At 43.7% G+C, this 70,849-nt stretch overlaps 5 protein-coding genes across 6 annotated transcripts in view; 2 read left to right on the top strand and 3 right to left on the bottom strand.

Annotated features, from left to right (window-relative positions):
- The window catches only part of LOC121572439 (transcription intermediary factor 1-beta-like), a 9,310-nt gene extending 6,887 nt beyond the window's left edge, over positions 1-2,423 (top strand). Inside the window, exons 10-15 of the mRNA XM_041884510.2 lie at positions 1-810; positions 947-1,146; positions 1,279-1,381; positions 1,520-1,588; positions 1,759-1,893; positions 2,054-2,423. The exon at positions 1-810 is cut by the window's left edge and continues 695 nt beyond it. Coding sequence (XP_041740444.2) covers positions 1-810; positions 947-1,146; positions 1,279-1,381; positions 1,520-1,588; positions 1,759-1,893; positions 2,054-2,323 — 1,587 coding nt within the window. The 3' untranslated portion in view covers positions 2,324-2,423. The remainder of the gene's footprint in view (positions 811-946; positions 1,147-1,278; positions 1,382-1,519; positions 1,589-1,758; positions 1,894-2,053) is intronic.
- Positions 2,424-3,208: 785 nt separating this feature from the next.
- Positions 3,209-5,402, top strand: LOC121572438 (ras-related and estrogen-regulated growth inhibitor-like protein). Its single transcript, XM_041884509.2, has 4 exons — positions 3,209-3,349; positions 3,633-3,686; positions 3,770-3,846; positions 3,964-5,402. The coding sequence occupies exons 1-4, from the start codon at positions 3,235-3,237 to the stop codon at positions 4,378-4,380; spliced, it is 663 nt and encodes a 220-aa protein (XP_041740443.1). The 5' UTR covers positions 3,209-3,234; the 3' UTR covers positions 4,381-5,402.
- Positions 5,403-7,084: 1,682 nt separating this feature from the next.
- LOC123484417 lies at positions 7,085-17,245 on the bottom strand. The gene is made up of 8 exons (XM_045214764.1): positions 17,116-17,245; positions 14,654-14,699; positions 14,369-14,567; positions 14,108-14,190; positions 12,996-13,233; positions 11,808-11,989; positions 9,056-9,322; positions 7,085-8,843 (listed from the first exon to the last, which is right to left on the bottom strand). Exons 2-8 carry the CDS (start codon positions 14,681-14,683, stop codon positions 7,095-7,097), a joined length of 2,748 nt encoding a protein of 915 aa, XP_045070699.1. The 5' UTR covers positions 14,684-14,699; positions 17,116-17,245; the 3' UTR covers positions 7,085-7,094.
- Positions 17,246-45,123: 27,878 nt separating this feature from the next.
- LOC121572435 (synaptotagmin-11-like) lies at positions 45,124-60,077 on the bottom strand. Its single transcript, XM_041884508.1, has 4 exons — positions 58,198-60,077; positions 48,769-49,682; positions 47,035-47,155; positions 45,124-46,901 (listed from the first exon to the last, which is right to left on the bottom strand). The coding sequence occupies exons 1-4, from the start codon at positions 58,229-58,231 to the stop codon at positions 46,591-46,593; spliced, it is 1,380 nt and encodes a 459-aa protein (XP_041740442.1). The 5' UTR covers positions 58,232-60,077; the 3' UTR covers positions 45,124-46,590.
- A 495-nt stretch (positions 60,078-60,572) lies between these two features.
- LOC121572434 (mothers against decapentaplegic homolog 4-like) lies at positions 60,573-70,312 on the bottom strand. 2 transcript variants are annotated; one of them, XM_041884506.2, is made up of 11 exons: positions 69,826-70,312; positions 68,206-68,446; positions 64,071-64,245; positions 63,844-63,915; positions 63,179-63,355; positions 62,852-63,055; positions 62,649-62,750; positions 62,506-62,562; positions 62,182-62,365; positions 61,696-62,003; positions 60,573-61,546 (listed from the first exon to the last, which is right to left on the bottom strand). In XM_041884506.2, the coding sequence occupies exons 2-11, from the start codon at positions 68,440-68,442 to the stop codon at positions 61,326-61,328; spliced, it is 1,737 nt and encodes a 578-aa protein (XP_041740440.1). In that variant the 5' UTR covers positions 68,443-68,446; positions 69,826-70,312; the 3' UTR covers positions 60,573-61,325. The 2 variants fall into 2 exon arrangements, with proteins under 2 accessions (XP_041740440.1, XP_041740441.1); XM_041884507.2 differs by having other exon boundaries at positions 63,892-63,915.
- Between the last annotated feature and the right edge of the window lie 537 nt (positions 70,313-70,849).

Below are 70,849 nucleotides of genomic sequence, written 5' to 3'. Positions count from 1 at the left end.
CCAGAATCACAGCTACTGTGGATCCTCCATCAGCCTCCCTCTGTAAACCCCATCCCTGTCCTCCCGGTGAAAGCCCTAGCAGACTCCCCCTGTGATAGAAGCCTGCCCTCTACTGGTCTGGCAGACCCTGACCCAAACTCTCAGGTCAGGGAGAATGAGCCCACCTCTACTGTCACTGAGTTGGAGACTGACACAGAGGCAGACCGTGCTATGGAGTTGGAGGACCCATCAGCCTGGGGTGATAGAAATGCAGATGCCTGCTCGGACAGTACTTCTTCAGATCTGCCATTCACAGAGACTTTGTCTACTGAGAGGACCTCTAATCATCTCTCTCACAGTGTCTTAAACCAAACCCACCACCCCAAAAAAGAAATTGACACGGACCCTAACAGTAAACCCCATTCTGTGTGTAGGACCCATACTGCCCCCCACAACAATAACAAGATAGCTTATGACCAACAACATGAGGAAGCTAAGGATATCAGGTCACTTCATCGGCATGTGAAGAACTGTAAAACTGAGCTGCCAACACCCATTAGAGAGATATTGGAGGGCCCCTATCCAAGCCCAACCAGGACAGGTTCGGTGGTGGCCACTGAAATGCCAACCAGGCAACCCAACACCACCCAGCCACCGAGCTCGACCAATGGCAACAATGTTAACAACTCAAGGTCCTGGCAACCCAGGGTCTTGATGTTTCGGTTACCCATCTCCACCCCCACTTCTGGATGCGCTCTTCCTCAGTTCCTGCTTGTCCCAGGGACCAGCAAAGATGAGATTATTCTGCAAGAGATTGCAGAAGACCACCAGGTAAGCACACTGCTGCACTACATGTTATGTTCTTGATTTAAAGGCTGGGTTAAGGTTAGTGATAAAGCACTTTACGTTGTCCTTTCTAGCTTAGCAAGATAGTGATGATGATCTATCCCCTCCGCTGTTGTTGCAGTCCCATGGCGATGACATCACACCACCAGAGTCAGACAACCTCCTCTGGACTAAGGCCCTGTCCTCCCCAGAGAGTCCCCCACTGCTCCAGTATGTGAGCTGTGCGGCCTGCCACACTGTTGGCGGTTCGCTATTCTGTGTGGAGTGTGGGAGGGGCTACCACCAAGATTGTCATATCCCACCCATTGGTCCTTCCTTCTGGTAATCTCTCTAAAGATTTAAAGTAATAGTTTCTGTGTAAAGTTCCAGTTTGGTGGAGTTGATATTGAGGGAATACTCTAGTCTGAGTTCCTTGTGTTAAAGCTGTGTGCTGTCTGTCTCCCTCTCTGGTAGGGAGGAGTGGAAGTGTTCTCTTTGTCAGGACCTGGCCGACACCACAGACCCCTACAGTGATGACAGGCACAGGACTATGTGCCTCAGCCTAGCAGACCAGAGGGTAAGATTCACCCCGTTGTGGATTTGAATTTGGATCCTCCTGCTAAGTCGGATAGCATTTAAATTGAGCTTTTGGACCTGTAACGTCTTAGTTTCAATGCTGGCATTAACCAGATCTTTTTCCTTCCTTTGCTAACAGAAATGTGAGCATCTCCTACTCTTTCTAAGGTGTGAGAATGACAGAAACATCCTTTGCAGCACGGCTGAGGTGTGTATGAAAATATATATTAAAAACATGTTATTTTTTTATGATCACTCTGTCCTGGCCAAAATGGCATATTGTAACTCAATGGCATTAGTGATATTTGTAAATAATCTTATCTGTTGCTATTATTTACCACATTTATAATGAGAGCTCTCATACTTTTGTCTCTTCAGCCCCCCTCAGATTCAATATGTCTTGACTCCATACATGGAAGGCTGCTACAACATCGATCACCCCCTTACCGTACCCCCTCCGAGTTTGTCTCTGACGTCTGGGTCCTTTTCGACACCATGTTGATGAACTCAAAGGTTGTCACATCTTTTCAAATGTAATTTTAATGAAAGCGTTTGCTAAACTACCAAATTACCAGAAAATTTACAGAAAAAATACCAGGCAAATTCAATTGAATGTACAAAAAATGTAATCACCCACATCCATTCACCTCTCAATTTTTTTCTCATCTCAAAGGACCAGGAGTTGGTTATCAAGCTACGGGGCAGCTTTCAGATGAAGTTAGGTGAAGTGTTTGGGACAGCTCTCCACCCCTCCCTCCTCAGCCACTCTAACAGCAGCTGGACTGAGACGGGGGAACCAACAGCTGCAGGGACTCTGAAGAGGATGAGGGAGTTGCTGAACATGTTCAATGTGCCTAAAGCTAAGAAACATCACTCCCAGGTCAAAGTTGAAGCAGATGAAAATGAAACAAATACGAAAAAACTGAAAAAAGATGCAGACTGAATAATGGCCATTGAAGTGGAGACTCAGAAATGCTATGTTGTTAGTCAATTATATACAACTGACATTTTACTTTTTTTCATTAAACTAAATACAGAAGGGATTAAGTGTGTGACTTTGTTTTTGGACATTTGTAACAACTATGCAATATACTATGCAATACTGTAGCCTTTTGTACTGTACGATTCTATGTATGCCTGTGTTTCAAACGTACTAAAGTTGGCCTGGATGAAAGGTGCACTGCATGAGCGGACTGCAATGAAAGATTCAACCAGTGACCTTGGTGATGCTGAAACAACCCCACCAGATGGCACCTGAGTAAAAGCTCACTGATCAGGGGTGAACAACTTCTGGCTGTCCTGGAGGGCTGCAGTCCTGATGGTTTTTGATTTTCCCCTAACTGATCAATTAATATCACTGATTCCCCAGAGGTGTACTAACTGTCAATGGTGTGTGCAGTGCACACATTTACTCTCCCAGAGTTAAAGCAGTCTAAAGTGGTTTGGTTAGTGTTTCGCATTTGTCTGATATGTTCTTATTTTCAGTAGGTTTGTGTAACTACTCATGTTAGAGGGGATTTAACAATAGATAAAAAGTAATGAAAAATGTTGAGTGTTAGATTTAAACCAACCTGAAACAGTTATTACAATTATCATAAGAAAACTAGCGGTCATGATCACATAACTGTATGAGCTCTATTATCAACTCAACGTGTAGGCTATACAGTCAGCCTTATCAAATGAATCAGAGTTGTGACTCAGCCCACTTAAACATGCTATCTTCTCATTGGTTCATAAATGGCTCCACCTATCCTCCAGCACTTGCAAACTGTATATATTTATATAGTCACTGTACAGTACCCTATATCAAAATAGCATAATTCCAAGAGCATTTTGAAGCATAATCCAGTCCAAATGGTTGTCCAGGTCAATCCCAGCTCGCACCACTGCAGCAAGACAATTGAGGGAAGTCAGCAAAAACTGGAAGCTAATATCTTATTACTTGGGGCTGAAAATGTTGGGAAATCAGGTAAGAATGTGATCTTGTCTTTGTGCACCTTGCAATGTTCCCAAAGAAAGGTATTTTCAACAGTTAACGACTTATCATGTGCTCCGCCATCCTTCACGCAATGGGCATTCAATGTGAAGCATGAGCAGGAATCTGGAGTATGGACAATACTGTTGATCTGACGGAAGTCCTACCAATTGCATATAGTTAGGGAATTTATTTTCAGTGACAATGTACACAACGTTTGTACAAGCCCTTAAAATACATTTTGATTCAACTGTACACAACTTTGTGTATTTTCCAGCACTCACCGTCCGATTTATTACCAGAAGATTTATTGGCGAGTACGGTGAAATAGGTAAGCTTGCCAAATGCGTGCGTAATGCTGACCATTTTATACATTATGATGTTTTTTTGTTAATTCATGTGTTTCTCTGTCAGAATCAATTTACAGTCATATTGACAAAATTGACGGGAGGGAAATATCCTTCAACATATGGGACTCGCTCTACCCACAGGTAAACACTCTTGGACTACCCAAATGTCGCCACTCATCATTACGCATTGGCCATTGGCAAATGCTTATCATCTAACCATAGTGACCACTCATACGTCATGTTTTTGTGTGTTTTTAGGACAGTGCAATAACAGAGTCCATAAGTGAGAAACAGCTTCAATGGGCAGACGGTGTGATACTGGTATACAGCATCTGCGACCGCTCCAGCTTCGAGGTAGTGTGTCAACAAGTGCAGCGGATCCGCCACGCCAGTAGGAAGATGTCTGCAACTGCGCCCATCATCATTGTTGGAAACAAACGCGATTTGCAGCACCGACGGTCAGTCTCAAGTGAGGAGGGCCGACTCCTTGCTCTCTCGGAAGAGTGCGTATTTTTCGAGATATCCGCAGCTGAAACATACCACGGTGTTTTGCTGGTGTTCCATGGACTGATATATCTTATCAAAGAGTCGAGAGCTCTGCGGAAAGGTGCTGCGGGTATTAAAAGTATAGTGAGAAACATGTCAGTTGTATTCGGGAAGAAACGTGCAGAGTAATCTGCCACAGGAAAGGCGACATTATGCGCAATGGGATTTGAGTAGTCAACATGTAGGTAGGCTACGCCATTGGCCAATGCAGGCTTGGAGGGGCAAGTGAGAAAAATTGTCTATGGCAGGTTGTAGTCCAACAGCAGGTGCGTTCTAACAACTTCAATAGGTTTTGAGAGGGAACTTAATTGGGACAGTTTTCAGAGAGGAGAAAGTGGTTCTCTTGTAGAGTTGAATTGCAGATGGAAGCAGTCATTAAATAATTTCTTATACTTTTTGATGTTGAAAAGTAGGTCTACAGTACTGTAGATAAACTGTATGAGAAATCATGTGCTATGCCATCCTTCACTCAATGGGTATTCAATGTGAAGCATGAGCAGGAATCTGGAGTAGCTGACATCTGACAATACTGTTGATCTGATTGAAGTCCTACCCATTGACAATTGTTAGGGAATTTATTTTCAGTGACAAATGTACACTAAAAGTTTGTAAAATGGTGAAGGCTTGATGTGTGTATAATCAGCAATGCAAAACGGCAAACAATTAAATTGCAGTATTATACTCAATCTGAAAACAAACAACTTAGCAATTATATGTTACAAGTTCTAGCAGACTTGATGCTTATATGTGCTGTGCACACGTTGTTTGAGAAAATTGTAAAAAAAATTAATAATAATAATAATGAATATATTGAAATGTGGATAAAACGATTTAATTTATGTGTAATAAATCTTGGGGAAAAGTTATGTTGTAATTGTAACTTTTATGTAATGCATGAAACAGGAATGGGTTAATCTGGGAAAGTACATGTATGAGCTGAATACTGTACAGTAGATAGGGAAATTACACTTTATTTCACTCTTCATAACCTCAATCCATTTCACCTCAGCAATACAAATGCTATTTCTTTCTTGAAAACAACCAATATTATGTTGCTGCATACTATAGGTCAATCTAAACGTGTCATTTATTATATGTTATGAAATATTACATGTTATGTGATTGTAATAAAGATAAAGACATACACATTTTCTACTGTCTATTTGTTGCTCATTCCTCAATCCAACACATTCAACTTCCTTCCATCATCCATATTTAAGCTAATCAATCCAGATTTTACCTTTAATCATGACAAGCTTTGTTTCTCACGACTACTTAGTGTAACAGAAAACAGAATGCGGCATCAGGTTACCACATAACTTAAGGATAGTTAGGTCTAATATATAATGGGGTACAAGGTGTATAATGTTACATGATGCTCAGTTAGGAAACCAAAACAAATTTGGGTTGGTGTCTGTACATGAAATAGAGCACCTGAATCTTTCAGTTACATACATTGACACATTTGTATTCCCATGGATCTATCACAGACTATGTCAGCTGAACTATGGCCCCCCTAGGTGTACCCACAAACTAAAATCAACTAATAAGTGTTGCACCTGGGCCTGCAAAGGGGGTAACTTCTAGGACACTGGTGACTTCTTAGTGCTCTGTGGTCTCCACCACGTGTATTTCGGCCTCTTCTATATCGGCCTCTTCTGAGTGCATAGGGTTCAGGTACTGCAGGATGGGGTCTAGGAGGACCTCGACAGCCCAGGAGTGGCGACGCACGGCTCTGGTAGAAGGGAGGGCCAGGGTGTCCAACTCCTCCAGGCTGTCCTGCATCTGGCTGCCCCGCCAGACATGGTGTGGGTTGTCTGGGGTTATCCCGGGGGCTGGGGGATTGCCTCCACTGGATGAGCTCCTGTGGGAGCGGGTTGACAGGCTCTTGCGTCTGAGTGGGCTGCCGTCTCCTTCGTCAAAGTAGTACTCAGTGATCTCCACCTCAGGCACAACAGCACTGGACAAGCTCCTGCAGGAGCGGGGAGACAGGCTCTGGCATCTGGGTGGGCTCTTGTCTCTTGCATCTGCATTCTTCTCTGTGGTCTCCACCTCGGGTATAACGGTCTCGTCTAAGGATGGCTCAGAGCTCAGGTACTGGATGATGGGGCCTAGGAGGACCTCGGCAGCTGAGGAGCGGCCGCGCAAAGCACTGGTAGAAGAGACCTCCAGGATGTTGAACTCCACAGAGAGAGGCTGGTCATTCCGCATCTGGCTGCCCTGGTGGACGTTGGATGGGTTGTCAGCACTTGATGAGCTTCTGTGGGAGCGGGCAGACAGGCTCTTGCGTCTGGATGGACTCTCGTCTCTTGCATCTGAGTAGTACTCAGTGCTCTCCACCTCGAGTGCAACGGACTCATCTGAGACTTGCTCAGGGCTCAGGTCGTCAGTGGTCTCCACCTCTGGTGCAACGGCACTGGATGAGCTCCAGCGGGAGCGGCCAGACAGGCTCTTGCGTCTGGGTGGGCTCTCGTCTCTGGCTTCTGTGTGGTTCTCGGTGGTCTTCACCTCGGGTATAACGTGCTCGTCTGAGGGTGGCTCAGAGCTCAGGTACTGGAGGATGGAACCTAGGAGGACCTCAGCAGCCAAGGAGGGGCGACGCATGGTGCTTGTAGAAGGGAGCTCCAGGGGGTCCAGCTCCAGAGAGAGAGGCTGGTCATCCTGCTTCTGGCTGCCCCGGTGAGACAGAGGCTGGTCGTCCGGGTTGACAGCACTTAATGAGCTTCTGCGGGAACAGGCAGACAGGCTCTGGCATCTGGGTGGTCTCTCGTCTCTTCCGTCTGCGTTCTTCTCTGTGGTCTCCACCTTGGGTATAATGGTCTTGTCTGAGGATGTCTCAGAGCTCAGGTACTGGAGGATGGGGCCAAGGAGGACGTTGTCAGCCGAGGAGCGGCGACGCAAAGCACTGGTAGAAGAGTCCTCCAGGATGTTGAACTCACAGAGAGAGGCTGCTCGTTCCGCATCTGGCTGCCCTGGCGGACGTTGGATGGGTTGCCAGCACTTGATGAGCTTCTGCGGGAGTGGACAGACAGGCTCTTGCGTCTGGATGGACTCTCGTCTCTTGCGTCTGAGTAGTACTCAGTGCTCTCCACCTCGAGTGCAACGGCCTCATCTGAGACTTTCTCAGGGCTCAGGTCCTCAGTGGTCTCCACCTCTGGTGCAACGGCACTGGATGAGCTCCAGCGGGAGCGGCCAGACAGGCTCTTGCGTCTGGGTGGGCTCTCATCTCTGGCTTCTGTGTGGTTCTCAGTGGTCTTCACCTCGGGTATAACGTGCTCGTCTGAGGGTGGCTCAGAGCTCAGGTACTGGAGGATGGAACCTAGGAGGACCTCAGCAGCCAAGGAGGGGCGACGCATGGTGCTTGTAGAAGGGAGCTCCAGGGGGTCCAGCTCCAGAGAGAGAGGCTGGTCATCCTGCTTCTGGCTGCCCCGGTGAGACAGAGGCTGGTCGTCCGGGTTGACAGCACTTAATGAGCTTTTGCGGGAACAGGCAGACAGGCTCTGGCGTCTGGGTGGTCTCTCGTCTCTTCCGTCTGCGTTCTTCTCTGTGGTCTCCACCTTGGGTATAATGGTCTTGTCTGAGGATGTCTCAGAGCTCAGGTACTGGAGGATGGGGCCAAGGAGGACCTTGTCAGCCGATGAGCGGCGACGCAAAGCACTGGTAGAAGAGTCCTCCAGGATGTTGAACTCCACAGAGAGAGGCTGCTCGTTCTGCATCTGGCTGCCCTGGTGGACATTGGATGGGTTGCCAGCACTTGATGAGCTTCTGCGGGAGCGGACAGACAGGCTCTTGCATCTGGATGGGCTCTCGTCTCTTGCGTCTGCGTCTGAGTAGTACTCAGTGTGCTCCACCTCGAGTGCAATGGTCTCATCTGAGACTTGCTCAGGGCTCAGGTCCTCAGTGGTCTCCACCTTGGGTGCAACGGCACTGGACGAGCTCCAGCGGTAGCGGGAAGACAGGCTCTGGCGTCTGGGTGGGCTTTCGTCTCTTGTGTCTGCATGGAACTCGGTGGTCTCCACCTCAGGCATAACAGTCTCATCTGAGGGTGTCTCAGGGCTCAGGTACTGAATGATGGGGGCTAAGAGGAACTCTATGGCTGAGGAGCGGCGACGCAGAGTGCTGTCCAGCACTACAGAGAGAGGCTGGTCATCAGGATTCTGGCTTCCCCGGCGAGGGAGGGGCTGGTCATTGCCATTGGCTGGGTTGGCCGGGGATGGATCGGGGACTGGGCTGGGGTCTGGGAGATTGGTGCCGCTGGATGAACCCCTGCACACCGAAGAGCGACGGCGCACAGCGATGGTGGAAGGGAGATCCAGGTTCTTGAGCTCCAGAGAGAGAGTCTCGTCATCCTGCTTCTGGCTGCCACGGTGGCCGTTGGGCGGGTTGCCTGAGCCTGGACTGGAGGCCGGGGAGTTGCCGACACTGGATGAGACCCTTTGGGAGCGGGCATACGAGCTCTTGCGTTTGTGTGGGCGGCCGTCCATGGCCTTGAGAAAGAGGCTGTTGGCAGAACTGCAGTGAGTGGTGTTAGAGGACATTAAATCCTGCTGGTTGAGGAAGTCCTCCACCTCCTGATCACTGGGCTGCTGGAGCTGAGACAGAGATAGAGAGAGAAAGAGAGACAGAGAGAAAGCGACAGAGATAAAAGGTGGGGGTACACAGGGGATTAAGACTGTGGGGAATATACATACAAGAGAGACATATAAGGGCAAATAAAGGAGAGATTAGACGAGGGGAGATGATACAAAGAGGAAGGTTAAGTAAGCTAGTAAGGAAGGGTGCAACTATAATCTAGAATGCTCACCATGTTGTAGAGCGGGGTGCTGTTGACCAGCAGCTGCAGTAGGATCTTGCCCAGCTCCTGTAGGTCAGCTACCACCAGCTGCACCTGATTAGGCAGTACCAGCAGCTGCTTGACGGGCCCCAGTTCAGCCAGGACCCGGGCCTGGGCCTTCAGCTGGTCCAGGGCCAGCCTCCTCAGGGCCTCCAGACGCAACACCTGGGACACGTACAGCAGCTGCAGCCTCTGGAGCACAGAGCCCACAACCTCCAGCAGCCTGCTCAGGCCCATCTGATGATGCAATGATAAGGCACTTAGCTGAAGCGGCTTAGACAATGTGACTTACAGACTTATAATGGCAGTTATATGAATTTCATCCATTTTTGGGGACATTTTTGAAGGACCCTTTAAAGCGATTTCTCACCACTATTTGTGAAGTTGAAAAAACTAACATGACAAACTGACAGCTACTGTAAAACTAGTCATTAACCCATAAAAAACAACCAATGTCTATCCACTGCCAAGAGGATGTCATCTGATCTGGAGGACACTTGAATATGACCATTGTTGAAATGCCTCATTCTTTATATGTCTGTTCTCTTCTTTATTATAAGATCTAACATATCACAAAAATGCCTGGCAGCGTATCTTGTTTACTGCAGCAGTCACGTGGAACTAGAATCCTCCAGGCTTTTACATGTGAGCTTGTGGTGTGGACATCTGAGGACACCACACACACACACACAAACGCTCTCTCACAAACACTAGTTTCTGTCCCAGTGCCTCAGTATCTATGGGAGAGAGTGCAGGAGCGTTAATGAGGGTGTTTGTCTGATGAGGCCGACCCTCATTGGTGGGCTCTCAGCACCAGCCTATTCTCCTCTCTCTCCAGCCAGCAGCCTGCAACAGCAGTTAGGGTCATTTAGCACCAATTACCCCTGAACCAAAGTCTGGGGAAAATGGGGACTCAGGTCGTTCCTTCACAGCACATTACAAGAGGTTCAAGCAAAGAGGCTGCTGGAAACCCTATAGTTGTAAGGTTGGGGTTTTTCATTTCAAATTGCTTTGACACTTTACTGAACTGTAAAATTCTAATCCTTACAAATTTGATGTGGTTTATTACAATGTGCTGTAAAAAAAGAAAGGAAAACAATATCATGGTGTTACTGTTTAGTCTTTTATTTTGTTCTATTCAGTAACTACCTCGACAGCTTCACTATAAACCCAATTTGAGTTCATAGAACCGTAAACCTAAAAAAATATCTAGTAGTTATTCTTCTCAATGTTCATCCTCTTTCCTAAAAGCCTCCTTGTGGTGACCCATATAGTGACCCTGTTATTGAATATACCCCCCAATTTCAACTGACCTAAACCCAGTTTAAGCTTCATAACAACAGCAAGCCTCACAATTAATTAATTCCTAAACATGCCACCATACTGTTTTTTGTTAGTTTCCACAACTCTTGCTTTCAGACAGATGTGTATGTTTACTGTCTGTGTTTTATCGGTCCATCAAAGTCTTGCCCCCCAGCTCTCATATCTCCTCATCTCTCTGTGTGTTTGTCTGTCTGAGTGTGTGCTGCAGGGGCAGTGGTAGGCTCAAAACCTCACGTAGGCCAAATCCCACAGGGACCATTCTCACTGTGCCTTTCAAATTGTTCATTCTGATGGCAGTGGTGCCATCGTCATCATGCTTTTCATGTGGATGTACTATATGTCTCTTGTGGACATTTTTGTTGCAGATTTGATGTCCCTTTCCATCCCTTTCCCTGTGCATGCTCCAAATAAATTCCTCAAAAGATAACAAGGATAAGAAAAACTTTTTATGTGAACTATGAAGCCCTCTATTCTAATTTTGTCGTCTCGCTTGTCTCTTAAGCTCTCTCTCTCGCTCTCTCTCTCTCTCTCTTCCTCTCTCCCTCCCCTCCTTCTGTCCTAAGCCATAGAGTTTGCTATAGCCCCAGGAGGTTTGAGTCTGGTACATCTTAATGATGGTTCTCCGTGCTCAGAACTCCGTGCCCGGGTAAGGGTAACACTGAGCCCCAGCCCTCTGCCCATGTAGACAGGAAATGCAGGGAGTGCCCTGGAGCCTTCACAGAGAGCACAGACCATGTCTTTGGGCACGTAGCCTGCTTCTATTTATCCCAAACGCAATAAAGGCAGACAGAGACAGCAGAGGATGTCGTGGTGGTTAGAGAGCCTCCCGAAGGACCTAGCATCAAGTGATTTGAGAGGAGGTCAACAAAGAGCAGCTGAGGTGCTACCTGAAAATGCTCTGTTTTATTCATCCATTTAAAGTTATTCTGTTGTTTCGTTATTTTATTATTACATTGTTAGTATCATTATGTTACACTTTTAGTATAAATTATTATATTGTCTGAATGTTAGACTATTATAACTGTACATCTAAATGTCTTTAATACCTTGTTTGATTTTGTGCTGTACCTTGATTGAGTAAAGAGGAGGCGGTATAGTTTATCATGATGGATGAGAGGTCTGACAGAAATGAGGAACAGATGGGTGTGTGGAGGAAAACGAGAAGAGAAATGTGTAAAAAACACAGGGGAGTGAGACACGGAGGGTGGCAAAGGATGGGTGGTTCAAACGAATGAGAGTGAGAGTGTGTGAAAATACGAAGAGGAGAGAGCAGATTGACCTGGGCTAGGACGTGATAAGTGAAAAGCAAGAGGCCTGTAGTTGAGACCACAGGGGACGAAAGCAGACGAAGGTTTGTTTTAGGGACACAGCCATAGAGAGGGTTCTAGGTGTTTCTCACCCTGTCGGCAGCATCCTGTAGCATCCCCATGGCCCACTCCAGCCTGTTTCTGAGCTTCAGCAGGCGGTGGTACAGCTGCAGGCTCAGATAGAGCAGGAGGCCTCGGAACCGCGTCCACAACCCAGGCTCATCCTCCCCATCTTCATCCTCATACTGCTGCATCCTCCTCTCCCACTCTAGGCCTGGGGAACACACAGAGGCAAGTCAAAGGTCAACTCAACAGAAAGATGTGTCTTTGTTGCCAAAACTTGCCCTCTTAACTGTAGTAAGCAGACTGAACATAGCCATATAGACATAGCGAGGTGTTAGGGTCATATACTTCCCACTGGGTACACACTGGTTGAATCAACATTGTTTCCACGTCATTTCAACGAAATTACGTTGAACCAATGTGAAATAGATGTTGAATTGACGTCTGTGCCCAGTGGGTTACTAGTAGTTGGCTGTATTTGCACGGTAGGCTATGTGTCATTTCTTTCACACAGACATCACAATTCCTATCACCCCTTCCAATCACCTCTTCCCCCACACACAGAGCATCATCACTGTGACACACTGTCTGATCAACACAGTCTATGCACTCTACAATTAAACACCATCATCTTAAAACATGCTTGATTGTTTACAAGTTTATGAATGATGAAAGGAAATTGAATTTTCAAGCACACTTTATATTTCAAGTGAGGATATGAGTCAGTATGAGGGCGAGATTTGATATTGTACTGCAATCTTACCAAGACAACAGTGCCAATCCAGTTTTCATATTGATTTGATCTCCTTTCCAGACAGCAGGATATCAATTCTACTCTATATTAATGAGTTATTTCTTATATTTTTTCCTATGAATAAAATATTTACAAAACAACACAATAGAAAGATTTGAAAATAAGTTTTTATTCTCTAATCTGTTATTATGGATATCATTGTGTATTAGAACAGCCTCAAAGCAAATTAGTAGGGACATTATCAAACACTTAAAGAGCATTAACGCCCCCCTGTGGAAAAGTTAAGGAAGCAGCAATATGATGACGATGCCAATTGTGGTGTACACTGTAACTGTAACCTGACTTTAGACCAAAGACCTCATAAAGCATTCATGAATACACTTCAGACAGCCTCCCAACCCACCATTCGGCAAAGACTGTGTAAAGTGCACTAGCCCCTCCTCTACCCTCCACTCAAACTCACGCAGTGTAGACGTCAGGGGCATGTACTTGGCCATGGCCTCCTCTGAGCGTGTGAGGATGTCGTCCAGGCCTGAGGTGGCCATCTGACCCAGCTGTGACTCCTGCAGAGCCAGGAGGTAGTACCAGGTGGTATCGGTCAGCTTGTCCCAGCGCTCCTGCATCCCGTCCAGCTCATCATTCACACGCAGCTGCACGTCATCCAGGGTCAAGAAGAAGGCATCCTTCAGGTGAACCAATACCTGTGGGGAGGATGGGGGGGTGGAGGAGAGGAGGGTTGCAGGGAATAGGGTGATAAAGAGGTAGCAGGGTGTTGAGATAATGAAAGAAGTGAAAGATAGCGAGTGAAGAAAAAGGGGGAGGTGGGAGTGGTAGAATAGTTGTAGATGATAATCAAATCAAATCAAATTGTATTGGTCACATACACGTGTTTAGCGGATGTTATTGAGGCTGTAGCGAAATGCTTGTGTTTCAAGCTCCGACAGTGTAGTAATATCTAACAAGCAATATCTAACAATTTCATAACATATACCCAATACACACAAATCTAAGTAAAGCAATGGAATTAAGAATATATAAATAAATATATGGATGAGCAATGTCAGAGCGGTATAGACTAAGATACAGTAGAAGAGTATAGAATACAGTATATACATATGAGATGAGTAATGCAAGATATGTAAACATTATTAAAGTGACTAGTGTTCCATTTATTAAAGCGGCCAGTGATTTCTAATCTATGTATATAGGCAGCAGCCTCTAATCTAATGATAAGGCAGAAAGAAAGGGAGAGGAGCAGTTTGGAATTTAGAAAAAGGAAGAATAATCAGTCAGAGCAATAGTAGGATATTATAAATGGATTCCATCCAACATGATTAATGATCAGAAGCAGTAACCTTCAACATAGTCTACCGCTATTAAAACTCAGTGTCAATGCCAAAACGAATGAAACTCTGGTAATGTATCTAATAGACTATAAAGTGGTGTGAAAGGTCAATTCAACATGCTGGAACAAGCAGGATGTGTCTACGATGACACACCAGTCAGTCAGGCTCACACACTGCATCATCACCCACTGGGCCAGACAGAGCAGAGACAAAGAGAGGAGACACCCACCTCCTCTGTAGACTGGTGCAGGACGGGAAAGTTCTTTTCCAGCTGGTCCAAGCCCATACAAGCATAGTTATTGACAACCTCAACTGCAATATGGAGGAGGGAAGCAATGGTGAGGGATGAGAACCAAAAGTTAGAGTTATTTGGTGGCAGCGGTGGCATCCATATTAAAGTTATTTACATTTTATATTTGATGGCAGATGAGAGTTATAAGGCAATAGGGTAGAATCAATCAGTAGAGTTTTCAGTATTCAGTGGACTCACTCTGGGGCTCCAGACTAAGTAGGAGGGGGGTGGCGCGGAGAATGGCAGCCTGGGACACATTACGCACGCCAATCTCAGCCACGCCACCCACCACACCCAGGAGCGGGTAACGGCCCTTCACGTCCGTGTAAACTGAAACAACAGATTTCAGGGCGGAGTCGAAGAGCGGCAGACGAGCCACCCTTTTCACAGCGTTGGCCTGGAGAAAGGAGGAGAGCCGAGAGGACAATTTTGGAATCAAAGGTTTAACCCCTGGTTATTATTTTTATATATTTCCCAGCTCACCTCAATGTAATGATTATTTGTGTACGACATGTCCTTTTCACCAATCCTGTGAAACAGAATATGTAGAAAGAGTGAATTACCTTAGTGACTGTCAGGCAAACACCTCATAGGGACACAGGGGGCAAAGCAGAATGCCCCAAGAAGTCTTTCCCACATCTGTTTCATAATGACTTCCTTATCTTGAATCTAGCATCCTGTTTACATGGTAATGTCAGCTGCTAGGGTGCCACAATGCCAATGGCTGTTCTATGCTCCTAGCATGGAAATCTAGTTATCCCTTCAATGGGTGCTGACCATACCCAAGGAGGATGACAGTGAACAATGGGAGTCATGATTAGGGAATGAACTGTTCAGCAGTGCTGTAATGATGAAACAATTTCAAACAATTATGTAATTAATTTAAGCAACAGTAAGGAACTCAATAAATATTTAAATAAACCAGAGGTCATCCATCCTTACATCAATGTTTTAGTATGATCAAATATTAAGCCACAGCCTAGTGGTATTGACCAGAAACATGAACACAGAAAGCAATTCTGCTCAGAATATCAAATTTAAAGGAGAATATTGAAAGACAAGACATTTATATGCTTGGAATGAGATCAAGTAAGCAGAGCTTTGGATAGAATTACTTTCAATTATATATATACAGTGAGCTCCATAATTCATTGGACAGTGACCATTGTTTTGTTATTTTGGTTCTGTACTCTAGCACTTTGAGTTTGAAAGGATACAATGACAATGAGCGTGAAGTGCAGACTGTCAGCTTTAATTTGAGGGTATTTTCATACATATCGGATGAACCGTTTAGAAATGACAGCACCTTTTGTACATGGTCCCCCCATTTTAAGGTACTACAAGTTTTTGTTAAATTGGCTTCACAGATGTGTGTCGTTAGGCAGGTGTATTCATTTGTGTCGTTAGTGAATGCAGGAGAGCTGTTGATGAATAGTAATGATTCTAGACTTTGCTATTGCCTTTGGAGGTTGTTATTGGGGTGTGACAACATGAGGAAGACAGCAGTGTCGATGCAAATGAAGTTGGCCGTCATAAGGCTCAGAAATGAAAATCAATCATTCAGGAACATTGCAAAAACCCCTGGCCATGCCCAAGTCAACAGTTTTGTTCATCATTAACAAGAAAAAAACAACCGGTGAACTCAATTATGTCAAAAGACCCAGTAGACAGAGGAAGACCACTGTAGTGGATGACCGGAGAATACTCTCTACGGTGAAGAAAAAACCCCTGATAACAGCCCAACAGATCAAAAACACTCTCCTGGATGCAGGTGTAGATGTGTCAAAGTCTACCATACGCAGAAGACTACACCAGCAGGACTACAGAGGGTACACTACAAGATGCAAACCACTGATAAGCCTGAAGAACAGAAAGGCAAGATTACAGTTTGCTAAAAAGCACCTAAAAGAGCTCCAAGAGTTCTGGAAAAAAGTATTGTGGACAGATGAGACAAAGATTAACATGTACCAGAGTGATGGAAAGACAAAAGTGTGGAGAAAAAAAAGAAATGCCCATGATCCAAAGCATACCACCTCATCCATGAAACATGGTGGAGGGGGTGTTATGGCTTGGGCCTGTATGGCTGCCAGTGGAACAGGCTCACTTGTCTTCATCAAAGATGTGACTGCAGACAGAAGTAGAACAATGAATTCTGAAGTCTACAGAAATATTTTATCTGCTCAGATAAAACCAAATGCCTCCAAACTCATTGGACGGCACTTAATCATGCAACAAGACAATGACCCTAAACATACTGCTAGAGCAACAAAGGGGTTTTTGATGGCCAAAAAGTGGAAAATCCTTGACTGGCCGAGTCAATCACCAGATCTGAATCCAATTGAACATGCATTTTACATGCTGAAGAGGAGACTTAAGGCAATAAGTCCCCGAAACAAGCAGGAACTGAAGATGGCTGCAGTACAGGCCTGGCAGAGCATCACCAGGGAAGATACCCAGCGTCTGGTGATGGCGATGCATCGCAGACTTCAAGCAGTCATTGCATGCAAAGGATATGCGACCAAATATTAACAATGATTACTTTATTCTACATTATGTTAAACTGTCCAATGTTTTTTGATGCCCGAAAATGGGGGGGACTATGTACAAAAGCTTCTATAATTCGTAAACGGTTCATCCGATATGTATGAAAATACCCTCAAATTAAAGCTGACAGTCTGCACTTCACCCTCATTGTCATTGTATCCTTTCAAACTCAAAGTGCTAGAGTACAGAACCAAAATAACAAAAGAATGGTCACTGTCCAGTGAATTATGGAGCTCACTGTATATAAAACTATATGCCAACATAGGCTACCACTAACACCTTGCTATAGCCTGGGCTAATGACTCAATCTGCCTCAAGATTGACCAACTAGGTAGCCTCGCCTAGGCGAATAAGAAAAAATGTCTTGAAGGCTGATAGAAACGATGGAATAACATTCTTACCTCAGAAAATTGTAGTTTTAACGATTTGAAGTATAATATGAAATTTAACAAACTCTTCTCCAAGTTTTTATGTAGGTCTGGCTTGCAAAACTTTCAATTAGGCCTATCAACTCCTGAGCTTCCAGAACCGTTCAGCACTAAATAAGTGTCTCTGCTGAAGTGCGCAGGTTATGACATCTTTGCAATTTGGAAAGGATGCGCATGTGATCAAACTGCGAATCACAGTTTTGCTCACAGCAAATAGCAGAGCATAGCAAATTGACCGATACGTTGCTTCTGCACTGATATTTCATGCATTAGGCTTTACTCCACCAGAAAAGCATCCTCTGGATGTAGGTTTTCTTGCTTGTTTATCGCCTTGTACAGTTCGTTAAGTGCGAGCTTGTTATTTTTCTTGTTCTGTGGTGGAATGTCTACAACAGTCACGATAACTGCTGAAAACGCCCTCGGGAGGTAGAAGAGTCGGCATTTGAACATCAGGTATTCCAAGACGTCTGAACAGGATTCTAAAGCCTGAGTGCTCAGTCTAAATTATAGCCTAGGCCTACTAATTAGCCCTCCAAAAACTGTACTAGAAACTTAATGTTGAAGTAGGGGCTTTTAATGTCCTATCCCTTGCAACAGTCACCTGAATAAATAAATTAAACATGCATAAGTGATTTGATTTCCAAAGCATCATTGGAAACCCCATACACCTGTTCAACCAGAAAACATAAAAGGCCTACAGGCACAAGATTGAGTCAAGTTTCTGTGACTATTGAAATTATTTTGAGATGAAGTTGCTCAAGGTCTTAAGAGGGCTTGACCTTGACATAGTAGATGGTTACAACTTTTGAAAATATTTTAAAAGTGTCTGAAAGCTTACTACAAACCTATTAGTAGTCTAGGTAGACTAATATATTGATTAATGTCTAGCTAAACATGGCCAACTATAGCTATGCCGCTTAACCTCTACGGGATCAGTGTCCCGTATACGGGACGGTTGAGCTAACGTGCACTAATGTGATTAGCATGAATGTTGTAAGTAACAGCAAACCTTCCAGGACATAAACATGTCTTACATGGGCAGAAAGCTTAAATTATTGTTAATCTAACTGCACTGTCCAATTTACAGTAGCTATTACAATGAAAAAATACCATGCTATTGTTTGAGGAGAGTGCACAACAACCAAAAACTTTGATACATTCATCTCTGAAGGTAAATAATGTACTTACATTCAGTAATCTTGCTCAGATTTGTCATCCTGAGGGTCCTAGAGATAAAATGTACCATAGTTTTGGTTAATAAAATCAATTTTTATACTCAAATGTAGGAACTGGGTTCTACAGTTTGAACCCTTGCTGTCTCTGGCTCCACACCCACCCCGCCCGGCCATCTAGATGTGTGAAAGTTATAAGCTAATGATCCATCATGTATGCAGTGCAATTTAAGGACAGGAATGTCATACATGATGGATCATTAGCTTATAACTTTCACACATCTAGATGGCCGGGCGGGGTGGGTGTGGAGCCAGAGACAGCAAGGGTTCAAACTGTAGAACCCAGTTCCTACATTTGAGTATAAAAATTTATTTTATCAACCAAAACTATGCTACATTTTATCTCTAGGACCCTCAGGATGACAAATCAGAGCAAGATTACTGAATGTAAGTACATTATTTACCATCAGAGGTGAATGTATCAGACCAGTTGCCGCGATAAGTTTTTTGTTGTTGTGCACTCTCCTCAAACAATAGCATGGTATTTTTTCACTGTAATAGCTACTGTAAATTGGACAGTGCAGTTAGATTAACAATAATTTAAGCTTTATGTCCTTGTAAGACATGTCTATGTCCTGGAAAGTTTGCTGTTACTTACAACAGTCATGCTAATCACATTAGTGCACGTTAGCTCAACCGTCCCGTATACGGGACACCGATCCCGTAGAGGTTAAGCGGCATAGCTATAGTTGGCCATGTTTAGCTAGACATTAATCAATATATTAGTCTACCTAGACTACTAATAGGTTTGTAGTAAGCTTTCAGACACTTTTAAAATATTTTCAAAAGTTGTAACCATCTACTATGTCAAGGTCAAGCCCTCTTAAGACCTTGAGCAACTTCATCTCAAAACAATTTCAGTAGTCACAGAAACTTGACTCAATCTTGTGCCTGTAGGCCTTTTTATGTTTTCTGGTTGAACAGGTGTATGGGGTTTCCAATGATGCTTTGGAAATCAAATCACTTATGCATGTTTAATGTATTTATTCAGTGACTGTTGCAAGGGATAGGACATTAAAAGCCCCTACTTCAACATCAAGTTTCTAGTACAGTTTTTGGAGGGCTAATTAGTAGGCCTAGGCTATAATTTAGACTGAGCACTCAGGCTTTAGAATCCTGTTCAGATGTCTTGGAATACCTGATGTTCAAATGCCGACTAATAGTCCGGGTAGCCATTTGATTAACTGTTCAGCAGTCTTATGGCTTGGGGGTAGAAGCTGTTAATGTCAGTGAAACTCTTAATGATATCTGTGGCATTTCGTTGAAATTAGCTTCGGGAAACTAAGAACATGCAAAGACTGTAGGTTTCACACAATGTATCCTCTGTTAAAATTTGGAAATGCCCGGAGATTAGTTAACCGGAAAGTTTCTTGGGTTGTTTTTCCCATATCGTCAGACGTCATTTCTAAACTGGTTCACAGAATTGAGTCAATAGAGCTGACCAACTTTAATAGCCTCCTCAAGTGGGGCTCTGTGTACATTGATGGTGCTGTTAATGTTAGCTTACCAACCATGTCATAGGGTTAACCTCTTAAGGATCTGACCCTTTTTTTTCAATTTTTGCCTAAAATGACATACCCAAATCTAACTGCCTGTAGCTCAGGACCTGAAGCAAATGATACCATTTGAAAGGAAACACTTTGAAGTTTGTGGAAATGTAAAATTATTGTAGGCGAATATAACACATTAAATCTGGTAAAAGATAATACAAACAAAAAAAACATGTGTTTTCAATATTATTATTTTTTAATCATCTTTGAAATGCAAGAGAAAGGCCACAATATAATATTGCAGTTTAGGCACAATTTAGAATTTGGCCACTAGATGGCAGTAGTGTTTTTGCAAAATGTCAGATTGATCCAGTGAAGCATTGCGAGCATTGTAAGTAACAGCAAACTTTCCAGGACATAGACATGTCTTACATGGACAGAAAGCTTAAATTCTTGTTAATCTAACTGCACTGTCCAATTTACAGTAGCTATTACAGTAAAAAAAATACCATGCTATTGTTTGAGGAGAGTGCACAACAACAAAAAACTTATCACGGCAACTGGTTTGATACATTCACCTCTGAAGGTAAATAATGTACTTATATTCAGTAATCTTGCTCTGATTTGTCATCCTGAGGGTCCTAGAGATAAAATGTAGCATAGTTTTGGTTGATAAAATCAATTTTTATACTCAAATGTAGGAACTGGGTTCTACAGTTTGAACCCTTGCTGTCTCTGGCTCCACACCCACCCCGCCCGGCCATCTAGATGTGTGAAAGTTATAAGCTAATGATCCATCATGTATGACATTCCTGGGAGTGTGTAAACTTACATTTTGTATTACCATATCATTTTTGTATGTTCTCTATAGTTATGTATTTGAAAATGTATTCATTGACCAATTCGCCACATTTGGGCAGACTTGATACAAAATAGTCCATTATCGCAACGCTTCACTGGATCAATCTGACATTTTGCAAAAACACTACTGCCATCTAGTGGCCAAATTCTAAATTGTGCCTAAACTGCAATATTATATTGTGGCCTTTCTCTTGCATTTCAAAGATGATTAAAAAAAAATCATATTGAAAACACATGTTTCTTTGTTTGTATTATCTTTTACCAGGTCTAATGTGTTATATTCTCCTACAATAATTTCACATTTCCACAAACTTCAAAGTGTTTCCTTTCAAATGGTATCATTTGCTTCAGGTCATGAGCTACAGGCAGTTAGATTTGGGTATGTCATTTTAGGCAAAAATTGAAAAAAAGGGTCAGATCCTTAAGAGGTTAACCCCATGACCTAGGGGTCCTGGTTGGTAGGCTAACATTAAAAGCACCATCAATGTACACAGAGCCCCACTTGAGGAGGCTATTAAAGTTGGTCAGCTCTATTGACTCAATTCTGTGAACCAGTTTAGAAATGACGTCTGACGATATGGGAAAAACAACCCAAGAAACTTTCCGGTTAACTAATCGCCGGGCATTTCCACATTTTAACAGAGGATACATTGTGTGAAACCTACAGTCTTTGCATGTTCTTAGTTTCCCGAAGCTAATTTCAATGAAATGCCACAGATATCATCAGAGTTTCACTGACATTAACAGCTTCTACCCCCCAGGCATAAGACTGCTGAACAGTTAATCAAATGGCTACCCGGACTATTTGCATTGACCCCCTTATTTTATTATTATCTATTATTATTTGTTGCAATGACTCTCTTGCACAGGCTCTATGTACACTCACTGGACTCTAACTACACACCCACACACACTACACTGACACTCCAACACACACACACACAACACAAGACACACACACACACACATGCATATTGACGCCACACACACACACACACATACACACACACGCACACACACACACATTCACATTCCTTCACACTCTTCACTCACGCTGCTGCTACTCTCTGTTTATTATCTATGCATAGTCACTTTACCCCTACCTACATGTACATATTACCTTTATTACCTCAACTACCCAGTAACCCTGCACATTGACTCGGTACCGGTACCCTTTGTATATAGCCCCGTTATTGTTATTTTTATTGTGTTACTATTTTTCCTTTAGTTTATTTAACACGTTTTTCTTACTTACTTTTTTAAAACTCTGCATTGTTGGTTAAGGGTTCGTAAGTAAGCATTTCAGGGGTAAGGTCTACTACACCTGTTGTATTCGGCGCATGTGACAAATAAAATTGGATTTGATTAGGCTTAACTACTTGACCTGAACAAAGAAGGCCTACTGTGGTAAAACTTTTTTTTATTTCAACACTGTTACTGCCACTTTCCCCGATCTCGTCCATTATAGAGCAAAGGAGGCATCTTTATTGAACTTCATTCCCACATTCAAGAACATTTTCCTCTTTTCTTTCTAATAATAAAATCCTTCTATCACAGTTGAAGGCTGATTCTTAGTTTAGAGGGCAAGATGCTAGCTTAAGGCAAAGGTTATTCACATAATACACTTTCTCTTATTTCAAGACAAATCTGAAATTTAGATAATTTACATTTCCAAGGAGTTGAATGCACTTTACATGAATGGACTTCTGTATAGTGGCATGGAAGATGTCCTTGATGCAACACATGGGTAACCTTAAGCATATCCACAGGGCACATAATAGCTTCTTCCTTAAAAGTAATGAAGATGCAATAAAGTCCATGTGACATGACTGTAAAAAGTGGTGTAAACGCATTAACACAGACATTTTTCATTTGTGTGCTTTTATGGGGTAAATAGAGTCAAAAGACCAACGTTCTTTATGAGCTCAAATAAAAAGAGGAACTGTACACTACATATTCATTTTGGAATGAGAAGGTAAATAGCATGTACACAGGTGTCTTATCTTAATTTTCTTCAAATAATACAAAACAAAACATACACAGAGCCTACAAAAAACAACATACAGAAACATCAACAACATCACTCCTTCCCAGACCCACCTATTCTCACCACTATCTCCAGTGCCTACAATACTCTCCGCCACATGTCCTTAAATTGCACCATTTTGTTCCTCTCCGTCGCCCACGTTCTTTCAATATTTAGATAATGAAGCATTTTATTTTTCCATTGTCTTAATGATGGAGGATTGGTTGAAAAACATTGTCTATCTCACTGCCCCCCTCATATGGCATGTCTTGAAATATGCAGACAGACAGATTAAAAGTAGGCCTACATTTACATAGTAATACTTCTGACAGCCACATTTCTAACTCTGCCCCTAATTCTTGGACTTTTGGACTTTACCATTCACAGAAGGCATGGATTATTGAGTCATTGTTAGTTTCACACTTAAGACATGACTGTCGTTGTGCTGTAGAATTTGTGAATGTTGTCTCTTGTATAATACATTCTATACTTAAGCAATAAGGCCCGAGGGGGTGTGGTATATGGCCAATATACCACGGCTAAGGGCTGTTCTTAAGCATGATAGCTGTGGTACATTGGCAATATACCACAAACCCCTGAGGTGCCTTATTGCTATTATAAACTAATTACCAACATAATTAGAGCAGTAAAAATAAATGTTTTGTCTTACCCGTAGTATATGGTCTGATATACCATGGCTTTCAGCCAATCAGCATTCAGAGCTGGAACCACTCAGTTTATAAATTAGTTTATACTGGATTCAGCATAAATTGTCATTACTGTAATTTCGTTAGTTATGTTGCAACATTCCCTCAATGGTGTGCCAATATCAGTCATTTTTAGGTCTTGGTTACAATAGTTTATATTTTTTTCTAAGAGGTTGGATAAGCTCTCTTCAAGGTTTTCTATATCTTACCTATCATATTAAGATATTTTTCTGACTCGAATAGGATACCCTCAAGATTGTTCTGATGTACAAACGGACATTTCGTGATATTAAACTTTTAAGTTGTATGTATTTGAAAATATCTACATTGGTTATTTGTTACTTTTATTTAGCATTATTTTATATTGTATTTTTGTGTGATTGTTTTTGGTATTCTTTCTTAAAACTGCATTGTTGGTTAAGCGCTTGTAAGTAAGCATTTCACTGTAAGGTCTACACTTGTATTCAGTGCATGTGAGAAATACAATTTTATTTTATTTTATTTGGTCAGTGCAAATGGCTTTTAATTCTGTCATGGAAATAAATGTATTTCCTATTCCCAAGTCATTTACGGTTTCTATGCCTTTAGTTTTCAATGTGGACCATTTTGTCGGTGCATTCTGAAAAGCTCTCCAAGGATTGTTCCATAGGACTGTGATATTTTGGAGTGATATTGGTTCTTGTATAATCCATTTAATCTTCTTCCATATTGTTATAGTGTTCTTAACTTTGAAGTTGTTAATGTTCTTAGCTTTATCATTTGAAAATAGACAAGTGAAAAGATTCTGGGGGTGAGCATGCAAATCTTCAATATTTACGCATTGGTCCTCTTTAGTGCATTTAACAATATGTCTCAAGTAAAAGCCTTGGGTGGCAAGTTGATACAATTCCAAGTCTGGGAGGTTAAAACCACCCTCAGACTTTGGGAGATTTTATTTGCCAATGTAAAGTCTGTTGGCCGAGTCTTCGGTGGGGTAATTGGTATTACCGAAAATAATTGTCTGGTTAGACTTTTGCCATTTGGTTGCTTATAAGCTTTAGTAATTATTTTATTGTTGCAATTTATTAAACTTATGGGTTTGTAGTCTGCAGTGGACTTTCCTGGTTTTAATATAGCTGAAATAACTGTTTAAATAGGGGCGCTACTTTGTCCCAGAATGTTAAATATAATTCTATGGGAAAGCCGTCCATACCTGGTTCTTTTCTCCATGCGAATGTTTTAACAGTGTCTAATATTTCTTTTTGGGTGATTTCTATTTTTTTGTGCAAATTTTTTGTCTGCTTATAGTTGCTTCAGGATTGTTGAATCTAATAAGGCTGTAGGATCAGTCCAACTATTGTTTAATTCTGATTTGTATACATTTTCGTAGAAGCTTTTAAAATTGTTATTAATAGTGTTGTTGTTTCTAATTAAAGCATTTGTATCCTTATCTTTAAAAATTATAAGATAGTGATATATATTTATTTTTATTGAATTTCTACTTCAGATTTAGTTTTTGCTGTATGAGATTATCATTCCCCTAATGTACACCTTAAAAACTTCCCAAATTATGTTGGGGTTGGGCTTTTCTCTGTCCTCTATGTCTATATTTGTAATGGTAAAGGTTTGTATAAATGTACAGTGGGGAGAACAAGTATTTGATACACTGCCGATTTTGCAGGTTTTCCTACTTACAAAGCATGTAGAGGTCTGTCATTTTTATCATAGGTACACTTCAACTGTGAGAGACGGAATCTAAAACAAAAATCCAGAAAATCACATTGTATGATTTTTAAGTAATTAATTTGCATTTTATTGCATGACATAAGTATTTGATCACCTACCAACCAGTAAGAATTCCGGCTCTCACAGACCTGTTAGTTTTTCTTTAACAAGCCCTCCTGTTCTCCACTCATTACCTGTATTAACTGCACCTGTTTGAACTCGTTACCTGTATAAAAGACACCTGTCCACACACTAAATCAAACAGACTCCAACCTCTCCACAATGGCCAAGACCAGAGTGCTGTGTAAGGACATCAGGGATAAAATTGTAGACCTGCACAAGGCTGGGATGGGCTACAGGACAATAGGCAAGCAGCTTGGTGAGAAGGCAACAACTGTTGGTGCAATTATTAGAAAATGGAAGACGTTCAAGATGACGGTCAATCACCCTCGGTCTGGGGCTCCATGCACGATCTCACCTTGTGGGGCATCAATGATCATGAGGATGGTGAGGGATCAGCCCAGAACTACACGGCAGGACCTGGTCAATGACCTGAAGAGAGCTGGGACCACAGTCTCAAAGAAAACCATTAGTAACACACTACGCCGTCATGGATTAAAATCCTGCAGCGCACGCAAGGTCCCCCTGCTCAAGCCAGCGCATGTCCAGGCCCGTCTGAAGTTTGCCAATGACCATCTGGATGATCCAGAGGAGGAATGGGAGAAGGTCATGTGGTCTGATGAGACAAAAATAGAGCTTTTTGGTCTAAACTCCACTCGCCGTGTTTGGAGGAAGAAGAAGGATGAGTACAACCCCAAGAACACCATCCCAACCGTGAAGCATGGAGGTGGAAACATCATTCTTTGGGGATGCTTTTCTGCAAAGGGGACAGGACGACTGCACCGTATTGAGGGGAGGATGGATGGGGCCATGTATCGCGAGATCTTGTCCAACAACCTCCTTCCCTCAGTAAGAGCATTGAAGATGGGTCTTCCAGCATGACAACGACCCGAAACACACAGCCAGGGCAACTAAGGAGTGGCTCCGTAAGAAGCATCTCAAGGTCCTGGAGTGGCCTAGCCAGTCTCCAGACCTGAACCCAATAGAAAATCTTTGGAGGGAGCTGAAAGTCCGTATTGCCCAGCGACAGCCCCGAAACCTGAAGGATCTGGAGAAGGTCTGCATGGAAGAGTGGGCCAAAATCCCTGCTGCAGTGTGTGCAAACCTGGTCAAGACCTACAGGAAACGTATGATCTCTGTAATTGCAAACAAAGGTTTCTGTACCAAATATTAAGTTCTGCTTTTCTGATGTATCAAATACTTATGTCATGCAATAAAATGCAAATGAATTACTTAAAAACATACAATGTGATTTTCTGGATTTTTGTTGTAGATTCCGTCTCTCACAGTTGAAGTGTACCTATGATAAAAATGACAGACCTCTACATGCTTTGTAAGTAGGAAAACCTGCAAAATCGGCAGTGTATCAAATACTTGTTCTCCCCACTGTATATAATACATTTCGGGTCTTGATGATGTGCTCTGTTCATTCTCCATAATCTGTAGCTAAGTGTCTTTTTTTGTTGTTGGTATAATTAAGCATGATACAGGAGAATGATCTGATATCACAATGTCATGGATTTTTAACCCAGTAAATTGTTGAGTGCATTTTTTGAGAAAAATAATGTAGTCAATTCTTGAATATCTTTTCTTACTTTGAGAAAAAGAGGAGTAGTCTTTTGTAGTTAGGAATAATACTCTCCAGGTGTCCTGTAAATTATTTGAAGATATTACATTTTTCAGCCTTGTTGGAGGCTCCTTGAATTTGCCTTTTTTATTGCTATGTTGGTTTAACTGGTCAAATGTGTGATTTAGGTTTCCATATAAAATAATAGCTCCAGTCTGGATTTGATCTAATATAGCTTGAACTCTATCTAAAAACACCAGATTTGCCCCTGGGGGGATATACAATGAAATCAATGTGTCTTTTTCACTATGTAAGGTACAATTCAACATTAGAAAATGGCCTTCTTGATCCGTGTGCTAGGATATAAGGGAAAAAGGTGTATTGTTATTTATCAGGATGCCTACCCCTCTGCTGTTACTACTATAGGAGGCAGCATAAGCCTCTCCAACACAGCTCCTCTTTAAATCTTCAATTTCTCCTTTTTTTATGTAACTCTTGCAGGAAAACCACATCTGCTGACAATCTCTTTAAATATTCAAGAACCTTGTGCTTTTTTTTGCAATCATAGAGCCTGTGCACATTCCATGTAATAAGTTGGATTTTGTTTGTCTTTACTTCTATAGAATCAAAGTTAACCTTGTCTGTTCCATTTATCATTGAAAAACCAGATAAAACATTTTAGCAGACATGTCATATAAGGGTGGTGGACATTCCATGGAATGGGAGAGTCATACAGTACCAGTCAAAGGTTTGGACATACCTACTCATTCAAGGGTTTTTCTTTATTTGTACTATTTTCTACATTGTAGAATAATAGTGAAGACATCAAAACTATGAAATAACACATATGGAATCATGTAGTAACCAAAAAAGTGTTAAACAAATCAAAATATATTTTATATTTGAGATTCTTCAAATAGCCACCCTTTGCCTTGATGACAGCTTTGCACACTCTTGGCATTCTCTCAACCAGCTTCACCTGGAATGCTTTTCCAACAGTCTTGAAGGAGTTCCCACATATGCTGAGAACTCGTTGGCTGCTTTTCCTTCACTCTGCCGTTCGACGCATCCCAAACCATCTCAATTGGGTTGAGGTCGGGGGATTGTTATTATTATTATTATTATTATTATTATTGTGGAGGCCAGGTCATCTGATGCAGCACTCCATCACTTTCCTTCTTGGTAAAATAGCCCTTACACAGCCTGGAGGTGTGTTGGGTCATTGTCCTATTGAAAAACAAATGATAGTCCCACTAAGCCCAAACCAGATGGGATGGCGTATCGCTGCAGAATGCTGTGGTAGCCATGCTGGTTAAGTGTGCCTTGAATTCTAAATAAATCACAGACAGTGTCACCAGCAAAGCACCCCTACACCATAACACCTCCTCCTCCATGCTTTACGGTGGGAACTACACATGCAGAGATCATCCGTTCACCCACACCACGTCTCACAAAAACACAGCGGTTGGAACCAAAAATCTCCAATTTGGACTTCAGACCAAAGGACACATTTCTACCGGTCGAATGTCCACTGCTCGTGTTTCTTGGCCCAAGCAGGTCTCTTCTTCTTATTGGTGTCCTTTAGTAGTGGTTTCTTTGCAGCAATCGACCATGAAGGCCTGATTCACACAGTCCCCTCTGAACAGTTGATGTTGAGATGCGTCTGTGACTTGAACTCTATGAAACATTTATTTGGGCTGCAATTTCTGAAGCTGGTAACTCTAATGAACTTATCCTCTGCAGTAGAGGTAACTCTGGGTCTTCCATTCCTCATGAGAGCCAGTTTCATCATAGTGCGTGTTGGTTTTTGCAACTGCACTTGAAGAAACTTTAAAAGTTCTTGAAATGTTCCGTATTGACTAACCTTCACATCTTAAAGTAATGATGGACTGTCGTTTCTCTTTGCTTATTTGAGCTGTTCTTGCCATAATATGGACTTGGTCTTTTACCAAATAGGGCTATCTTCTGTATATCCCCCTACCTTGTCACAACACAACTGATTGGCTCAAACGCATTAAGAAGGAAAGGAATTCCACAAATTAACTTCTAAGAAGGCACACCTGTTAATTGAAATGTATTCCAGGAGATTACCTCATGAAGCTGGTTGAGAGAATGCCAAGAGTGTGCAAAGCTGTTATCAAGGCAAAGGGTGGCTATTTGAAGAATATCAAATATCAAATACATTTTGATTTGTTACTACATGATTCCATATGTGTTATTTCATAGTTTTGATGTCTTCACTATTATTCTACAATGTAAAAAATAGTAAAAATAAAGAAAAACCCTTGAATGAGTAGGTGTGTCCAAACGTTTGACTGGTAGTGTAGTATGAATGAATAGTTATTGTATACTTTACATATATAGAACATGTGAACATATAGGCTGGGCAGACATTTAACCGAGAACACACAAAACAAAAACAAAAAACATAAAGCAAAGTACTTCTTTGTACTTTGAGCTGCTGTGCCTTTTTAGGGCTTTAAAGATTTAAGCATTAAGCTCGAACTCCTCTCCTAATGTAACAAAAATCTGTGAATTATGTCATTGTAAATACATTGGAGAAAGACTGCCACTTAAGTACTTTGGTCAGTTTGTAATACCTTGTGAATTAAATTAAAGTTTAGTGGCTGGTGGGCTCTACTTGGGGAGAGTGAGTCCACCAAGAGACCGAAGTGAGATGAGTGGAGGGCGGCACCACACATACTTCAAAGAAGTGTCTGATGCCCTCCCAGCCACCCCGTCCCAATCCCTTGGATAGAACCCATCTCCACTCAATAACCAATAACCACCATTGAATCTTAGCTATAAAAGGCAAAACAAGGAATAATAATGACTCGACATCCTCTCCTAATCTGTCCAAAACTCTTATTCATTTTACAGCAGGTTTTCAAGTCACAAAAATAAATACAAATACATTTCAGTATAGATAAATTCTTCCTTCCCTCTCTCCCAACCCAAACTTATCCCTCTCCCCCTCTCCCTCCCAGTTTTCCTCCCCCTTTACCCCACCCAAGCACAGCTTGTCCCAACCTCCCATCTTTGCCCACTCTTGCCCAACCAAGCCAAGCTTGTCCCAACCTCCCATATTTTCCCACCTTCCCTTCCTCTCAGACACACTTAAACCCATCCATCCATCTACTAACTCATCCCTTCTCATTCATTCCCACACAACATATACTCTATGCATCCACACACCCATTCTCTCCCACCCTCCTACACATATTCATATTCACCATCCCTCACACTCCCATTTATGCACACACACACGCTTACACCCACACACACCTACACTCACACCCACACACACATACACACATAGAAGAGTTATTGTTACCCAACGCTTAGGGTTACCTGAACTGTACTCATATCCTTCCATATCCTTTTCTGTACATAATGCCCTGAATCTTTTCTACAACGCCCGGAGAACTGCCCCCTTTATTCTATGTACCCAACACACTAGAAGACCAGTTCTTAAAGCCTTTAGTCGTATCCTTATTCTAGTCCTCCTCTGTTCCTCTGGTGATGTAGAGGCTAACCCAGGCCCTGCAGCCCCCAGTATCACTCCTACTCCCCAGGAGCTATCATTTGTTGACTTCTGTAACCGTAAAAGTCTTGGTTTTCTGCACATAAATATCAGAAGCCTCCTTCCTAAGTTTGAGTTATTCACTGCGTTAGCACACTCCGCCAACCCTGATGTTCTAGCAGTGTCTGAATCCTGGCTTAGGAAGGCCACCAAAAATTCTGAAATTTCCATCCCCAACTATAACATTTTCCGTCTAGATAGAACTGCCAAAGGGGGTGGAGTTGCAATCTACTGTAGAGATAGCCTGCAGAGCTCTATCATACTATCCAGGTCTGTGCCCAAACAGTTTGAGCTTCTACTTCTAAAAATCCACCTTTCCAGAAATAAATCTCTCACTGTTGCCGCTTGCTACAGACCCCCTCAGCCCCCAGCTGTGCCCTGGACACCATATGTGAATTGATTGCCCCCATCTATCCTCAGAGTTCGTACTGCTTGGTGACCTAAATTGGGATATGCTTAACACCCCGGCCATCCTACAATCTAAACTAGATGCCCTCAATCTCACACAAATTATCAACGAACCTACCAGGTACAACCCTAAATCCGTAAACATGGGTACCCTCATAGATATCATCCTGACTAACTTACCCTCTAAATACACCTCCGCTGTCTTCAACCAGGATCTCAGCGATCACTGCCTTATTGCCTGCGTCCGTAACGGGTCCGCGGTCAAACGACCACCCCTCATCACTGTCAAACGCTCCCAAAAACACTTCAGCGAGCAGGCCTTCCTAATTGACCTGGCCCAGGTATCCTGGATGGATATAGATCTCATTCCGTCAGTAGAGGATGCCTGGTTGTTCTTTAAAAGTAATTTCCTCTCAATCTTAAATAGACATGCCCCATTCAAAAAATACAGAACTAAGAACAGATATAGCCCCTGGTTCTCCTCAGACTTGACTGCCCTTGACCAGCACAAAAAACATCCTGTGGCGTACTGCATTAGCATCAAATAGCCCCCGCGATATGCTACTTTTCAGGGAAGTTAGGAACCAATATACACAAGCAGTTAGGAAAGCAAAGGCTAACTTTTTTCAAACAGAAATTTGCATCCTGTAGCACTAACTCCAAAAAGTTTTGGGACACTGTAAAGTCCATGGAAAATAAGAGCACTTCCTCCCAGCTGCCCACTGCACTGAGGCTAGGAAACACTATCACCACCGATAAATCTACAATAATCGAGAATTTCAACAAGCATTTTGCTACGGCTGGCCATGCTTTCCACCTGGCTACCACTACCCCGGCCACCAGCTCTGCACCCTCCGCTGCAACTTGCCCATGCCCCCCCGCTTCTCCTTCACACAAATCCAGACAGCTGATGTTCTAAAAGAGCTGCAAAATCTGGACCCCTACAAATCATCTGGGCTAGACAATCTGGACCCTTTCTTTCTAAAACTAGCCGCCGAAATTGTCGCAACCCCTATTACTAGCCTGTTCAACCTCTCTTTCGTAACGTCTGAGATCCCCAGAGATTGGAAAGCTGCCGCGGTCATCCCCCTCTTCAAAGGGGGTGACACTCTAGATCCAAACTGTTACAGACCCATATCCATCCTGCCCTGCCTTTCAAAAGTTTTTGAAAGCCAAGTCAACAAACAGATCACCCGACCATTTCGAATCCCACCGTACCTTCTCCGCTATGCAATCCGGTTTCGAGCTGGTCATGGGTGCACTTCAGCCACGCTCAAGGTCCTAAACGATATTATAACCGCGATCGATAATAGACAGTACTGTGCAGCCGTTTTCATTGACCTGGCCAAGGCTTTCGACTCTGTCAACCACCGCATTCTTATTGGCAGACTAAATAGCCTTGGTTTCTCAAATGACTGCCTCGCCTGGTTCACCAACTACTTCTCAGATAGAGTTCAATGTGTCAAATCGGAGGGCCTGTTGTCTGGACCTATGGCAGTCTCTATGGGGGTGCCACAGGGTTCAATTCTTGGGCCGACTCTTTTCTCTGTGTATATCAATGACGTCGCTCCTGCTGCTGGTGACTCTCAGATCCACCTCTACGCAGACGACACCATTTTGTATACATCTGGCCCTTCATTGGACACTGTGTTAACAAACCTCCAAACGAGCTTCAATTCCATACAACACTCCTTCAGTAGCCTCCAACTGCTCTTAAACACTAGTAAAACTAAATGCATGCTCTTCAACCGAACGCTGCTTGCACCCGCCCACCCGACTAGAATCACTACTCTCGACGGGTCTGACCTAGAGTATGTGGACAACTACAAATATCTAGGTGTCTGGTTAGACTGTAAACTCTCCTTCCAGACTCACATTAAGAATCTCCAATCCAAAGTTAAATCTAGAATCGGTTTCCTATTTCGCAACAAAGCCTCCTTCACTCATGCTGCCAAACATGCCCTCGTAAAACTGACTATCCTACCGATCCTTGACTTCGGCGATGTCATTTACAAAATAGCCTCCAACACTCTACTCAGCAAATTGGATGTAGTCTATCACAGTGCCATCCGTTTTGTCTCCAAAGCCCCATATAATACCCACCACTGTGACCTGTACGCTCTTGTTGGCTGGTCCTCACTACATATTCGCCGCCAAACCCACTGGCTCCAGGCCATCTATAAATCACTGCTAGGCAAATCCCCGCCTTATCTTAGCTCATTGGTCACCATAGCAACACCCACCCGTAGTCTGCGCTCCAGCGGGTATATCTCACTGGTCATCCCCAAAGCCAACACCTCCTTTGGCCGCAATTCCTTCCAGTTCTCTGCTGCCAATGACTGGAACAAATTGCAAAAATCTCTGAAGCTGGAGACACTTATCTCCCTCACTAACTTTAAGCATCAGTTGTCAGAGCACCTTACCGATCACTGCACCTGTACACAGCCCATCTGAAATTAGCCCGCCCAACTACCTCATCCCTATATTGTTATTTATTTTGCTCATTTGTACCCCAGTATCTCTATTTGCACATCATCTCTTGCACATCTATCATTCCAGTGTTAATACTAATTGTAATTATTTTGCACTATAGCCTATTTTATTGCCTTACCTCCATAACTTGCTAAATTTGCACACACTGTATATATATGTATTTCTGTTGTATTTTTTTGGGACTTTGTTTTGTTTTACCCCATATGTAACTCTGTGTTGTTGTTTTTATCACACTGCTTTGCTTTATCTTGGCCAGGTCGCAGTTGTAAATGAGAACTTGTTCTCAACTGGTTTACCTGGTTAAATAAAGGTGAAATAAAAATAAATAAAAATAATTGACATACATGCTGTATTTCCATCCAGGTAATCTGTGATTCAAGTCAATATTCGACGTCCATCCATGTCTGAGGGCATCGGGAGATGACGTGGAAACCTGCCGCTAGGAGCAACAGTGAGCGCTGTTACCTTCAAGTAGGTTTAGATTTTGCAAGCGTGTTGTAAACGGGGATGGTGGATGGGCGTAAGCATCTGCCTTTGATTCCAAAGGTTGCAAGTTTGAATCTAGCGATAGACTATTATTTTTGTTTTAAGCCTATCCCAAACCTTAATCCTTACCTTACCCATTCAGAGTTTATGCCTAACCTTAAGATTTCAGAGTTAATGCCTAAACTAACCCTAACCTTAAAAATGCCTGAACTTAACCTTAAACACTTCGAAATTTGACGTTTGACAAACATGTATGAACGTATAATTCTGACGTGAGACTGTGAGAGCTGGTTGATATTTCCCTCTTTCTATTGTATTTTCGGTGTCCATATTGGCATCGGCTACTTCTATTGTTACTTCATAGAGAAGAACAGTTACTTGGGGAAAGTAGAGTATACTGTATTGGAGGGAGGGGGAAAGAATATTGTCTCAATTTACGATAAGCTGGTATTAGGCATCACTGTATTTAGACTAGTGTGTTTATCGCTTTTTCCCTCTTCGTCCTCTCCTCAGTATGGGGGGGGGGCTCTCCTCTTTTAACTGGAAAGGTTTCTTGCAGTTTGACTAGGGCTTCATCGGCGCTTGTGCATTCCATCCTCTGCATTTCCTTCCATACCACCCACAGCACTGCCAGGAAGCGGAGCTGAGACTTGATCCCCTTTTCCTCCAGTGATTGTCTGATCGGAATGTATTCCTTGCATTTTATTGCCTAGCAGACAGGTCCTGTGAGAATTGAATGGATTGGCCGTGGATTTTGATCTCCTTTCCCCGTTGTGCCTTCAGAATGTTGATTTTGGTCTGATAGTTCCACAGTTTGAAGATTACCATGAGAGGGTATTTAGCGTTCTTCTGTTTCACGCTGATCATATGGCATCGTTCCAGATTGTCTGGTGATATACCCACGCCAAGTTCCTTTGATATCAGCTTGACCACGTAGCTGGAAAGGTCTCCTTTATCCTCGTCTTCTGGTAAGGACAATATTCTCATGCTGCTTCTGTTTTCTTACTGGTCCAATTCATCTTCTAAAGTTTGCAACTTTGTTTCCAAAAGGGCAAATTTTTTTGTCTTGTTTGTTCGTGTCTGACACGATAGCCTCTACTTTTTTTTTCTTTGAGCGAATCTACTTTTTGAACAACAGATTGTAGCAGTTTGTTTGTTTTGGTGTGCATTGAGATAATTTTTGCTATGTTTTACTGGATATCGTTTAATTATTCATTACTCTTGTTTGCATCTCCTAGTTGCTCCTTGTCTTTTCCTCTGGGGGAAACCATGGCTTGTTGGACTTGTGTCACCGCGCCACTTTACCAACTGATTAGTTCACTGTTGTAAATAACTGACCGCTCATTCTCTCCTAGTTGCTTGGGGATACTGTATGTTGATTTATCGATTTTTTTATCGGCTTAATTTAAACTTTGTTGTCTGGTTTCTACATATAACCACAGTTTTGTCTGTACAAAACGGAGCTACTCACATACAATGTTCCCTCTTAGCAAATTTCAGCTCTGCTGACCGCAAACTTGAATGTTTGAAAATTCTGTGCAACTTCCAGCGCACGTTTACTGTGAACACTGACACTGTACCTGCTTTAAGTTACAGTTTTAACAGTGGTCAAGTAGGCTACTGTGGCTATTTGATCATAACGTAGGCCTACCAGAGTGGCCTACCATCAAAAACAATGGAGAAAAATGCATCCCATAACATTTTAACCTGGAAATATCTGTTCTATCATTCAGCCTACAGTAGCAGCAAATGTGTGGTCTTCAATGCCTACGTTCCATGAGACTTTTGGAGAAAATAAAATGCAGGGCTTGACATTAACCTGTTTATCCACTTGTCCTTCAGACAAGGAGGTGACTGAATATGTTGTGTTTGATGCAAAAACTACTTTACAAAAGAAAATGCATCATTATTCCAATTCCATTATTACAGAGAATCAGACAAATTATGCTACGCTGTGTCTATTGGCTACTTAGTTTATTCAAGACATGTAAAAAAATACAACACTTCCCCTTTAAGACATAAAAAAGCTCTTTACCTGACTAACTTTTCAAATATGGCTACTGCAGCTCTGATTGGTTAAGGCGCACCAGTCTGTGTCAAGTACAGGCCTGAGTCGTGCCTGTCAATGCAATAGAATCCTACTCCAATGCGCTCTGCCTACAGGAAAATCTCTTGCAGTTAGTTTTGCATGCTAAATCTTGCATAGTTCGTTTTGTTTTGGTATATTACATTCAAAGTGGCTAATATTGCATTGATTCGATCACAATTCCCACATAAGTTGATAGTGTTAACTAAAGGGGAAAACTGTAGAAAGTTGAGTGAAGTTCAATCTCATGCTTCTCTGCGGGGGCTCATATTTATTCTGCGTGGCAGTCCGAGGGGACCTGCATGGCCGCTAGAAGGAACATTGTTCACACCCCATGACTCTTCTACTTTTTCTTCTTCTTCTTCTGTGGGTTTTATGGCGGACTACAACCCAAAAAGGTGTATTGCCGCCACTAACTGGACGGGTTGAAAAAACAAGATAAAAAGAATATCCATACTTAAAAGAAAAACTAACTTAATCACTCCAAATAAAAATAGTACATAAAAAAATCAAAGTAAACAACTCCCACTTCCAATCTCCATATATCCCTTCTCAGGCTCTAGGGCCTGATAGGGTGGTACGGCTTGTGACAATACTCCATGCAACTCCTCAGAACGCATTTCCACTGCTCCAGAGTCCAATGGCAACAAGCTTTACAGCACTCCAGACGACGCTTGGCATTGCAGATTTTAGGCTTGTGTACGGCTGCTCAGCCATGGAAACTAATTTCATGAAGCCCCGACGAACAGTTCTTGTGCTGTTGCTTCGAGAGGCAGTTTGGAACTCTATAGTGAGTGTTGCAAACGAGGACAGACGATTTTTACGCGCTACGCACTTCAGCACTCAGTGGTCCCGTTCTGTGAGCTTGTGTGGCCTACCACTTCGCGGCTGAGCCGCTGTTGCTCCTAGATGTTTCCACTTCACAATAACAGCATTTACATTTGACTGGGGCAGCTTTAGCAGGGCAGAAATTTGAAGAACTGGCTTATTGTAAAGGTGGCATCCTATGACGGTGTCACGATTTAAACTGAATATGAACCCAAATGCAGACAACTACACCGAGCCAGAGAAGGTTTAACAGGTTTATTTCAAAGTTAAATTGTCCAGGTTTCCAAAAAGAGGGGAAGAGCAAGTCCAGGTCTACAGGGAGGGTAACAGATCCAGGGTTCTGAGCAGGAGTGGTACCGTAACGTCCTAGTGTCCGTGGTGAGTCCAAATGTGAGGTCCAGTAGTGGAAAGCAGGATGGTGGGGGCAGGAGTGAAGCGGAGGCAGGAGTCAGGTTCCAATAATCTGTGGCACAGGAGAAATATAAATAGAACAGGCCAAAAACACAAAGAGCGAAAACAAGCAGGTTGAGTCAGCAGCGAGACTAACATGGTCGTCTTGACTATGATCTGACGATGAGTGGCAAGTTTGACCGGGTCTTTAAGGCGGAGGTGATTATGGTGAATGAGCTGCAGCTGGAACCCTGACTCCCGCACACCAGACTTCACTCCTGCAATTAAGAACAGACAGAGGGGAGGGGGAGAGCAGAGAGAGAGAGCTACCTAGCAGCAGTAGGCCTAACAGTACCCCCCCCCCCCCCTCTACGGACGCCACCCGGCGGCCGACAGGGTTTATCAGGATGTAACCAATGAAAATCACGGACCAGAGCAGGATCCACAATGAAGCTCCTGGGAACCCAGGAACGTTCCTCAGGACCTTAACCCTCCCAATCCACCAGGTACTGGAAACCACGACCCCGGCGGCGAACATCCAGAAGTCGCCGGACAGTGTAGACAGGACCCCCACCCACGACCCTGGGCGGAGGAGGGGGACGAGAGGGCGGGCACAGAGGGCTAACAGACAGGCTTAATCTGGGACACATGAAAAGTGGAATGAACCCGTAGGGAGGCAGGAAGCTGTAGTTTAACCGCGCAGGGGTTAACAATAGACAGTATTTTAAACGGTCCTATAAAACGCGGCGCCATCTTCTTAGATTCCACTTTTAATGGAAGATCACGTGACTTAAGCCATACCTCTTGACCAGGAGAGTAACCGGGAGCCTGGGACCGGTGACGGTTGGCTTGCCTCTGCATGTACGACGAAGCTCAGGACAGAGCTACCCTGGCCTTCCTCCAGACCTTGAAGCAGCGGCGCATGTGGGACTGCACCGAGGGTACCGCCAGTTCCCTCTCTTGAGAAGGGAACAGGGGAGGTTGATAACCAAGAGCACACAGAAAGGGAGACAAACCAGAGGAAGCGTTAGTCAAGGTGTTATGAGCATATTCCACCCAGGGGAGCATGGAGCTCCATGACCCAGGGTTAGACCCTGTGACACAGCGGAGAGCGGTCTCCATCTCCTGGTTCGCTCTCTCGGCTTGCCCGTTGGTCTGGGGGGTGATATCCAGAGGACAGGCTGGATGTGATGCCCAAAGCTTTACAGAAAGCTTTCCATACCTGGGAGACAAACTGGGGACCCCTGTCAGAGACAATATCAGTGGGTAGACCATGAGAGCGGAACACATATTCAACCAAAATATCAGCAGTTTCTCTGGCAGTGGGCAGTTTAGGTAGGGCCAAAAATGAGCAAACTTAGAAAAACGATCAATTACAGTAAGAATGACAGTCTTTCCAGACGAGGGGGGAAGTCCAGTGACAAAATCCAATGCAATGTGGGACCAGGGACGGCTGGGTATTGGCAGAGGTCATAGATGACCAGCGCTGGCCTGGGTGGAGTTCTTACTTCGTGCACATACCGTACAAGCAGCAATGAAGGCTCGAGTGTCCGCCTCCATCCTGGGCCACCAGAACTTCCGTTGCAAAAAGTCAAGGGTCCGAGTAACTCCAGGGTGACAGGTAAGGGGAGACGAGTGAGCCCACTGAAGTACCTGGGAGCGAACAGACTCAGGGACAAACAACCGGTTAGGAGGACCGCTCCCAGGGTCAGCTTGTAGATGTTGAGCCTGTCTAACAATCCCTTCGATGTCACGGCAGCAATACTGCAGGTAGGAGGCAAGATGGTTTCAGGGTTACTACCAGTATCAACAGCAGAATGAACACGAGACAGGGCGTCAGGCTTGACGTTGCGTGACCCAGGACGGTAAGACAGGGAAAAATTGAATCTACCAAAAAATAGTGCCCACCTGGCTTGACGGGGATTGAGCTGCTTCGCTGACTGGATGTATGCAAGATTTTTATGAGCCGTCCAAACGATGAAGGGTTGTTCCGCCCCCTCCAACCAATGCCGCCACTCCTCGAGAGCCAGCTTAACGGCGAGCAGTTCACGATTGCCAACATCATAATTCCTCTCTGCCTGATAATGTTTTCGTGAAAGAAAAGCACAGGGATGCAGTTTGTTATCTTCAGGTGAACGTTGTGACAACACCGCACCTACCCCAGTGTTGGATGCGTCCACCTCCACGACAAACTGGCGGTCGGGGTCAGGCTGCATCAGAATGGGAGCCGAGGCAAAGCGATGTTTCAGCTCTTTGAACGCTGATTCGGCCCCTTCATTCCAAGCGAACGGTAGTGAGATGGAGGTGAGAGCGGTGAGTGGCGCAGCAATGCAGCTGTAGTCTTTGATGAACCTCCTGTAGAAGTTCGCAAACCCCAGGAATCGTTGAAGTTGTTTGCGGGTGGAGGGGGCTGGCCAATCCGTGACAGCAGAGATCTTAGCTGGGTCCATCCGCAACTCCCCCTGAGCTATTATGTAACCCAAAAAAGAGGTTTCAGACACATGAAATTCAAATTTCTCCATCTTCACAAATAGTTTGTTTTCCAACAACCTTTGCAACACCTGGCGCACATGCAGTTCATGTTCCTGGGAGGACTTTGAGTAAATCAGGATATCATCCAGATAGACAAAAACAAAACGATTCAACATGTCCCGAAGGACATCATTCACTAGTGCCTGAAAAACAGCAGGGGCATTAGACAAACCAAAAGGCATAACCAGATACTCAAAATGTCCCAAGGGTGTGTTGAAGGCAGTCTTCCATTCATCGCCTTTACGAATGCGCACCAGGTGATACGCATTTCGTAGATCCAGTTTCGTAAAGATAGTTGCACCATGAAGGAGGGGAAAAGCAGAATTAAAGGCAGAGAATATTTGTTCTGAATGGTGATGTTGTTAAGTCCACGGAAATCAATACAGGGTCTGAGGGTCTTATCCTTTTTCCCAACAAAAAAGAATCCCGCTCCTACAGGTGACGAGGAAGGATGAATAATACCTGCCACCAAGGAGTCCCGAATGTAGTTCTCCATAGCCTCCGTCTCCGGGCGGGAGAGATTGTACAGGCGACTATTAGGGAGAGGGGCTCCTGGCTGGAGGTCAATGGCGCAGTCGTATGGCCGGTGAGGAGGAAGAGAAGTAGCTCTGTGTTTGCAGAAAACGGATGCCAGGTCATGATACACGTCAGGGACAGCAGAGAGATCCATGGACTCCAGTGGAGGTTGAGGAACAGTGCTGGCAGGGGTCTGAGCAGAACAAACAGTTAACATGACAAAATGTGCTCCATGAAACAATTCTACCTGTCACCCAATCAATGTGTGGATTGTGTCTTATGAGCCAGGGGATACCAAGGACCAGGGGGGTCTGTGGGCAGTCAATTATGTGAAATTGAATGTTCTCCTGATGATTACCCGACACTCTGAGACAAACAGGGACAGTCTGATGAGTAATACGGGTCAACAATTGTCCATTTAGACCCTTAGCCTGCAGCGGACGGTCCATAGGAACAGTCTCTAAATCCATTTGTTGAGCCAACTCTCGATCTAAAAAGATTTCATCGGCACCAGAGTCAACCAGCGCACTAACAGGGAAATTCTGGGACTGCCACTGGAGGGATGCCTGGAGCAGAATGCGGGGAGAAGAGGAAGAATCCGCTGCTCGGCTCACCAAAACTTCTCCCATTAATGAGGAGCCGGCCCTTTTTCCGGACGAACTGGGCAGGAAGGAACGAAATGACCAGCTTCTCCACAATACAGGCAGACACGAGCCTGAATTCGACGTGCACGCTCCTCTGAGGACAACCGTGCATGACCCACCTCCATGGCTTCGGGTTCAGTGCTCCTAGTATTGACTCGGGAAGACTCGGCCTTCTCCGTAGGGAAGAGGCGGGGAGGAGTTGGTTGACGACAGACAGGTTGCTTGGAACTAACACTCCTCTCACGGCGGCGCTCCTGAATCCGATTATCCAACCTGATGGTGAGTGAAATAAGATTATCCAGCGTAGGCGATTCAGCATATGACACCAATTCATCTTTCAAAGTCTCAGACAAAGCATTAATGAACACTCCTTCTAATGCCTTGTCATTCCAACCACTCACTGCCGCTAAAGTCCGAAACTCCACTGCCATCTCCGCCACACTGCGAGACCCCTGCCGAAGAGAAAACAACCATTTAGCAGCCTCCTTGCCCCGTACGGTGTGGTCGAAAACCTTCCTCATCTCAGTGGTGAAGGCAACGTAAGAGTTGCAAACGTCCGACTGACTCTCCCAGACCGCTGATCCCCAAGAACGAGCGGAACCGCTAGTAGAGTTGATAAGGTAGGCAATACGGGATCTTTGAGGCGTAGGTGAGTGGCTATTGTTCAAACACTAACGAGCGTCGAGTCAAAAAATCACCACAGGTTCCCATGTTCCCGTCATAGCGCTCTGGAGCAGGAACAAAAGGCTCTCTGATCTGGGCTGGAGGAGCAGGAAAAACAGGCAGAGCGGGAGAAGGAGCAGTTTGTATGCCATGAACGAGGGGTGCAGTATTAACTTGGGTAGTAAGGGCAGACACTTGATTGGTGAGTAATTGAACCGGATTAAGCAGCATCTGACTGTTCTCAGAAATAGTCTTAAACAAAGTATCATGTTGGCCAAGTAAAATGCCCTGATTGGCTATGGCAGTCCGAATTTGAGTGAACTCTGGGGTGGTATCTGAGCTACTGTCTGCTGGGTTCATGTTAGGTCAGATCATACTGTCACGATTTAAACTGAATATGAACCCAAATGCAGACAACTACACCGAGCCAGAGAAGGTTTAACAGGTTTATTTCAAAGTTAAATTGTCCAGGTTTCCAAAAAGAGGGGAAGAGCAAGTCCAGGTCTACAGGGAGGGTAACAGATCCAGGGTTCTGAGCAGGAGTGGTACCGTAACGTCCTAGTGTCCGTGGTGAGTCCAAATGTGAGGTCCAGTAGTGGAAAGCAGGATGGTGGTGGCAGGAGTGAAGCGGAGGCAGGAGTCAGGTTCCAATAATCTGTGGCACAGGAGAAATATAAATAGAACAGGCCAAAAACACAAAGAGCGAAAACAAGCAGGTTGAGTCAGCAGCGAGACTAACATGGTCGTCTTGACTATGATCTGACGATGAGTGGCAAGTTTGACCGGGTCTTTAAGGCTGAGGTGATTATGGTGAATGAGCTGCAGCTGGAACCCTGACTCCCGCACACCAGACTTCACTCCTGCAATTAAGAACAGACAGAGGGGAGGGGGAGAGCAGAGAGAGAGAGCTACCTAGCAGCAGTAGGCCTAACAGACGGTGCCACGTTGAAAGTCACTGAGCTCTTCAGTAAGGCCATTCTACTGCCAGTGTTTGTCTATGGAGATTGCATGGCTGTGTGCTCGTTTTTATACACCTGTCAGCAACAGGTGTGGCTAAATTAGCTTTAAAATTTCAGACTTGATTTACACTAATGAAAAATGTAATAACCCCTTGATTATAATCCACAAAATAATTCACATCCTGTTGCTGCATGATTATTTTGTTGTTAAATTTGACCTTGATGTCTGCTTCTATGATTATTGAAGTTATCCTCATTGCTACTCTATTACAAAAAAAATTGTGACTGACCGATGATCAACAATTTTATACCACTGATCTATGTGACAACTTTCTTAAATTACAGATGACTAGTGCTGCTTCAGTCACAGGGTTTAGAACTAGATTACATCACAAGAGGGTGTTGATTGTCATGATATTTCCAATATATGAATGTTGCATATTGTGCTTACTATAGCTCAGTTATGAGGAGTGTGTGAGTGTGTGTACATGCGTACAAGCCTGTGTGCGCGCATGCCTGCATGCATGTGTGTCAAGATTCTGGTGATGTAAAGCTGTTTTAAAAAATTGCTGCAAACACTGGAGTATAACTTTTTATTTGCACGTTGAATGACTGTTAATGAAACAAACATACAAGTTAGCATCCGTGTAATATACTCAGCATATAGGAAAATGAAAGTTTTAGACACCGTTTGCATTACTGACAAGTCTTTCATTACATAGTGTAACTCCATGTATTTGGACAGAAGATACCTTGAAATAATAATTTGTGCCAATCCACGATCAGTCATTATTACAGTTTGTTTACATTATGTTTCATATTTTATTCCAAATGAGTTAACAAGGATATTTCAACAAAGGATATAGCTACACTGAAGGTCAAAGGTGGGGAGACAAGGTGAAGTAAGCCCTGTTTATACCTTGTTCTAACTTGCGTCCTTTGTCCTGATCTTGTCCACATTCTGATTGTGCCAACATTTTTTGACAGGTGTAGACAATCAAAATACACATTGTGATCTGATTGTGTTCTCATTGTGTCTGTCTACAAGTGTAGAGAGATCTGGACAGAGAAACCATTTAAATAATAATTATTCCGCCCTCCAAAATCATGGCTGATTACATCAATATGTGTCTTACAGTAAATACATAAATAAATATTATTTTGAAAGAATAGCAGTGAAATAATTTGCATAAAGGAAGGGACCAGGAACTCTGGTCACAATGCAGACACAGTGGATGGATAACAGACTCATTTTAATACCATGTGTAGACACACTTCTGGAAATGTGGGCACAATCAGAATGTAGACAAGATCAGGACAAAGGACTCATGTTAGCACCAGGTATAAACAGGGCTATAGACAGTCAAAATGGTGGTGGATCTGATAGCAGGAGCATAACTTTGCTGCCAAAAGCAAAACAAGGCAGCAACACAATTTTCTGCCTTCCCCTTGCCCTGTCAAGACACAAACCTGCATTCTTAAGTATTTTCACCTTGGCTTCACTGAGATTATTGTCCTCCCAGAGTTTCCCACAGTCAATTTTCTAGACTGCACTGCAGTAAATGTTACACAGTGTGATGTAAAGCCATTGCAGCGTACAGCTCCCCATGCCTCCACTGAGTAGGCCTACAGCACAGGTGTCAAACCCATTCCACGGAGGGCCGAGTGTCTGCGGTTTTTCGCTCCTCCCTTGTACTTGATTGATGAATTAAGGTCACTAATTAGTAAAGAACTCCCCACAACTTGTTGTCTAGGGCTTCATTGAAAGGAAAAACCAGAAACCTGCAGACACTTGGCCCTCCATGGAATGAGTTTGACACCCCTGGCCTACAGGGCACAATGATGGCAGAGCATCACAGTCATACAGCTAAATCCTCACAGGGTGTGATAGGTGTTGTGACGGGTTCACTAATCTGTAAAATACTGTGACTTCTCTCATTATGAGGAATTAAGCATTAAAAAGAATTTGAGATATTACTGATCCAAATAAAAAGACAAAGAAAGAAGGTGCAAGGAGAGAGAGAGAGAGAGAGAGAGAGAGAGAGAGAGAGAGAGAGAGAGAGAGAGAGAGAGAGAGAGAGAGAGAGAGAGAGAGAGAGAGAGAGAGAGAGAGAGACAGGGGAGAACGAAGGAGATTGAGGGAATAAGGGACTGTAAAGAGAGAGCTAGAAAGAAAGAGAGTGAAGGAGGGTGAGAGAGTGAGCGAGTGAGAGAAAAAGAGGAGGAAGAGAGGATGGAGCGGTTAGTGACAGCGGAGGCATGGGGGTTTGCCCACCTGTGTCTCGTCCTTCTGGTCAAAAGCCTAGCCAAGCCAGAAGCGAGCAGTAGCCACCCCACTGCCATGTCCTGCTCTGAACCCCATCACCACTTACATTATTCTAAACAGTACACCTGGGCTCTGCAGTCTCCACACACACACAGTGTATCACCAACAACATACAGGAGCTTTAACCTGTGAGGCTATTCACTATAGAAAATTGTTGCTGTCAAGATATAAAGTACCGTCCTTTTATACAATATATTCTTGAAATTAGGCAAATGATAGAGAACAAAAATACATGAAGGGCTTGATTCAATCCGTATCGCTCGAGTTATAATATAATATGATAATATGCCATTTAGCAGACGCTTTTATCCAAAGCGACTTACAGTCATGTGTGCATACATTTTTACGTATGGGTGATCCCGGGGATCGAACCCACTACCCTGGCGTTACAAGCGCCATGCTCTACCAATTGAGCTACAGAGGACCACAATTCAGAGTTCAGCGCTATAGCGCGATTGAAATTTAAAGGTAATGTTCCCAAGTTCGCGGAGACTGCATTCACGGTAATCGCTGCATTTGTCAGCTCAATCGGAAATTACCTTCACATTTCAAGTGCGCTATAGCGCAGAACTTCGGTGATTCAGATTGAATCGAGCCCTAAAAGATGAGCATGTCAGCAAAGGCCAAAATAGTACAACATACTGTATGAACCTTTTGGAAACCACTCAGCAAAACATTACCCTTTACAAATCTTCATGTCAAAACCATTTTTCACAATAATATCAGTGACTTTCAAAGAACATCTTCTGGCACTACAAGCTGCTAACTAGCATGTGTTATTACCTGGTTATTACAGTATTAAGACTAACCTGCTGCAGTGATATTTCAGTAATTCGCTTACACTGTGGTGAATGCTTTTTTAATGCCACAGTATGAGACGTTGTCATATTTCTTGTGATCACGTATCCATGTAATGATGTTGTGGTTGTTTATTACATTCATCTTTTCAGTCTGAATTAGTTCAAAAAATTGACTAAAAATAAAAAATCTTGCAGTGAAATCACATTTGTCTTTACAACAAAGCATCAATTTGTTTGAAACCTTGATGGTTTTCATGTTAGATACATAGCTTGTCATCAAACATGGTAATGCCACTAAACGACAACAGTTAGGCCCCAAAACATTATATAATTTTTTCAACAAGTATTTCATGGGTAGAAATGTCTAGCTGTCCTATTTGGTCCTTCCTTTAGAGAAACTGCAACAGAGAGTCGGTTGCATGAGGTTTTCTCATTTTAAGAGAGAGAAAAAAATTCTCACTATCAATATAAGAAATACTTCTGTTTCCTTAGTACATTTGATTTGATGATATTTATGTTTAATTCAGACATGCGATGAATTGAAGTACAATAATGGCAAGGGGAGGATTTTGAAGTCTGACAATTCTTTTTTTTGGGTGCATTTGCATGTATCCTCCCGTCGCCTAAACTTCATACAACATGGCCAGACAATAATTCATAACAGCCTTGAATGTGTGATCATGGTCATATTTTGATTAACAAACAACTTTTTTATTTTCATTACTCTTAACCTAATACTGAGACTGAGTGTCTCTATAATTCTGTACAGGTGTGGGTTATATATGTGTATGTTTATCTGTATGCATGTTTGTTACTTTGATTCGATCCTGTAGTTGAACCTTAACCACTGTAAAGTCCACTGTACAAGTCCCACCAGGAATGTTGTTCATTTTTTGTTGGTATTATTCACAAGAGAAAGTATGGCATGAGGAAAAGCCACTCACTCGGCAAGAAGTCCCCCTCTTCCCCTCCTCCACCTCCCCCTATACACACAGGTATAACTATATGCATTAGGTGGTGTGAGGAGCTAGTATTCACTGAGGTTGTGCCACTTTGAGATCTGCCGACGGGGGTTTTCGCAGACCTCCCGCCAGTGGGCGGAGCCAGAGGGACAGGGGCTGTCCAGGCCGAGGGGCAGACGCCCCACCACCTCGTTCTTAGTGGTACGGTCAAAGTCGACCACCACAAACTCTACGGAGATCTCAGGGAGCAGCTCGGGGGGCACGTCGTAGATGAAGGACTCGTTGAAGACAGGGTTGAGCGTGCACTTCTTCACGTGTGTCTTTTTCTTGGCAATGCGCTTGCGTCCGTAGAACACATTGACCTTCACATATGGGTCTAAGGGAGAGAAGGACATTTTGGAATATTGTCATATGTAAAGGGAACATCTACACAAGCTCCGCCTTTTTGAATTGTCCACAGGCACACATGCACACACAGACACACAGACAAACACAGTGGTTGAACTCACTTCCAGACAGGCCAGAGATGTCCATCTTGGGCAGGTGTTTGGCCTTCAGCACCACCACACTGAGGCGGTGGGAGACCGGCTGGTAGGAAAGAGACACCAACAGCTCCCCACGGCTCTCACACTGCAGGAAGAGACAGACACATAGAGGATTGAACTATTGATTCATTCAAAGGGAACAATAATCAAACCCACCTACTGAGCCTTTAAGATACAATGCAACAATCAAACAGCCATAATCGTATAGTCATAGATTAAAAGAGTTATGGGGCACCAACTGCCCCAGACAATACAACTCAGCAGTCTTTGGAATTATCTGTTTGCCAACCATGTTCTACATGAACAATTATAAACTTGGTGGTTCAAGCCCTGAATGATGATTGGCTGTATGACAAAAAATATATTTTTACTGCTCTAATTACATTGGTAACCAGTTTATAATGCCTAAGAACAGCCCTTAGCCATGGTATATTGGCCATATACCACACCCACTCTGGCCTTATTCCTTAAATATACCATACATATCTGTGTGTGGAAACAGACTAGTGTGATTATTTTATTGTTTCTGTGAAAAACATCACAACGCATACAGTATTGCGGTTTGTATAATCTAGGTGTTCTGCATAGTAAGAGCAATGAATCAGATAAACTGTGAAAAAATCTGTCATGCATGGCCTTTACACTGTATATCCATATAAATGTAAATCAGATAATGGTACTGTATATATCAATACAGATGACAGTAGGTAGATATGATGTATGATGCTACAGACCAGCACACACACACTTTCTCATATTCCCTGACTTGCAATTGATTTAATATTATTCCAACCCATCACTAAAAGGGCATTTTCTAATCTAATGATTATAAAATGTGGATTTGCTGAGAAACATCCATAGGTGAGTGTCCTGGTGATTTGTATGCTTATGATGGATGTTTCAATAAGCAAGACGATGACATTGTTTTGAAGATATTGACATTGCTTTGATGAAGATTGTTTGACCGAAAGCTTAGCCACAATGAACAGAAATTTGCCCTGATACCACTACAGTAAGCTGAAGTTCTCTTCTCATTCTAGTGTAGTTTTAATATTCCTGCAACTTAGTATCCTAGTCAGGTATGTGGTTGATTCCCATGCATGGTGTATGGACCTCCCACATGCTACTGCAAAACCTTGCCCTCCACAATGAGTACTGAGGAACACTACCTTTTTTTACGATCAGACATTTTCTTTCAATGAGGAAGTAATAACCCCTGCAATGCATCCATAAAAAAACATATCCATCCCTTCTTATATTGAACAGCAGATGGGTTGTACACAATGACCACACAGTGATGACTAATACCACAGGTACATGTGGGACAAAATACAAAACAAATTCTTGGTGAGTCAGAGTTGGGTACACACTCACATGCATACACGTGTGGCTGTGATGATAATGGGAACCTGATGGATGGCTGGCTGCATTGAGAGATTACATGGAGGCTTTGTTTCCTCAGGCTACTCAGTCTGGCTGCAGTTAAGACTTGAATGGGGACCCAATCAATAGAGACACATTGACCTTCCTGTCAGACAATCCCCTCTGTGTACTGCACTGCGCTCATGCCCGTGTGTGTGTGTGTGTGTGTGTGTGTGTGTGTGTGTGTGAGCCAGCCCCTACTTCCAATAATAATTGTTATGTTGGAATTGTCTGTTCATGCTTTGAAACATGTATAGGTCACCCCCCCTTCCTCACCTGCATGTTCCGCTTGCTGATCTGCTGGGTGATGTGCACCCGCCCCGTGCTGGGCTCCAACTCTGTCAGCGGCACCACCACCTCCCCTATGACATCATCGCGGGCAAAGCGGTCGAAGCTAAGCACCAGGAAGTGCAGCGTGAGCTCGGGCAGCGAGCTGTAGGCCACGCCATAGAACGTGAACGTCTCGTCAAACACCGGCTCCAGCGTCTTCCTCAGGACCCTGGTCTTCACCCGGTGCTTCTTCTCAGGGAGGATGGTCATCTTCACGTAGGGGTCGGAGCTGTTCCCCTGTTCATCTACTGCAGGCAGGCCATGGGCTCCAACGATGGTCACCACCAAGGCCTTCTTGGGGAAGTTGTAGTCTACAGCCAGGCTGAGGGAGCCCAGGCTGGCTTCAGGCTCTGATTCTGGGTCGGAGGATGCGGGGGTGAAAGGTGAAACGGTCTTGCTGCTGTTCTCGCTACTGGTAGCTGAGCTATCCAGGCAGCAGTAGTCGGCCCTGACGGGCAATGCCTGCTCCATCCTGGGCTGACCAGCAGGGGGCACCAGGTGGCTCATCTGGAGATGGGTAGGAGCATCCAGGATGTTGTTCTCAGCATCCACCAGGACCATCCCGCGGCCGCCACCCCTCTCTCTGTCACTCTCCCCTTGCCACCCAGCGCGCCTGGCCACCCGTACTATCCTCTTGCTGCTGCTGAGGGACTCTGGGTAGATACTGATGCCCTTCAGCATGTGGATGAACTTGTAGGGCGGGTCTTCAGCCGAGTCACAGTACTGGTCGCCATGGAGCTTGTAGCGGCCCGTCACCAGGAGGTGGCGACGCTGGCAGAAGGACCACAGGAGAACCAGGATCACCACAGCAACCACCAGAGCCGCCGCACCGATAAATCCGGCCAGCACCGGTGACATGTCTAAAAGAGAGGGGAACATAGAACGAGTTAACGCCTTTGCACAGTCTAGACTGGGATGTGTTCGCAATGTCTGGTCTAGGAAATATTTATCTTGGAAATACAGTTTCATCATAAGGAGGGTGTTTCTAAAGCTGGGGGAAATGTTTACTCAGGAAAACATCAACAATAAAAGACTGGAGTCTCTAAATGAAGTAGATAGTCAAACTGTCGATTGCATTTAGTTTTGCCAGGAACTGGAACTGACTCAGATTTTTTAAAATGCAACTCTTTAAGCTGCACCAAGTGATGCAGTACTGAACATCAAATAGGATATAATGTAACTGCCCTCCAGTGGCTCATTATTATCAGGTAGGCTAAATACTGTAAGTCGTGTGACCACACCACCCAGGGTGAATGACTCCACTCCACTGTGACTCAACACTGTGACTGTGGCATACAGCAGTGGTGACTTCACTACAGCGTCACAGAGCACGAGGCAAGGAGTGAGCGAGAAAGACATGAGCAATATGGACGTCATTCAACCAGGTGTCAACAGGCTGCTTAAATGTCAGCCCCCCACACCACACACACAGACACACACACATGCACTGCATGCAAGTGCAACTATGGAGGGTAAAAAAGAGCATGAGGAACAGTCAGTGCAAACACACACAGTCAGGCTACACACACACACACACACACACACACACAGTGACTGTGACACAGTCCACCTCTTTCTTAAAGTCATTAGTCATTTGCCTCCCTTAATTGATCCCAGTGACGGTGTGCTTTATCTAGCCGACAGATCTAGGTGACTGTATGTGTGACTGTGTGTGTGAGCCCCCACCCACTAATTTGCTGCTGCTGGTGAGTAAGAGATTGTGACTGTGTGCTGTGCGCCCATGGGAAGGCTGATTGTGCTGATCCCAGCTATAATGGGACCCAGTGGACAGAGCCTGCTGCAGCCGGGCGGGCGAGCACCCTTTGTTTGGTCAAGCCCTTGAAAAGAGACACATTGTTGCCTTTCTGGCCCCCCCCCACCCCAGGGAACATTTCCCTAGCTGCACTGGCCTTCTGAGCATGTCATCATACTCCAATTGGTACACTTGTCAGTCTATACAGTGAATGGGCATGAGCATGCACATATGTGACACACCCACACAGGCACACATGCATGCACACACACACATACACACACACACACATGCATACTCTCTTTCCCCCTCTTTACCTCAGCTTTCTAACTATATTTATATTACGTCTGTTTTTCTCTCTCTCTCCCGTCTCCATTTTCATCTGTCTTTGTCTGTCTCTCCTCTCCCTCCTTCAACTCTCTGTCTTTCAAAAAAATACTGTGCCCTTCCTTCCTGTTGTTGTTCATTGGCATTCTGGGTAGGGATACCAGGATGATGATGTCAGATTTTGGAAGGAGCTTAATGCCAGCTAAGCCCGTTGCCCTGGAAACATACCCCAGAGGGATGGCAGTAGTGAGCTCTCAAATCTAGCGTTTCAGTGGCTCCAGGCATTGTCCACAAAATGTGTTAAGTAAAAGCATAAATTGAGTGTGCTGATTAACAGAACCAAAAATACACCCTACAATTTTTATTTAATTAGACACAATGCCAATCTCCTCAGTTAAGTTTTTTTTCTGTGGGTTCCATCTGTTAGCCTGCATAACCCATTTCAGATCCTTCATCAAGAAAAAGAGCTCAGGTTGATTTGCAAGGAACTATGCAATTATATCTAACCATAGATTACAGATCAGACCACACTACTATATTGGTAGTAACCACTGCGAAATTCATAGACAGAGCTATGCATGCAAAGATTGACAGACATTTTGATTGTTCTTTTCAAAACTCAAATTACAATAAATAGATACATAATTGACTAAAATTGCTTTAATTATTATTGCTTTTAATTATATACTATATACCAGTGTAGCAGTTGTACTAAACTCCTAAAGTAAAAAGGTTCTTAAATAATCAGTGTGCATCATTAATTAAAATGACAATTGAACAGGTAAAGAGATACAGTGGGGGAAAAAAGTATTTAGTCAGCCACCAATTGTGCAAGTTCTCCCACTTACAAAGATGAGAGAGGCCTGTAATTTTCATCATAGGTACAGTGGGGAAAAAAAGTATTTAGTCAGCCACCAATTGTGCAAGTTCTCCCACTTAAAAAGATGAGAGAGGCCTGTAATTTTCATCATAGGTGCACGTCAACTATGACAGACAAATTGAGGAAAAAAAATCCAGAAAATCACATTGTAGGATTTTTAAGGAATTTATTAGCAAATTATGGTGGAAAATAAGTATTTGGTCACCTACAAACAAGCAAGATTTGTAGCTCTCACAGACCTGTAACTTCTTCTTTAAGAGGCTCCTCTGTCATCCATTGGTTACCTGTATTAATGGCACCTGTTTGAACTTGTTATCAGTATAAAAGACACCTGTCCACAACCTCAAACAGTCACACTCCAAACTCCACTATGGCCAAGACCAAAGAGCTGTCAAAGGACACCAGAAACAAAATAGTAGACCTGCACCAGGCTGGGAAGACTGAATCTGCAATAGGTAAGCATCTTGGTTTGAAGAAATCAACTGTGGGAGCAATTAGTAGGAAATGGAAGACATACAAGACCACTGATAATCTCCCTCGATCTGGGGCTCCACGCAAGATCTCACCCCGTGGGGTCAAAATGATCACAAGAACGGTGAGCAAAAATCCCAGAACCACACGGGGGGACCTAGTGAATGACCTGCAGAGAGCTGCGACCAAAGTAACAAAGCCTACCATCAGTAACACACTATGCCGCCAGGGACTCAAATCCTGCAGTGCTAGACGTGTCCCCCTGCTTAAGACAGTACATGTCCAGGCCCGTCTGAAGTTTGCTAGAGTGCATTTGGATGATCCAGAAGAGGATTGGGAGAATGTCATATGGTCAGATGAAACCAAAATATAACTTTTTGGTAAAAACTCAACTCGTCGTGTTTGAAGGACAAAGAATGCTGAGTTGCATCCAAAGAACACCATACCTACTATGAAGCATGGGGGTGGAAACATCATGCTTTGGGGCTGTTTTTCTGCAAAGGGACCTGGACGACTGATCCGTGTAAAGGAAAGAATGAATGGGGCCATGTATCGTGAGATTTTGAGTGAAAACCTCCTTCCATCAGTAAGGGCATTGAAGATGAAACGTGGCTGGGTCTTTCAGCATGACAATGATCCCAAACACACGCCCGGGCAACAAAGGAGTGGCTTCGTAAGAAGCATTTCAAGGTCCTGGAGTGGCCTAGCCAGTCTCCAGATCTCAACCCCATAGAAAATCTTTGAAGGGAGTTTAAAGTCTGTGTTGCCCAGCGACAGCCCCAAAACATCACTGCTCTAGAGGAGATCTGCATGGAGGAATGGGCCAAAATACCAGCAACAGTGTGTGAAAACCTTGTGAAGACTTACAGAAAACGTTTGACCTGTGTCATTGCCAACAAAGGGTATATAACAAAGTATTGAGAAACTTTTGTTATTGACCAAATACTTATTTTCCACCATCATTTGCAAATAAATTCATTAAAAATCCTTCAATGTGATTTTCTGCATTTTTTTTCCTCATTTTGTCTGTCATAGTTGACGTGTACCTATGATGAAAATTACAGGCCTCTCTCATCTTTTTAAGTGGGATAACTTGCACAATTGGTGGCTGACTAAATACTTTTTTTCCCCACTGTACACGTCAACTATGACAGACAAAATAAGATTTTTTTTTCCAGAAAATCACATTGTAGGATTTTTAATGAATTTATTTGCAAATGATGGTGGAAAATAAGTATTTGGTCAATAACAAAAGTTTCTCAATACTTTGTTATATACCCTTTGTTGGCAATGACACAGGTTTTCTGTAAGTCTTCACAAGGTTTTCACACACTGTTGCTGGTATTTTGGCCCATGCAGATCTCCTCTAGAGCAGTGATGTTTTGGGGCTGTCGCTGGGCAACACAGACTTTCAACTCCCTCCAAAGATTTTCTATGGGGTTGAGATCTGGAGACTGGCTAGGCCACTCCAGGACCTTGAAATGCTTCTTACGAAGCCACTCCTTCGTTGCCCGGGCGGTGTGTTTGGGATCATTGTCATGCTGAAAGACCCAGCCACGTTTCATCTTCAATGCCCTTGCTGATGGAAGGAGGTTTTCACTCAAAATCTCACGATACATGGCCCCATTCATTCTTTCCCTTTACACGGATCAGTCGTCCTGGTCCCTTTGCAGAAAAACAGCCCCAAAGCATGATGTTTCCACCCCCATGCTTCACAGTAGGTATGGTGTTCTTTGGATGCAACTCAGCATTCTTTGTCCTCCAAACACGACGAGTTGAGTTTTTACCAAAAAGTTATATTTTGGTTTCATCTGACCATATGACATTCTCCCAATCCTCTTCTGGATCATCCAAATGCACTCTAGCAAACTTCAGACGGGCCTGGACATGTACTGGCTTAAGCAGGGGGACACGTCTGGCACTGCAGGATTTGAGTCCCTGGCGGCGTAGTGTGTTACTGATGGTAGGCTTTGTTACTTTGGTCCCAGCTCTCTGCAGGTCATTCACTAGGTCCCCCCGTGTGGTTCTGGGATTTTTGCTCACCGTTCTTGTGATCATTTTGATCCCACGGGGTGAGATCTTGCGTGGAGCCCCAGATCGAGGGAGATTATCAGTGGTCTTGTATGTCTTCCATTTCCTAATAATTGCTCCCACAGTTGATTTCTTCAAACCAAGCTGCTTACCTATTGCAGATTCAGTCTTCCCAGCCTGGTGCAGGTCTACAATTTTGTTTCTGGTGTCCTTTGACAGCTCTTTGGTCTTGGCCATAGTGGAGTTTGGAGTGTGACTGTTTGAGGTTGTGGACAGGTGTCTTTATACTGATAACAAGTTCAAACAGGTGCCATTAATACAGGTAACGAGTGGAGGACAGAGGAGCCTCTTAAAGAAGAAGTTACTGGTCTGTGAGAGCCAGAAATCTTGCTTGTTTGTAGGTGACCAAATACTTATTTTCCACCATAATTTGCAAATAAATTCATTAAAAATCCTACAATGTGATTTTCTGGATTTTTTTTCTCAATTTGTCTGTCATAGTTGACGTGTACCTATGATGAAAATTACAGGCCTCTCTCATCTTTTTAAGTGGGAGAACTTGCACAATTGGTGGCTGACTAAATACTTTTTTTCCCCACTGTATGCTTAGATAACTTATGCAGAATAATAGACATACAGTGCCTTCGGAAAGTATTCAGACCCCTTGACTTTTTCCAGATTTTGTTAGGTTACAGCCTTATTCTAAAATTGATTAAATGTGTGTGTTTTTTTACCACTCATCAATCTATACACAATACCCCATAACGACAAATCAAAAACAGTTTTTTAGAAATGTTTGTTAATTTATTAAAAACTGAAAACTGAAAAATCATAATTACATAAGTATTCAGACCCTTTACTTTGTTGATGCACTTTTGGCAGCGATTACAGCCTCGAGTCTTCTTGTGTAAGACGCTACAAGCTTGGCACACCTCTATTTGGGGAGTTTCTCCCATTCTTCTCTGCAGATCCTCTCAAGCTATGTCAGGTTGGATGGGGTGTGATGCTGCACAGCTATTTTCAGGTCTCTCCAGAGATGTTCGATCGGGTTCAAGTCCGGGCTCTAGCTGGGCCCCTCAAGGACTTTCAGAGACTTGTCCCGAAGCCACTCCTGCGTTGTCTTGGCTGTGTGCTTAGGGTCGTTTTCCTGTTGGAAGGTTAACCTTCACCCCAGTCTGAGGTCCTGAGCACTCTGGAGCAGGTTTTCATCAAGGAGCTCTCTGTGCTTTGCTCCGTTCATCTTTGCCTCGATCCTGACTAGTCTCCCAGTCCCTGCCGCTGAAAAACATCCCCACAGCATGATGCTGCCACAACCATGCTTCACCGTAGGGATGGTGCCAGGTTTCCTCCAGACGTGACTCTTGGCATTCAGACCAAAGAGTTCAATCTTGGTTTCATCAGACCAGAGAATCTTGTTTCTCATAGTCTGAGAGTCTTTAGGTGCCTTTTGGCAAACTCCAAGCGGGCTGTCATGTGCCTTTTACTGAGGAGTGGCTTCCGTCTGGCCACTCTACCATAAAGGCTTAATTGGTGGAGTGCTGCAGAGATGGTTGTCCTTCTGGAAGGTTCTCCCATCTCCACAGAGGAACTCTAGAGCTCTGTCAGAGTGACCATCAGGTTCTTGGTCACCTCCCTGACCAAGGTCCTTCTTCCCCGATTGCACCCACAGTTTGGCCGGGCGGCCAGCTCTAGGAAGAGTCTTAGTGGTTCCAAACTTCTTCCATTTAAGAATATTGGAGGCCACTGTGTTCTTCGGGACCTTCAATGCTGCAGGAATGTTTTGGTACTCTTCCCCAGATCTGTGCCTCGACACAATCCTGTCTCGGAGCTCAACTGACAATTCCTTTGACCTCAAGGCTTGGTGTTTGCTCTGACATGCACTGTCAACTGTGGGACCTTATATAGTCAGGTGTGAGCCTTTCCAAATCTTGCCCAATCAATTGAATTTACCACAGGTGGACTCCAATCAAATTTCGAGTCTCGTAGCAAAGGGTCTGAATACTTATGTAAATAAGGTATTTTGGGTTTTTGGGTTTAATAAATGTTCTAACATTTCTAAAAACCTGTTTTCGCTTTGTCATTATGGGGTATCGTGTGTAGATTGCTGAGGAAATTGTTTTATTTCATCCATTTTAGAATATGGCTGTAACGTAACAACATTTGGAAAAAGTCAAAGGGTCTGAATACTTTCCGAAGGCACTGTAGTTTTTACATAGAATTAGGGATAATGATTATGGCTCTAGGATTGCAGGAAAAAGCTGTTTCAGGTGTTTGAAGAATGCAAAATTCTCCTACTTCTGACTATCTGCCTGTCTGTTTTCCTGCCTGGCACCGGTTGGTACAGCATAAACCCCATCATCCACCAGCCTGGGAAACAGTGCTGAGTGACCATGGAGCACTGAGAGGCAATCTGTCTGCATTGGCAACGTGTCTTATTGTATGCTGCCTGTGAACACAAGATTCAGTTGATTTGCAGAACTCCGATTGTGATGTGGACCAGATGTGTCTTAATCCTGATGAGTGACCCAGATTAGATGATGGTTGGGAAATCACTGGCTGTAATCTGGGTTTCTGGAGTCTGTTGGGTTGAATTGCAGATATCCAACTCCAGTACTCTCTTGTTTCTTTGCTGCTATGAAATGTTCTGCTGCATCCAGCAGGCTCAGGGCCAATATTATGTTTGCAATAACATATCTCTAACACTCAAGCCTTGATTGCACAACTGTTTATCTTGAGCCTGTTTGAGACGAAAGGCCAACTGCTTGTTGTAATGAGGTCTTCAAGCAGTTCAATGTCTAGATGCTCTTGATGGTTTAATATTAAATCAACCAAGAAATGTGAGAGTGCATTTATTAACAAAAGCCTCCTATTCTGCATGGCAAATAATCAACTCCAATAGGTTACAGGCCCATTTCTGACACAGTGTTAATATGCTCATCGGTTTATATTTTCTTGGTTTTCAGGGTTTAGAACAATCCGTTTTGTTTCTGCTCTTGGGTTGTCCTATTCTATTCTTCTGATGATATAATATCCATAGCCCTCCCCATGCCCCATCACCTATTCATGTCACTTGCTGAGAGGGTCCGGTACTGTTTGGGTCACCAACACCCCCTGCCTTCAGAGCACTACACTTCATATTATGGCAATGTGGCATTAAACTACTGTTCAGGGATCTTAATTTAAAGCTCGTCTGATCAAATTAAAATGTGTCCATTTGGCCAAGGTCCTAGTTCCGGGATGCTTGCTTTAACAAAAACAAAGGAGCGGGGGCTGGCGATGCTTATGCGGGAATAGACATCACGTCATCCCTATCCACCCCATCCTACGCGCACATTGAAGACCATGGGGAGAAGTGACAATGTTGCGAATGGTATTCAATATTTTTGGATAGAATAGGCCTACAATTGAATGGCCTCGATATTATGTTGTTGGACCAAATTATTCACTGAATAAAAACAAATAATTGTATAACAGTAAATACTGTAATAATAGGCTCCCACTGGGCACACACTGGTTGAACCAACGTTGTTTCCACGTCATTTCAACGAAATTAAGTTGAACCAACATGGAATAGACGTTGAATTGACTGACGTCTGTGCCTAGTGATGATCCTATCTCTGTTGAATAGGCCTGTGTAATCAGTTTCGTTCAATTTCCAAATGACATTCGATGCTATTTACATTAACATAGGCCATGGAAATTAATAAATGTCCAGTTGACATTTGGCAATCGTTGACTATAGTAATACACGTAATCATGCTATTAGGGTGTGTTCAATCTCATATGGCTTTATTTCTAAAAAGAATGGGCATTATTTTAACATTTTGCGCAATGTCAATATAAGACATCATATAACATCTGACGACACAATAAACAAAATGCCAAATAAATCAGAAAAAGGCCTGCTACTTACCATATGCAGGTCGTAATTCTGTAATCTCAGCCATTTTGGAAAGCGCAGGACGCTTTACTGGCCGCCCAGATAAAAAGGGAAAATTAAAGAATATAAAGATGGTTTGTCCCTATTTTATATCCATAAAGAATGAATAACGATACATCAACGAAATATTCCAGTAAATGAGCTCACAGGTTAATAAATAATGCTCGTCTTCCTCTTTTCATACGGTCTATTCGCTGTCTCTACACCAAACTCAATGATGCTATTATTATATCTCGGACACGGAGGCTGCGTGGGGCTCGAGACTGGTACTCGCGGACTCCCTGGAGGGTTTAGTCCCGCCCCCGTGTGGCGTCAGAATGTCATTGTTTCATGTATGATACTGTGTATGTATGTAAATGACCAATTGCTGGTGGATGGGGAGCACGCCTTCGTTCAGTTAGTTGCTTGGCAACATTACACAATAGGACTAAGAACCAAACAGTTTAATTCTTAGTAAACTTTGGAATAGTTATAACCTACACACAGCATTTGGAAAGCAATTAATTTTACATAAAAAAAAAACAATAAAACAACCATTATAAGCCTATGTTCAAGACTAATGCAAAAATAGCAGATTTTGGTCAATTCTAACTCATACATCATATTGATCTCTAACAAAGAGACAGAAACAAGCTGACTACTGACAGCTGAAAGTATACTGTAAAAAACAATGATTGCTGCTAATATTATGATTTACAAGAATAGTATGCCTGCACTGCAATTGTAGGCACAGGGAAAATACATAACAAATAATTTAATATTATACAAATTTGCCCATCGTCGACCCTCACATGATTATCATTAGGAGCTTGAAGAGAAGCAGAGGCCCTCATGTGTGCTTTATAAGTGTCCCAAATTAGACATAAATAAACATATAAAACAATAAAAAATTTTACAAACTATATTCTGGATATATCATTTGGTGAAGTGAACCAGTCACAGGCCCTACATCAACATGGATGGACTGCAAATGCACGTAGTACCCAGAAGGTTCACTAGGTGTCCTACCAGACACATGTAATACAACCAATTAACTCATACTCTACGTACAGCATGAGGCTATTACATTTACATTTACATTTTAGTCATTTAGCAGACGCTCTTATCCAGAGCGACCAGAGCGCCTGTGACTGGTTCACTTCACCAAATGATATATCCAGAATGTATGTATAATTAGGCCTAGGGTTAAGTGCCTTGCTTAAGGGCACATCGACAGACTTTTCACCTAGTCGGCTCGGGGATTAGAACCAGCGACCTTTCGGTTACTGGCACAAAGCTCTTACCCACTAAACTACCTGCCGCCCTATTGGTGTTCTCACATTACTAACACACAATCTTTAGTTGCAGTAGATACATCACTTTGGCTGACAAGAGGAGCATTAAAGCAGGAAACGTACTGAGAAAACCAACAAATTAAGGCCGTTTTTATCTGTGGGGTTTGTAGTCTTTTGTATTTCAAAATTAAGGCACCAAATTAATTAATAAACTTCATTAACTTGTCTTTAATTAGGCCTAGCGGGACTTTAGTTAAGGGCGTATCTTGGCATACATCAACACAAATACAAGCTTTGGTTGAACAACGGCAGGACACAAAACGAAGAGGCACATACAGCAAAGGTTTTTTGGCCATAAAAAAGCAGTGAAAAATCGTTCCCTTTCTGACAACTTTGGTCTGTTTATCTGAATGAAAAAAACGTTACAAATACTGTGTAGAACCTTGCATCAATAAATATCATCAATGAGATTCTTGATATTCCATTTGTTGTTTTTGGTAACTATACTGAACACAAATATAAACGCAACATGCAACCATTTCAAAGATTTTGCTGAGCTACAGTTCATATAAGGAAATCAGTCAATTGAAATAAATTCATTAGGCCCTAATCTATGGATATCACATGACTGGGCAGGGGTGCAGCCATGGGTGAGCCTGGGAGGACATAGGCCCACCCCCTTAGGAGCCAGACCCAACCAATGGGAAGCCAGGCCCAGCCAATCAGAATGAGTTTTTCCCCACAAAAAGGGCTTTATTACAGACAGAAATACTCCTCAGCACCACCACCACACACAGTCATCATGACAATTGCACGCTCCATCAAAACTTCAGACATCTGTGGCATTGTGTTTCGTTACAAAACTGCACATTTTAGAGTGTCCTTTCATTGTCCCTAGCAGAAGTCAGAAGTTGCACCTGTGTAATGATCATGCAGTTTAATCAGCTTCTTGATATGCCACACCTGTCAGGTGGATGGATTATCTTGACAAAGGCTAAAATCCCCACTAACAGGGATGTAAACAAATTTGTGCACAAATTAGAGAGAAATAAGCTTTTTGTGCATATGGAATATTTCTGGGATCTTTTATTTCACCTCATGAAACATGGGACCAACACTTAACATATTGCGTTTATATTTTTGTTCACTATAAATATAACTGAGTCACATGATGCAGGTTGATGAAAAAGACTGATAAGAGAAAAGGTTGATGGAGATTGTGGCGACTATTATTTCAATTTCTCCCTTAAGAACAAACAGACCCTACTGAAGGCAGTTAAAGGACAGCAGCATTCTCCAGATGCAATATACCTGTCTGAGTCTGCTGCCCTGTAATCAAGGCATCATTCCAACACTGCTTAAGTGAGAATCCACTGCAGCACATGTGCTATCATTCTGACTTTCTGAACAGTTCCCAAAGTGTTTTTATCCAGGCAGATTACCAGGTCATTGGCGGTGCGAGGCCAGTTTCCATTGTTGTGACACAGTCCATCCCTTACAGTCTCTACCACTACTAGAAAGCATTGATGCCTTTAGTGCAAGTTCCAGTCTCTGTGAAAAGATTGGCTGTTGAGCAAGTACATTTTGCAGCCTAAACTGCTTCAGGAAAATCTGGCGATTCAAACAGGAAAATATATAAAACCATGAAAATACCTTTTTGATAGAAGTTCGATACAAGTTTCTATTAAAGCCTACAGTCTTCTTTTCAGGTGGCGAGGAAAAAAGGTATTCAATCCAAAACGTACTGTAGTGTTCATGAAGGGCTGTTATCATCCAAACCGAGCAACTGAGACACCGCCACCTCTCTCTCACACACACCCACATTGCTTAGTTGACATGTCCGTGTCCTCCTAGGTCGGCCAGAGGCATGGTGTGCAGCACCTCATCCAGCAGCTGCAGGGCGCGGTGCAGGTGGACCTCCACCCAGCAGGGGGTGTGCTTGATGCTCTGCCGGGGGTAGTCGGGCCCCCAGCCCTTCACAAAGCTGAGCCGCAGGATACACAGTCGCCGCAGGTCATCCACACCTATCCCGGCTGCTGCCGACAGACCTGAGAGAAGAGAGATTTACTGACTGATTAAGCGAGAGAGAGAGAGAGAGAGAGAGAGAGAGAGAGAGAGAGAGAGAGAGAGAGAGAGAGAGAGAGAGAGAGAGAAAGAAAGAAAGAAAAAGAGAGTGAGAGAGGACAGAGGTACTCACTGACTGCCGGGGCGATTCCCCCCACACTGCCAGGCCCTGGGATGTTGCCTGCCACTGCTGCAGCCTGAGCTGCTGCTGCAGCCTGTGCCGTGGCTGCCTGCTGCTGCATCTGCCTGTGGCACTGACGCAGGTCAAACACTTTCATGTAGGCCCCGGGGTAGATCTTGTGAACTGCGTCTCCCGGGGCTCGCCCCGCCTCCCGGTCCAGGTAGTAGCTCTGTACGAACACTGCATGGTCGCTAAGGCAACGCATCCACACATCCCCCTCACCACGACACTCCAACTGCACCCCCTTCCCAATGTGCAACCTGGGAAACGGAGATAGTAGTTCACACTGGTGAAGAGAAAAACACAGACACAGGGGATTGTATTTATTGCTATACAGGCAATAAATACATGTTCGCCCGGTGTTTTCTGCACCCCAACAAAGTTCTCCAATAGCTAGCAGTTAGACTAGGTGGGTATATTAGGGGCACGCTAATAGACCTGGCTCTCTCGCTGGCGTCGGTGCGGTGCACGTTGCTGAGCTGGCCCAGACAGAAGCGGTCGCCCCCCGAGGGGTCCACGTATCCGTCCACTGTCACCACGGGGCAGTTAGCCAGGACCTTGAACATCTCCCCCACCTGGATGTCCATCTCAAAGTAGGAGATGGAGCACCAGAACTCTGGACCTGGTAACACACAGCACACACAACATGAAATATAATATGAAATACTGCAAAATGGCTGTCATGTGTCCCTCATGTGGGTACCGTACATTGGTGGTGGATGGGGTGAGTTGTACGCTGTGGGGTGTACGCTGTGTGTGTACCTGGATGGTTGGAGACTGGCTGAGGAAAGGCGGGTGCGCTGTGATGTTGCTGAGACCCTTTTAAAATAAATGAATGAGCAAATACATATAGTACCAGTCCTGCATTTCTGACAGAAAGATTGATTGACATGTGATTGACATACAGAAGTGGTTGGGGTGGTGCAGTGGTGGTTGCTGGTGGCCTCGCCCATTCTGCTGGGGTCCTACAGGGGTATAGGAGGCCGTGCTGGTGCCTGTCCAGGTCGCTGGAAGATTGTGAAGGAAGAGAACAGACATAGTTGAAACTGACACCATGGAATTGACACCATCTCTGTGACACTGCCAACATGGTTTGTTAGTAACTCACTGTGATAAGAGCTCTGTGTCTGTGTGTGTTTGGAGCTGCTGCTGTAGTCACTCTGGCTGTGAGGGGTACGGGGCAGGGGGGGTGGTTCATGTGTGGGGGTGGTGGGGGGCGGCGTCTGGGGCATGCCCTGGCTCTGGGGAGAGGCGATCTGGAGCAAGCCCTCGCCGTGGCACCCAGACATGGGCCCCATCATGGAGCTGCTCACTGGAGGAGGGAGATTGTAAGGGATAGAGTTAGACATGAAAGCAGAAGAGTCTAGTTCTTTCCAGCTGAAATGCTTGTACGGTAGTACTTCTTATTACCAGGTTCAGCTTTAGTCTATCTCACCTTGCGGAGAGAGAGGCATGCTGGGGTAGAGGGTGACGGAGGATGGGGCGCGGGGCGACTCAGGGGGCATCTGCAGAGGGGGGAGGGGCTGGTTGTAGCGCTCGGGCTGGGGGGGCATCCTGGAGGGGAGGTCCATCTCAAAACAGTCATGGATGTACTCCTCTTTGATCAGCCGACCTGGAGGACCATGTAATGAAGGGAGGGGGAAGAGAGAGAGAGAGAGTGGGAGTGGGAGGGAGAGAGAGAGAGGGAGGGAGGGAGGGAGGGAGATGGAGGGAGAAAAACCGAGAGAGAAACAGAGAGCAAGAGAGAGAGAGAGAGAGGCAGAAATCAGGCATGAATCATGTCATGTTATTATTAGATTTTTGATTCATGAATGGATACATTTTAGATCAAATTGTTGCCTCTATGTGGGAGTGATTTTTGCCCTGTCATGCAGCCTGTGACACCTTGTTGCAGTTTGATTTAGGTGTCCTACTTGTAGTGTAGACTAGCTCAGACAGGTATGAATCTGGCTGGTTTGGAAGCTCTGCATTCCATATTTTACGTCAGATTGCCAAGAGCACATCTACAGTATATCTGTATCAAAACAGTAGTATTTCCTGTGCACTTTGGGAAATGTGATAAAAACGGATTTGTTATAATGACTCGCTATTGCTTATTACCATTTTGATGATGTTTGACGATGCTGAAAATAGTGTTTTCCTCCTCACCTGCATTTTGAATGCTGAGACCAACTTGAGGAGAGGGACAAAAAGGGAAACAAAGTTAGAAACAGCACGGTAGTTCTGAAAAAGCCTATGACCCAAAGAGCCTGTTAACAACTTCATATTCTCTTTCCCCATTTGTGCTTCTGTTTCCTTAGAGGAAGTTAAATTGTGAACAGACGCACCGATGCCTGGCGATACCACTCTCTCATAGTGGTAGGGGTTGACACACACGTTGTCATACTTGAGGTCAAAGGCGAACTGGCAGAACTTGACATGCTTCAGTTCATTCTTGTGGAGGTCTGGCCAGCGCCAGAGCCTAGCGTAGATCACATGGGGGAACCCTTTCCTCCCAGCTACCTGGAGGGAGAGAGGAGAGACAATGGAGAATGAGGGCATGGAGGTCTTCCTTTCCAACATCCATTCAGGGCTTTCAGGGTGATTATTTACAGTAGGATGGTGGGTCTCGGAAAGGTAACGGGGGAGAGTATGGGGGCTATGATGGGGTTGAAATTTGATGATGGAGCGAGTGGAACTGTGGGGAATCTAAGTGGAGGGAAAAAAGGAAAGAAACTCAGAGAAAAGATGGGAGAGGGAGAAGGAGGAGAGCAAGAGGGAGTTGGTAGACAGGGAGTGGTCGAGGAAACAGGTCATGAATGGAAATTTACATCAATGTTAAACACACTCACAGACACACACACTCTCCAGGCACACACTCTGGGTGGGGGAGGAATAGCCTTGGAGCCATTAAAACATCTCAGACAGAGCTGAATAGCACAAATAGTGACTATCCGAGTCATCAATGGTGTTTCAGGCTTATTCCCAGGTTCTTGTGGAACCAATGTTACTCTGTCCTTGTATTGTGCTGAATGTCCTCAAGTGGGTCTGAGTTGGTCTGAGTATTTGCTATTGAGGAAGATTGTGAGTGTGACAAAAGAGAGAGCTGGTATAGGGTTAACTCAACAAGCTGAGCTGGAGAGGAATGGCATCATGTCTCACCTTTGCTGAGTGTGTGTGTGTGTGTGTGTGTGTGTGTCAGCCAGAGAGAGATCAGTATTTTGGGATCAACATACCCTTTCTGCACTAAAAGAAAGAGAAAAGCAGAATGGACTCTGTAAACTTTTAACTTCTTTTCTTTTCTATTATTCGTGCTTCTTGAAAACTCCCACCCAAGTGACCTTCCACAGACAAAGAGTCAGAGCTGGCAGAGTGCCAGCCCAATTACAGCCAGCAGACTGACAAACACACACACACACACAGCCTACAGTCCTGAACAGAGAATAATACAGTACACACTCATTCTCATATCTAGTTCTCACACACCACATTAATACATGTTTCACTAACAGCCGCATATCCACAGGCAATCTCAAATGTAGAAACAGCTGATGTATGTCAAAATATGCATACAATAATACACACTTTTCATCTTTCTCCCTCTCTCGCTCTCTATCTCTCTCTCTCATTATCACACTCTCACACACACACACAAAATAATGTATGTACGAGATTACAAATATACTTCCACAAACTTTAACACTGAAAAACTCCAGACACAAACAGACACACACGCACACACACACCAGAGACAGACAGGCTTAACTTAACCCTGCCCCTTTCCTGTGTCTCAGACAAAACAACCGGCACTACCCCTCCAATACTCCCTCCCTCTCTGTCCCTTGCAAGAGCTGGGGGAGGGGAACTCCCTCTGTCTCCTTCTCTCTCATTCCCTCACTCTCTCTGTAAGCAACTCGTGGGTTACACTTCTACGTATTCGATGCTACGTTCATTCTCTAGAAGTTAGCCTATAGGGAGACCTAAACCCCTTGACTTTTTTCTCCTGTTTCTCCTCCCTGAAGTGTGTAAGTAACTCATGTGTTGAATGATTCACTTGTTGAGTTCGAATCTCATCAAGGACAACTTAGCTAATTAGCAACTGTTCAACTACTTCAACTAATTCTACTTTACAACTACATAGCATGTTAGCTAACCCTTCCCCTAAACTTAACCCTAACATTAACCCTAACCCCTAGCCTAGCTAATGTTAGCCACTTAGGTAGAATTCGTAACATATCATACGTTTTGCAAATTCAGAACATATTGTACATTTTGCAAATTCACAACATATCATACGAATTGTAATTCGTAACATATCATAGGGAATGGCTGATGGACATCCACAAATTAATACATACCATATGAAACGTAACATATCATACTAAATGGAGTGTCCCGGATTTAGATACAGAATAATATGAAATGCTCTCACACCAGGATGCGCACACATAGTATGGGCTTTTTAAAAATGAAGACACCTGTACCATGTCAGATATAGAGTTGAAATGTATTCAGTTTTGAGTTTGCATCACAATATTACACTTTATATACATCACAGAAGACTGAAATATAACAAAACCGTTTGACATAGAAACACAGAATTTTTGCAAAAACAAGCGTTTCTCTGTGAAATGTCAACGGAGCACTGGAGCACCAAGCTTTTTATTTTCAAAGCCTTTTACATTTAATTCAGCTCGTGTCATGATAACTTTGCTTTTTGCGACGACCACCACAAAATGTAAAATCCTCAAAAGTTGTTACGAGAAACATGCACCGCTATGTCAACATAGCTCAGTGCTTATTATCGGATGTATTAGGTTACTGTTAATGATATGTTAGAGAAAGACCCCACTGAACGATTCAGAACATGAATAATCATATTTGTCTTGGTAAAATGTATTTTATAACATAAGGAAGTGAATTTCATCACCAAAGAGTGGGTGGACACCATAAATTATATGAGCTGGCTAGCCAGAATGATAGCTAGCTAGCTACGTTAGCTAGCTAAAAAGCTAGCAACAAACCAAAACATTGTCTAGAAAGTTGCTTTTAGGTGCCTGGCTTGCTAGATTTACATATCCTCAATACATGTTTTAATGGATGGGTTTTTTGGTGCAAAAAATAAGAGCAGGTAACGTTGCTATTTGGTTGCTGCATGCAGACTCCTGTTTTGTTTATACTTTTTCATAATGACAAGGACAAGTTTGATGTCAGAGAACAACAATAGAATGTTCATGATTTAATGCGTGTCAAAACCGGTAAGATGATAAGGGATGTTTACTGAGGGGTTGGCGGGACAATTAAAACATACACTATATATACAAAAGTATGTGGACACCCCTTAAAATTAGTGTTCGGCTATTTCAGCCACACCCGTTGCTGACAGGTGTATAAAATCGAGCACACAGCCATGCAATCTCTATAGACAAACATTGGCAGTAGAATGCCCTTACTGAAGAACTCAGTGACTTTTCAACGTGGCACCTTTCCAACAAGTCTGCCCTCCTAGAGCTGTCCCGGTCAACTGTAAGTGCTGTTATTGTGAAGTGGAAACGTCTAGGCGCAACAACGGCCAGCCGTTGCATAGTGCCAACGGTAAAGTTTGGTGGAGGAGGAATGATGGTCTGGGGCTGTTATTCATGGTTCGGGCTAGGCCCCTTAGTTCCAGTGAAGGGTAATCTTAATTCTACAGCATACAATGACATTCTAGACGGTTCTGTGCTCCCAACTTTGTGGTAACAGTTTGGGGAAGGCCCTTTCCTGTTTCAGCATGACAATGCACCCGTGCACAAAGCGAGGTCCATACAGAAATGGTTTGTCGAAATCGGTGTGGAAGAACTTGACTGGCCTGCACAGAGCCCTGACCTCAACCCCGTCTAACACCTTTGGGATGAATTGGAACGCCGACTGCGAGCCAGGCCTAATAGCCCAACATCAGTGCCCGACCTCACTAATGCTCGAGGCTGAATGGAAGTAAGTCCCCGCAGCAATGTTCCAACATCTAGTTGAAAGCCTTCCCAGAAGAGTGGAGGCTGTTATAGCAGCAAAGGGGGGACCAACTCCATATTAATGACCATGATTTTGGAATGAGATGTTCGATAAGCAGGTGTCCACATACTTTTGGTTATGTAGTGTATTACCGCAATAATGACTGGCATAAATACAAGTACAGGCTTTGTTGCTGGCAGTACCTTGCAGATATAAAGAAAAGTCTGCAAAAAGTTGGCGACATGCTAAAGTTGGCGGCAAAACATATTGGTTTGAAAGGTGTATTAGTCAGTCATCAAAAGCAACCAGCTATTGGTCAATGAGTTGACAGCGTCTTTGTGCCATACCACCAATAACAATTCATCAGTGAATAATTAATTAATGAGATCCACTGATTTCATAAACAGTCCCTCGATAGTCCCTCTACAGTCCCTCTATAATCAGTGATACTGTACTGGCCTAGGCCTCATTCAACCCAACATAACAGTAGTCTACCTGCAGGCGTCCATCAAGCGTCCTCTGGATAGTGACACACTTGCTGGGATGAACTCCGTTGGTGGTGATGGCGGTGATGAGCGAGTCCAGCTCATCCTTCTTCTCCTTCAGCTTCTTCACCAGGCTCTCTATGGCACGCTTGGCAAAGCCCTCGTTCTCACCGCCCTGTCGGTGGCACATGAGGCTGTGCACGATGCTCAGACAGGCATCGTTGCTGTTGGGGGGGTTCACTGACATCTCCCTGGGTTGAGGGGGGTTGTAGAGGGGGAGGTGAGAGACCATTATGATGAAGCAACCAAATACAATTGATTTATAAATTGATTTGATTGTTGTTTGATCACTGACACAACACTGAAGTCTGAAGCTGAGATGGTACTTTATAATAATAATAATAATAATAATAATATGCCATTTAGCAGATGCTTTTATCCAAAGCGACTTACAGTCATGCGTGCATACATTTCTTGTGTATGGGTGGTCCCGGGGATCGAACCCACTACCTTGGCGTTACAAGCGCCGTGCTCTACCAGCTGAGCTACAGAGGACCACTTTAGGTCAAGGTTCAAGTCATAGGCTATCAGCAACCAAGGTCCCTATAACAATCCAATAACAACTTTACCAATATTAACAACACAACACGTGTGGGGCTTTTACAGAGCAGAAGATACAAAGCAGGCCATGTAAACACAGAATTGAGTAGGCCAAAAGTACTTTATGGTTAAATAGGTATTTACTGCTTATCTGAAAATACATTACATTTACATTTTAGTCATTTAGCAGACGCTCTTATCCAGAGCGACTTACATGAGCAATTAGGGTTAAGTGCCTTGCTTAAGGGCACATCGACAGATTTTTCACCTAGTCGGCTCGGGGATTAGAACCAGCGACCTTTCGGTTACTGGCACAACGCTCTTACCCACTAAGCTACCTGCCGCCTCATTACATTAACCTAAAGAAAATTGACATTCTTATGATGCATGTGAAGTGTAGGGCATGTAGCCTAGCAGTTAAGAGCATTGGGCCAGTAAACGAAAGGTCACTGGATCGAATCCCCAAGCCGACCAGGTGAAAAATCTGTCGATGTGCCCTTCAGCAAGGCACTTAACCCTAATTGCTGTTGTAAGTCACTCTGGATAAGAGCGTCTGAGGGTGCCATATTTTGTTTACAAATATCCCTCCGTGTGTCATACTAGTGGTGAAGTAGAGCTTGTTTTGCTTTGCACAACTAGTCAGAAAAAAACTATAATGCAGAAAATGTGTGATTTCCTAAAGTAGGCTATATAACAACCCATTTTGATAAAGATAATAACTGTAATAAAGTATAATAAACAGAAATGCTCCACTGAAGAAATTGTAAGAGCATTTTGGATGTAAAAAGTAACTTGTTTACATGTTTACAAAAGCATGTAGGCCTACTGGTGCAAAAATATAATCACCTCTACAAGCAAAGCAACGTTATGTGTAGGCTACAGTGTACACAGTACTTTGCTGTCTGTCTGTCTCACTATGCTGACCTAACTGTAGGCTATAGGTCTGTCAACAATCCATGTGACTCAGACTGGTTTGGTCAGCTACAAAATCCCTATGGGAATAATCAATACCAAAATGTAGTTTACTTACAAATCAACAGGAGAACTGGACAAATAAGTAGAGGGAGATCTGAAGCAGTATTCCAAATGTATTTCCCCCTTTACCCCTCTCTCTGTGGAGCTGTCTGTCTCGACTGTTATCAGTCTATCAGCCTCTCTCGCTCCCTTCGTTCATCCTGCTGCTCCCTCTGCTCTTCTCTAGTTTGCTTGCAATAACAAAAGGGGGTAGAAAGAGTTGTCTCGGGCAAAAAGTCGAGCCAATCGCTGCGCCCGTTTCATTCCAGACGGTGGGGCTCTCGGCCAACTATGACGCTGCTCTCTCACAGCTCACAGTCAGCCACCCCGGGCTGATGTCTGTCTGGGTTGCTTGTTGATTGACAGGTCTGTGCGGCTGTTTTTTTTTTTAAGGTGGCGCCGGTGAGATTACTCCGCCCATTCTCGCTACCCGCTCGTCCAACCAACTCCAGTGGATCTCCTCTCTGTGTAGAAAAAACGAAGTGCCTGTGTGACCAAACTCTGGACGCCGTTTCCCGATTGCTAAACAACCGTGTGTAGAATGAAGTTTTTAACAAACACTACGGATTGCAGCACCGAACAAATGTGTGTAGAATTAAGTGTTTCACTAAAACTACTGATTGCAGCACCCAAAGAAAAAAACGCAGTTACACAGGACAAACATAGGTACAAGGTAGGCATTAACGAATGGACATGTTTCAACAATCGACTGATAGGGACTCGATGGTACACTCCGCCGACACTCATAGCAATTATTAAGATTAAGATCACTTTATAGGTCAATTACGCAAACGAAATTTGATTTCCGCTTTTAACCCAACCCCTCCAAAAAGACACATATAAAAGATTAACATTTTTCCAGTTGCTGGCTCGCCTCTCTAACCGCTAGGATACCTGCCACCCTGTATTCCCAACAAACCCATATGGTTTTCTCATCTACCCAGAGGTGGTACGGGAACAGTACTCTTGCGAATTTCAATGATGTGCTGTCTGTCCGTCAAATCGTGCGGTGTTGTCCTAAATCCTCTACCTGATTCCAG

This window comes from Coregonus clupeaformis, unplaced genomic scaffold (assembly GCF_020615455.1).
Source record: "Coregonus clupeaformis isolate EN_2021a unplaced genomic scaffold, ASM2061545v1 scaf0306, whole genome shotgun sequence".
Classification (NCBI taxonomy): domain Eukaryota; kingdom Metazoa; phylum Chordata; class Actinopteri; order Salmoniformes; family Salmonidae; genus Coregonus; species Coregonus clupeaformis.
This window is presented reverse-complemented; position numbering and strand designations above follow the sequence as displayed.

What these genes read in the sequence shown, in the direction of transcription:
- LOC121572438 (XM_041884509.2), top strand. Translation starts at nt 3,235, where the DNA reads ATGGTTGTCCAGGTCAATCCCAGCTCGCACCACTGCAGCAAGACAATT. An exon ending in TGGCGAGTACGGTGAAATAG is followed by an intron (nt 3,687 to 3,769) that starts GTAAGCTTGCCA and finishes TTTCTCTGTCAG; the next exon opens with AATCAATTTACAGTCATATT. An exon ending in GGGACTCGCTCTACCCACAG is followed by an intron (nt 3,847 to 3,963) that starts GTAAACACTCTT and finishes GTGTGTTTTTAG; the next exon opens with GACAGTGCAATAACAGAGTC.
- LOC121572435 (XM_041884508.1), bottom strand. Translation starts at nt 58,231, where the DNA reads ATGGCTGAGATTACAGAATTACGACCTGCATATG. An exon ending in AGAATTACGACCTGCATATG is followed by an intron (nt 49,683 to 58,197) that starts GTAAGTAGCAGG and finishes CCTCTCTTTTAG; the next exon opens with ACATGTCACCGGTGCTGGCC. An exon ending in TCAGCAAGCGGAACATGCAG is followed by an intron (nt 47,156 to 48,768) that starts GTGAGGAAGGGG and finishes CTCTTCCTGCAG; the next exon opens with TGTGAGAGCCGTGGGGAGCT.
- LOC123484417 (XM_045214764.1), bottom strand. Translation starts at nt 14,683, where the DNA reads ATGTCGTACACAAATAATCATTACATTGAG. An exon ending in ACTTAGTCTGGAGCCCCAGA is followed by an intron (nt 14,191 to 14,368) that starts GTGAGTCCACTG and finishes TCCATATTGCAG; the next exon opens with TTGAGGTTGTCAATAACTAT. An exon ending in TGCACCAGTCTACAGAGGAG is followed by an intron (nt 13,234 to 14,107) that starts GTGGGTGTCTCC and finishes TCCTCCCCACAG; the next exon opens with GTATTGGTTCACCTGAAGGA.
- LOC121572434 (XM_041884506.2), bottom strand. Translation starts at nt 68,442, where the DNA reads ATGTCAGTGAACCCCCCCAACAGCAACGATGCCTGTCTGAGCATCGTG. An exon ending in CATGCCTCTCTCTCCGCAAG is followed by an intron (nt 63,056 to 63,178) that starts GTGAGATAGACT and finishes TCCCTCCTCCAG; the next exon opens with TGAGCAGCTCCATGATGGGG. An exon ending in GACACAGAGCTCTTATCACA is followed by an intron (nt 62,751 to 62,851) that starts GTGAGTTACTAA and finishes ACAATCTTCCAG; the next exon opens with CGACCTGGACAGGCACCAGC.